The sequence below is a fragment of the Peromyscus maniculatus genome, chromosome 4, assembly GCF_049852395.1.
Source record: "Peromyscus maniculatus bairdii isolate BWxNUB_F1_BW_parent chromosome 4, HU_Pman_BW_mat_3.1, whole genome shotgun sequence".
Taxonomy (NCBI): domain Eukaryota; kingdom Metazoa; phylum Chordata; class Mammalia; order Rodentia; family Cricetidae; genus Peromyscus; species Peromyscus maniculatus.
In genome coordinates, this window is record NC_134855.1 from 109750751 (window position 1) to 109822839 (window position 72089).

General features: G+C 43.8%; 1 long non-coding RNA gene across 1 annotated transcript; it reads right to left on the reverse strand.

Moving 5' to 3' along the window:
• Positions 1–27740: 27740 nt before the first annotated feature.
• LOC121828845 (uncharacterized) lies at positions 27741–51768 on the reverse strand. The gene is made up of 5 exons (XR_013050773.1): positions 50152–51768; positions 48489–48661; positions 43478–44924; positions 36244–36361; positions 27741–34851 (listed from the first exon to the last, which is right to left on the reverse strand). It is a non-coding gene; the product is annotated as an uncharacterized LOC121828845 (long non-coding RNA).
• Positions 51769–72089: the final 20321 nt, after the last annotated feature.

The window sequence follows — 72089 nt, forward strand, 5'->3', positions numbered from 1 at the left end:
CTAATAGAGCCACTCCCTATGGGAGCCATTTTCTTCCAAACAACCACAGATTGGGTACATGAAAGTGTTGGAGGGAGGAAGAAAAGCTAGGGGGAAAATGATGTAGTTACATTTTAATTTCTAAAAAATCATTAAACAATAACAAAGCAAACCATTAAAATAAACTCCTTAGGAATATAGAGTGAGCATTGTCTAAAGGATACTCTTAATAAGTGCCTCTCCAACTTTTCTTGACCAAAGTTCACTTGGATGGATTAACAGTTCCAGGACTGCTTTGCCTAGTCACATGAGTTGTGTACTGTGAAAAACCAAAGAGTACGTTTCACATAATCCTTGGCCAGTGTTTTAGTTAGGGTTTCCATTGCTGTGATAAATACCAAACCAAGAACAACATGGGGAGGAAAAAGGTTTATTTCAGTTTACAGTTTATAGTCAAGTCATCTAGGCAAGTCAGGGCAGGAACTCAAGAAGGAATCTGAATTCAGAAACTAAAACAAAAGCCATGGAGGAGTGCTGTTTATTAGCCTGCTCTTCGTGGCTTGCTCAACTTGCTTTCTTATAGAACCCAGGACCATCTCTCCAACAGTGGCACTGCCAATAGTGAGCTGGGCTCTCCCACTTCAGTTACTAATTAAGAAAATGAACCACAGGCTTGCCCGCGGGCCATTCTAGTGTGTGCATTCTCTCAACTGAGGTTCTGGCTTCCCAAACAACTCTAGTTTACGTCAAGTTGACATGAAACTAGGCAGCACTGGCGGAGTGCTCCTGACCTCACTGGCCAACTAAGAACAAAGAAGAGAACTGACAGAACTGAGGAGTGAAGACACAAATTTGATCTTCAGGAATTTACATCATATACAGTCTGGATGCTTTTCTCCCTGATTTTCCAGGATGACTTGTTTCTGCTGCATAGAGCTCCACCACACCCTCCTCACCACCAGAGACTAAGCTAGAACTGAGAGCCCAAATTCTTCCCCCTGATCACTACTGGAAAAAAAAAACTAAATTATTCTAAGAATTTCAGAGGAAACACGTTCAATAAAGGGATACTGAGCAATAAATTACATGGACTTCCTTTTCCCTCCCTCCCTCCTTTCCTTCCTCCTTTCCTCTCTCTCTCTCTCTCTCTCTCTCTCTCTCTCTCTCTCTCTCTCTCTCTCTCCTTTCCTGTGGCGGTTTGAATGAGAAATGCCCCCAGAGACTCATATATTTGAACAATGATCCTCAGTTGGTGACATTGTTTGGAAACCTTTAGGATGCAGAACCTAGCTAGAGAAAGGAGTGGGTGTGAGGGCCCATAGCCTCATTTTACTTTCTACTCACTCACTTTGCTTCCTGGAGTGAGTGAAAGTGTAGTTAGCTAGCTTCCAACTCCTGCCCCAATGCTTTCCCTGACTGCTGCCATGCCTTCCCCGTGATGGACTCTACCCCATGGAAGCTGTGAGCCAAAATAAACTCTTTTCTCCTTGAACTTTCTTTTGTCAGGGTATTTTATTACAGAAAAATAGCTAATATATTTCCCTCCCTCTCTCCCTTCCTACCTTCCTTCCTCTTTTATTTGAGTTGGGGTCTTTTCTATAGGTCAGGCTGGCCTTGAACTCCTGCCTCAACATCCCAAGTAGTCTGTGATCATATGCCCAGGTATCCATTTGCTTTAACAATAAGAAAATACATGTGTAATTTTATTATTCAAGGGTTTCTAGAGCAGCAGTTCTCAACCTGTGGGTGGTGACCCCATTGGAGTTGAACGACCCTTTCACAGTGATCACCTAAGAGCATGGGAAAACACAGACATTTACATTAAGATTCATAGCAGTAGCAAAAAACAGTTATGAAGTAGCAATAAAAATAATTTTGTGGTTAGGGGATTTACCACCACATGAGGAACTGTATTAAAGGGTCGAAGCATTAGGAAGGTTGAGAAGCACTGATCTAGAGGAACAGAACAGGGAGACAGAGAGAGAATTTGAGGGGGTTTGGGGTTTATTTCATTGATTGGCTTATACAATAAGAGCAGGTACACCAACAGCAACCAGCGTGCTAGAGAGACTAAGACCCAAGTGGCTACCCATCCCTCAGCACTGGATAGCCAAGAAGCCCCAGTGTGGCACTAGACAACCTGGAAGATTCCCTGAGAGTCACTGCTGTTTTATCCATGTTGGAAAGCGCAAGAAGCTGTTTCTGGTGCAATCAAAATACGACAGCAGCAGCAGGAAGGATAGAAGCAAAAGAGGACAGCTGACTACTCTTTCCCCGGGCCTCTTGATCTGCACTGCCAATCAGAAGGTGCTCTCTGACTGAGGATGGGCCTTCCCCCTTCCGTTATTCCTCTAGAAATGCCCTGGATACATCCAGAGGTATGTCTTCTGGGTGATTCTAGAGCCCATTACATTGACAATCAAGATGAAGCATGTCTTAAGATCTGTCAGCTGGAAATAGACCAAAACCACAATTAGTGAACATGTGTCACCGTTCTCTATTGTGAGGTTGATTTCTAATGTGAACTTGATTGGATTAAGAAGTATCTGGGGCATGGATGAGGCACACCTCTGGGTGTGTCTGTAAGGGTGTTTCAACCGAGGTTAACTGAGGAAGAAAGACCTACCTGTCATCACCCACAGCCTGATGTCCCTGACCAAATGAAAGGGAAAACAGGAAAAGGCCAGCTTAGCAATGGAAGTCCCCTCTCTGCTTCCTGTTGTGCTTCATACTCCAGGCTGCTCCTGCCACCATGCATTCCTGGCCATGCTGGACTGTCTCCCTCTGACCTAGGAGGCAGAACAAGCCCCTCCTGTCTTAAACTGCTACTGATCAGGTTACAGCACTGAGAAAATTAACACAAAAGATAACCAAGGAATCCATCAAATAGATAATTAAATAAAACCGAGGAAAGCATAAAGTAGTGGAGAAATTCCTTAACTTGAAATCATAACCAATCCAAGAAATAACTAAGCACTTACAAGGTAACTAGGTATTTATAAGATAACTAGTGTCTTACTGTCATGCATGTAGCAACTCATTGCAGCCTGGAAAAACCTGGTAAGATAGAGACTGTTTTCTGTTTCACAGGTGACACTGGGATACAGGGAAGTTCAAAAGCAGCACGTTTGGCTTCAGTTGGTGGCCTTTATAGCCGTGCCCTTTACCCCATACGTTTGAGTCCTCAGCCGTTCTGAGTAAAGCTCGCCCTTGTGACTTACTTTGGCCAATAGGACACAGAGGAAGGGAAACAAGCCTTAGTTAGTCTGCTGGAAGACAGAAGGGAAGGAGGGAAGGTGAGGTGCTTAGCCAAGAAGCAGCTAAGGCCACCATGAAACACAGACCCTTCTCTCTCCATCATTCTCAACACTGACCATATATAGAAAACAAAGGATTCCTGACACAGGGGGAGTGAGAGAGAGAGAGAGAGAGAGAGGCAACACTGTACCTTCTCACCTCAGAGAGAAACATCAAATTCGGATTCTCAGGACATTCTACCAGCTCAATGGAATAACGGGTCAATTAATCCTTGCTCATACAAAAGGTCTTTGGAATTGTGCATTGTTTGCTTGTAGTAATTGAAGCAGTGACTTGTCCTCCATGATTGTGGAAGCCCAGTGGACAAAGACTACCAGGGATGCAACTTAGGATCAAACAAGGCTGGGTTTTCATAGCTTGTCACTACAAGGGGGTGTCCCCACAAAGGGATCAACAAGACACCTTGTTTGAGGTTTTCATTAGAGGTTTTGACCTTATGTTGAGTGATTCATAAAAGACTGAAGAAGATCCGATGTCAGATTTGGATTTGATGTATCAGAACTCTGAGGTCAGTTCTGTCTGAAAATGTTTTGTCATTTGGTGTCTTGGTAATTTTTATCTACCTTCATATATATATATATATATATATATATATATATATATATATATATATATATATATATAGTTGGGAGGTGTATGTGCCATGGCGCATGTGTAGGGATTGGAGGATGATTTGCTAAAGTTGGTTTTCTCCTTCCATCACGTGGGTCACAGGGATTGGACCAGGTCATCAGACTTGGTAACAAGTGTTTTTACCTGCTAAGCCATTTTGCTGGCACTGTAAATTTTATCTTGTAGATAAAAAGACTAAAGCAGATAAATAGAGAATTGTCACTTGTAAACTGAGGAACTAGCAAGGTGAGGTAGCTGTGGCTTGCTCTGCTTCTCTGATCTTCCAGCATTCACCCCAATAATTGGCCTCAGGTTTGTTTTTATTAATAAGAACTTTTAAGATTCATGCTACATCTGGCGCCCAACGTTCGTAGTATGAATTCACGAAAAAGCTACTTGCCTGTGGCCTTGCAGGCCCCAGCTCAGACCCCAGCTACCCTCAGCCAGTTGTGGTGAAGCACACTGATTGGATTTACTGAAGGAGGCAGAGGCAGGAGGATCCCGAGTTTGAAGCTGGCCTAGGAAGCTTGCTAAGGAGAAGCTTTGGCCGGGGCCCAGCCACAAACAGTGGCAGTGGGATCATGGAGGCAGCGACTACTGCTCCCAGTTGCCAGCTCCTTCTCATCGTGTTGGTGACTGTGCTGATGCTGCTACCTGGGATGAAGGGTTTACTGCTCCTTGTTCAGAGAAGAATTGCCAGGACCATCGTGTTACAAGAAAGCATCGACAAAGGTCAGTTTGGAAAAGTTTGGCAAGACAAATGGTGGGGAGAAATTGCTGTGAAAATTTTCTCTTCTAGGTAAGAGCATTCATGGTTCCGAGGGACAGACATTTATCAGACTGTGATTGCTCCAAACCACAAAAGAGGCACACATACACACACACAAAAAAAAGTCTGCAGGGAACCATGACCATGCCTGCCTAACAGTGATTTTGAAATCTTCAGAAAGATGACAGGATCCCACAATGACGATTCCACATGCACTATGATAAAGCCATTAAGCTGATTAACACAATGGAAAGATCGATTTGGACTACAAACTGGTCAGGACAATTTCAAGATGACTAGCTGAGATGATCCAGCCTGACAGACTACTTGAACAAGGACTTGAAACAAGCCCTGAACTTTCCTTTTATGCAGAGACTGGACAAACGATACAGGACTTGACAATTAACCCAAAAAATTTCTTTTCAAGATTCCCTAAAGATGTCTTCACCCCCAGAAAGTAGGAAGTAATTTTAAGAAAATGACGCCCACATTCCCAAGAGGTGGGATGGGAGGTTTTTGGTTGTTTAATGAGTTATGGATATTGTCATTGTTTACAATGGTTGGTTACAAGTTGTTAATTGTTAATGGTCAAGAAAAAGGCTGAACATGGAGATTAGATTCAGAGGTTTTATTTTAAAAAGAAGAAAAAAGGAAAAAGAAAGAAGAGAATATAGATATGAGGTAGATCACTGACTCTACTCTGAGAAAAAAGAAAAAGAAATAATAGGATAAATGGGTAGATAATTGAATCTACGCTAAAAAGAAAAAGGGGAAGATATTAAAATGGCAAAAGGTAGATTATTAAAACTTTTATGAAAAGAAAAAAGAGAGAATATGAATATGATAAGATAAAAAGGTCAATTTTTGAATCTACTTTTAAAAAGGAACTACTTGTTTTAAATAGGATAAGTCATAAAACTTTTTGTCTGAGTTTATCAAATGTGACTGAACTGGACATTGTTAATATATAATGGAGTTTTTCGTTTGAATCTGTCAAATGTTAATGGACTAGACATTGTTAATGTAAATCTTGACTGTGTATATTGTATATACTTATTGGATATAATTTTTCTTGTATTAGTTACAAGCTTTTTAATTTTAGACAAAATAAGGGGAAATGTGGTGGTATTGTGTTCCCCAAAATATTGTGCACCCTAATAAAGTTAACTGGGGTCAGAGACAGAACAGCCACTAGATACAAAGGCTAGAAAATGGTGGCACTCACACCTTTAATCCTAGCATTCCAGAGGCAGAAATTTCTCTGGATCTCTGTGAGTTCAAGGCCACATTGGAAACAGCCAGGCATGGTGACACATGCCTTTAATCCCAAGAAGTGAGCCTTTAATCCCAGGGAGTGATGGCAAAAACAGAAAGATATATAAGGTGTGAAGACCAGAAACTAGAAGCTTTTAACTGGTTAAGGTTTCAGGCTTTGGAGCAGCAGTTCAACTGAGATCCATTCTGGATGAGGACTCAGAGGCTTCCAGTCTGAGGAAACAGGATCAGCTGAGGAAATGGCGAGGTGAGGTGGCTGTGGCCTGTTCTGTCTCTCTGATCTTCCAGCGTTCACCCCAATACCTGACTCAGGTTTGATTTTATTAATAAGAACTTTTAAGATTCATGCTACAAAGGTCGATAAAGCACTTGTTTTTAGGGCTCAGGTATAATCTGGTATCTGCCATATCATCAGATGGCCTCAGAGCAATGTGCTCCAACTATTGTTCATATTCTGTGAAAACGGGTCATGTTCCACTGAGAACACTTCGCCTCTCTCTAGCCCTTAGCTCCCAGTCAACAGAGTCATTTATTTACTTCTTCAAAATGACTGAGACCTTTGGGGGGGCTCTATAGAACCCAAATCCCTGGAGACAATTTTGATAAAGTTAGGAAGTGCTATGAAAGCAGTACATTTGGGACAGGTGGGTTGTATGTACATTGCCTCAGAAGGCCAGAGAGCCAGAGGAGCAGGTGGGGAAGACACTTCTAGAAATGGGGAACATGATCATGAGCCTACATATCAAATTGCCCCTGATTATGGCTCTGAGAAGTGGCCTTAACTGTGGAAGAGGTGAGCACAGGAAACATTCCAACCACCTATGAGTGTGAAGAGTCAAACTGCCAAGGAGTGGAGGAAGGGGGAGGAGGAGGGAGAGAAGATGAGCTCTGTAGGAAATGGACTGTGACCTGACTATGAAGAGAGTCTATCCAGAAGATTCAGGGGAAGAGCCTGGCTCTGAAATGGTCACCTGCAGAATATTGAAGATGGCACCCTGGTCCTCCCAGCAGCATGGAGAAAGGCCATGGAGACTGCAAGCAGTTATTCAGAAGTTATGAGTGGACAGACTCAGGAAGGATCTAAGAAGAAATCATCCTACAAATGCCAAGGTTAAAAATCACATCTAAAAATAGTAAAGAAGAAACCACACACTGTGAGACTCTGAGAATGCAGGAAAGGAAAAAAGAGATAAAACTGAAGATAGAAAAAAGAGAGAGGGAGATGAATGTACACACCAGAATATTCAAGGCAAGAACCAAAGATATGGAGTCAAACCGTGTCTCATGCTCCCCCGCGTACACTGCTTCCTCTGTGCTGATCTTTGTGCAATTAGGATGTGTTTGATACCTTAAAAATATGCTGGTCATCTCCCCACCCACAGTCAACAGCGTACTTCTCAAATTGATGCCATATTAGAATGAAGTCAGTGGCAGTTAATAGGAAACTTCTCCTTAAAGTATGACTTAGGTTTTAGATTTTGAAGAGACTCACTTGAACCACGATAACTCAGTGGGAAGATCATCTGACTAAAATGGCTCCTTAAAAGAAAGTACTTCGAGCTGAAGATTTCTTGGTCAAAACTTCTAACTCTTGGAGAAAAAGCCACACTGGTCTCTGGGCCTAAATTTCAAATTTCACCACCCCCCAAAAAAATAAATGCCAGTTTGCATTATAACTGATTTCCAGCACTGAGGGATGGAAGTTCATAAAGGTTGGAACTTTTTATTCAGCCAAGTTGCTCAGTTTTGAGAGCTATACAGAGACATACAAGGTACAGCAGTGAGAACTCCCTAGCAAAGGAGAACCTAGAGGAGAGGGGTGGGCAGGAATGGGGTGGGACAGGAGGAGGGTGGGCAAGCATGAGGTGAGGCAGGAAGGAGAGAGACTAGAGTCCCAGTATCCCTACCTCCCTTCCCTTGGGCCCTACCTCCCCCGAAGGCAGTTGTCCTGGTGACATGGTACATCCTTTAACACATGAGCCTTTGGGGCACACTTTCAAGCTACCCAGCAACAGATACCAGATCTGCTGGGAATTCTTCTCCGTCTCCCAGTCAGAAGACATTTCTCCTGGTCCTTCCATGCAGTCCTGTTTTCATCTGATTTTACGTTGTTAATTTTCTGTTATCTCTTAACTTGTGGATTCTTTGAGAGAAGAAAATATGCCCTTTAACCTCCTGCTCCGCCAGTGAATACTTGTAGAACAAATGTCATGGGTCACATTCCGTCCAAATGCTTGCTAACAGGGTCAACCCACCCCACATTTCACGGTCATTCCAGAGGGTAGGACCAGCCTACATTTCATTTCAACATGAGTGAGTGTTTACTGCAGAAGGCTCTAACCCTGGCCTGTTGAACAAGCCCAGAATAGTCTATGGAATCTCCATGCTTTCGTCCATCGGGCCTTTACTTCTTACTAGTAGACTGTTTGTTTCTTGCACTTTCTTTGGTTATTTCACATTGACATTTCCCTTCTGGGCCTTGGTTTGTCCAAGCTGGATTCAAAAGTAGAATCAACTTTCTTGAAACAGTGATTGCTCTTCTTTTAAATCTGAGGACAATATTGGAAGTTTGAATTAAATGTCAAAACAGCTGTCGGGAGTTTGCTTAGAGAAGCCGGGAACTCAATGTCAAGGGAGGAAGATATTTGTGCCTTTGTCAACTTTTAAAGAGAGCAAAGCTGTCTGCCTGTCTACAGGAGGACCCAAGGATGGGCTTTAGCAGCAGTGCAAAGACCCGTCTTCGTCATACCACCCCTGGCTCCCTCCACAGCCTCTCCATCCTGAGACTCCAACAGAGCTGTCACAGCCAAGATCACCCAGCGGTGACTGTCAGATGCATTGTACTGAACACACTGGGGTGACAGAGTTGACTCTCTGGAGGTGGCAAACCCCAAGATAAAAGCCGTCTATGAGCATAGTATACTTTTCAAATATGTTTGCCCCTTCACCCCACCCATTCCGAATACTCTGCTCAGCACATTCTCCCCTGTGTGCAGAAGCGTTATTTGCTGCTGTGAAACAGTGATGCTACCTCACGTGTACAGTGCCCAGGCAATTTCACAAGCCAGATCCTATGCACATCCTCTTGATCTACTCTTCTCTCCAGCAAAACATGAAATCCCAGGAACACATAATTCAACTCAGAAAACAGGAAGTGGAATTTGAAAATGATAATAAAAAGAATCTTGGGATGTGGCTATTTATCAAGCCTAATGTACCACTAATTCTAAAATTAAAAAAAAAAAATTGAAAAAGGAGATTCCCAGAGAGCATGTCTCTAAGGAAAGGTAGAAATGGTCAGTTATTTCATGTTATTGACCTTGTGGAAAAGTACACTGAGAGGCTATTGGAAGCTATGGGGAGGGTTATCAAAAAGTTAAAAGCTAATAAAAATTCTAATAATAATAAAAAGCAAGGCAATTATTACTTTGGAGAAAAACAAAAAGTAAAATAAGAAATATCACAGTAATATGATATAGATTTCAACTTCAATTTAGCTTTAGTGTGGATTCTTGCATTGAGTATAGCTGGGCATCTTTTCATATTTTAAGAACCATTTATTTCATAATGAATTATCTTCATATCAGTTTTTAAAAGATTTATTTTATTTTAATTATGTATGTATGTATGTGTTTTCATGTATGTGCATTTGAGTATCATACCCATGAAGACCAGAAGGGATGTCAGATTCCTGGAGCTGGAGTTACAGGTGGTTGTGAGCCACTTGATATGTGTGCTGGGAACCTAACCTTTGTGCCAGCTGGAAGAGCACCAAGTGCTCTTAACTGATGAGCCATCTCTCCAGGCCCTCTCTGGTCAACTTTTTACTGGTTGAAATTTCCTTTCTTGATTTCCAGTAGCTCTTTCCATAATAGGAGGAATAAGCATTTGTCTATGAGTCGCAATTTGTAGATACTTTTTCAATTGTCTTTTGACTTCTTATGTGGTGTTTTGGCTATGTTGTAGCTTTGTATTATTAACTCAGCATCATTTGTCAAAATTTTATTTTACCATTCTGAAGTTTTATACTATTCTCAGAAGTGCTTCCCAATTCTAAGATTATAGAGTAATTCTGCATGTATTTCCCTTATTCCTTTATGGCCTCTTATCTTACAGTTGTTTTGTTTTTGAGTGTGTGGTATAAGATACGACTTTAGTCTTATCTATCTCCAAATGACTCCCAGCACACCTTCAGAACAAGTACGTACTTGAGGTGCTACGGGATTGGTTATCAAGTTCCCAACCATCTGTTGTTTCCTGACTGCCTCTTGTAGTCTGTCAGTAAATCCTCCCAACATTAAACTGCTGCACAGTATTCTGGCTTTGCCATACTTCAAATGGCTGGAAGAGTGGGACCTTTAAAAAGCTTGTTGCTATTTTCCTGCATGTATGTTTCCAAGTGAACTTTAGAACTAGCTTGTCTGGCTTCATGAAAAGAAAATCCTGTTAGCTGTATTTTTATTAGAATCATTAATTTTGCGAATTAATTTGGGGAGAATAATTAATTAGATATTGAATATTCCTACATAGACGTGGCATGTGGTCTTTAAGAAGTTAAAGTCATCCTGGAATATAACACTTGAATACCTATGTACCTATGCACAAAGCAATACAATTTTGGTGGTACTGGGGATTGAACTTAGGGCCTCATGCTTGCAGAGGCAAGGGCTCTATCACTGACCCAAATTATAAATGTAGGAATGTAAAGAAGAAGAAGTAGAAACACATAAGCTGACTGTGACATTGCATGCCTGTCATCCCACCACTCAGGAAGCTAAGACAGGAGGAGTGAAAGTTTAAGGTCATCTTCACAACTTAGTGAAAGCCTGGACCGGGGATGGAGCTCATGGTCCATACATACACACCAGCATGTAAGAGGTCCTGGGCTTGATCTTCAGTAGAGCACAGCAGATGAAAACAGAACAGAAGCAGAGCAGCAAGAGATTTTACCCCAATGTTCTTGGTCCAAGATAGATCAAGCAGACGTAAAGTAACTAGGTGTGTAAGTAAATAAATAAAGTAGTTGTAGGTAGAACTCTATTCTAAAAACATTGAGTGTGTTGACCATTGATGGCAACGGAAGTCTTTTAGTCACTGGAAAAGCTCAATAAAGCCAAGAAGCAGAAATACAAGACAGCATTCTCCAGTCACACTGCAGTAAGTCTAGAAGTGAACAGCGTTAGAAAAAAACTGAACATGAAAAAAAGCGCTTCATTTTTAATCCTTGCTATTCAAGCTGCAGTCTCTAGAGCCTTTCTGCATCTCTTGCGAGTGTGTTAAAATGCAGAAACCTAGGCGACCCAGATCTACTGAGTTGCTACCTGCATTTTATAAGACACCCAGCTATGCAAGGACCTTCATGTTTACCCACTGTATCCAGAGAGTAACTGTAATTCAATATATATCAGGACTCAAGAGTGAACAGAGTAGAAACAAGGCAAAGGCTTTCAGCTGTAAACATTTATGCAAATAAAATCACAGAAAGTGTCTGTTATAGTTTGGATGTGAAGTGTCCCCAGCAGCCTCTTGGTGCCCAGCCAGATGGCACTATTCATGAAGACTATGGAACCTCTAGAACATGCCACTTCACTAGCAGAAGAGGGTTACTGATAAATGGTTTCCCCGCCATGGCCACCTGGACTCTCTGACGCCAGGAACCAAAACAGCCCTCCTCACTTAAGCTGATTCTGTTAGGCATTTGGCCACATTAAGAAAAGTAATTCATAGGGTATTCAACTCAAAATATTAGGGAACACATAAAATAAACTAAAAGGTGGATTTCAATAAAATAAAACAAGTTAATGAGCTAGAAAAAAAGTATTTAACAAATTTAAATCTCTCTCTTAAGAGAAAAATGTATGAATAAGACAGTCTTATTTAATAAAGTAAATATGGGGGAAGAAATGATGAAATCAAGAGCAAAGAAAAACTGTCTTCTGCCACAGCAGAAGGAAGATGCCTTCAGCCACAGAGGCAAGTTACTCTTTAAATAAGACTATTTGCACACATTTAAAATATGCAAATGTGAATGAAAATCTAAAAGCTGGATGAAACAAATAATTTTCTGGGAATTTATAATTCACTGAAATGAATCCTATGAGAAATATAAGTCATAAAAACTAGGGCTGTCCAAACTTTTGGCTTCTGGGCCTTACACTGAACACACAATCACAACAAAATATAATGGGAGCAATGTCTGTGTATTAATTTTTATGATCTCCACCACCACAGATAAACCAAAGTCCACACATAACAATCTTAATTATGCCAAATGATCAAGTTCTGCATTTGCAGTCACTAAGAGGATGAACATATCTAAGCAATAAAACTTTCAGGGGATTTTTATTTCAATTGTAAAAGTGAAAGAAAAGAAGCAACATAAAGCTAGTTATGTTTTGACATTTGTCCAACTAGGATATTTGACATCGTATTTGTGACATGAATGCATCCACACCTAGCTTGATGGACAGTCACAATTCTCCGTGAATCCTCACAGTGCTCATCAGAGATGTTGGGTTTAACTTACTCAGTGTGCTCCATTTTTACAAAAGAGTTGCTCATAAATGTAGGCACTTCCAAAAAGTGGTGATGTGATTGCAAAGTGAGGGTTGTTTGTCTCTGAGAAAACAGGACCTGTGAGAGTCTAGCAAAAAGATACAAACAAAATGAAAACTGAAGGTAGCAAATTTATGTTGACTGAGAGTGGAGATACAAATATACCAAATGTTGATCTCCTAGGAATCTTGAAATCTGTTTTCAAATTCTCATATCAAACAGAAAAGAGGGCCAGTGTGCTATGTAGGCTGCTGAAGGGGAAAGGCATTGACAATCTTGTAAGAAAGTGATGTTGGAATCCAGCCACTGCTCAGACCACAATGCTTTGCAGCAGTTCTCTGACTTTCACAGATATTGACAGGCACCCTAGTGAGATGCAGTCTGAGAGTCCTAGGTGACAGACTCCCTGGTGCCAGGATCTCTCAGCTGGGAAGTGAGTTAACATCAAAGCCGGGATTGGTGCCATATCCTGCTCCTGGCCCCTTCCCCACTTCCTACTTGGGAATCAGACAATCTGACTGTGACCCCCCCACCCAAAACCTATGAAAAAGAGACCCTGCTTTTGCCAGGCAAATTGGTTTCCCTCCTCAGAGGCCTCATCATGCTGTCTGTGTCAGTTGCTGGGGCCTGAACTCTCCTTGGAAGCCTGCCATGCTGTTGGCTCTCTGTCTGTCGTTGTATTAATAATTTTTCTAATAAATTCCTGCCCTTACTCCCCAATAATCTCAGTGTCCCTATTGAAACTGCCCAAGCCCTGAAACCTCCCAAATCTTTCCCAGCTATGAATTCTGTAGGCTGCTACAATGACCTGCCAGGCAAGATGTTCGCTCTAGTATAATAGTATAAACTGCTGTAAGGCTAACCAGTTGTTTTCTGATTGGACATGAGGCCCATTCCACAGGAGAGAACTCAGATCTAGCTCCACAAACTTGGTCAAGAGCCTGTGGTTAAGGAAGTCATGAATCTCAGGGGAAACCTACTGATATTATTTTGCTACATTGACATGTTGACACACTACCTTCTAAATAGTTATATTTAAATCCATAGATTTATCCTGGATCCAGCCTTTATCAGAGAAGCTTCCTTACTGCAACAGGTGACTATTAATGCAGAAGCCAAAGACTGGTCAAAGTGCTGAGAAGAAGTGATATGGAATGCTTGTCCTTAAATGGAACAGAACATCACAGAAGAAGGAGAAGAAAGAATGTAAGAGCCAGAGTGCAGGGAAATGTGCAGTAAAATGATGTCTCTGAGCTGAGCATAGTGATGCATGCCTTTAATCCCAGCACCTGAGAGGCAGCGGCAGGCAGATGTCTGTGGGTTTGAGGCCAACCTTGTCTACATAGCAAGTTCCAGGATAGACAGGGCTATGTAGAGAGACCCTGTCTCACAAAAAATGAAAGAGAGAGAGAGAGAGAGAGAGAGAGAGAGAGAGAGAGAGAGAGAGAGAAAGAGAAGAAAGGAAGGAAGGAAGGAAGGAAGGAAGGAAGGAAGGAAGGAAGGAAGGAAGGAAAGAAGGAAAGAAAGAAGGAAAGAAGGAAGAAAGGAAAAAAAAGATCGCTGCACATGACACTTATTAGGAAAAGGAATGTCTTCTTCAATGGTATAGCTACTAAGAAGTTGCCCCAGCACCAGTGAATAACCCCTTACCTATGCTCAGCAAGAAACTCTGATTACGCTTTGTGGGCTATACAACAACAGAAGACATGAAAGTGTGTGTGGTGGAAAGACTTGTGAAAATGTATTCCAGTGGGAAAAGGGAGGGGGTTGGGGGTGGAGTGACCAAAATACTCTATACAAATGTATGACTCTCTCTATACAACAATAACATTTTTTTTTTTTTTTTTTTTGGTTTTTCGAGACAGGGTTTCTCTGTGTAGCTTTGCGCCTTTCCTGGAGCTCACTTGGTAGCCCAGGCTGGCCTCAAACTCACAGAGATCCGCCTGACTCTGCCTCCCAAGTGCTGGGATTAAAGGCGTGCGCCACCAACGCCCGGCTAACAATAACATTTTTAATGAATAAACCTCTATCAATAAAGAAAGTATACAAAGGCCCAGGTGATTCTCTTAAGATTCCTACTAAATTTCTAAAGAATTGGTCATCACAAAATTATTTTTACTACTCCAGGATGCATAAAAGAAAATTGCCATAAACCTTTTTATGTTTAAATTATATGTGTGTGTTGGACGGGGATGGGTCAGAACATGTGAAGATAACGCCCATAGGAGTCAAAAGAGGGCATTGAATCCCGTGGAACTAGACTTTCAGATGACTGTGAGCTACCTGATGCAGGGGCTTAGAATTAAGCTTGGGTCCTCTGAAAGAGCAGCATGCACTGTTAACCACTGAGCCATCTCTACAGCCCCCATATTATTTTTATAAATGGTAACTGCCACCTTTCTTTGCCTTCCATGGACTGCACCCTTAAGCTGTGAGGAAAAAGTAAATCTCTCTTCCTCTTGGCTGCTTTTGATAAGAAGAACAGCAGAAAGAAACTGGTCTGGCAGTTAAAACAAGCATGTCGACTCCTTACTCTTGACAACTTGCTCTGTCTTACCCGGAAGCTGGGTAATAGCAGCTCAGTTTTTACCATAGCAGCAGTTTTGTTTTAGCTGGAGGCCAGAAGTGCTAGAAATGTTTAGGGGCACAGATTCATGTTCTCGTTTCTTTTTCTTCCCTCTCCTTTTATATAGCCACCTCACGAGAACAGCTAGCTACCTATAAGCTATGCATGGCCATATTCTTCCTGGGCTCTTGAATATGTGTGTGAAACTCCAGTGTAGTCACCGGAAGACAGCATTTCTCGGTGCCTTTTCTGTTGCTGTGGTAAGACACCATGGCCGATGCAAATAAAAGAAGAAAGAGTTTATTGGGGTTGAAGGCTTCAGAGGGGTAATTAGAGTCCATGACCATCAGGTGGGGAGCTTGGCAGCAGGCAGGCATCATGCCAGAGAAGTAGCTGAAATTTTACTGAAAATTTACAACTTGTTCCACAGGCAGGAGGTACAGAGAGCCAAACCGGAATGGAGTGGGCTTTTGAAACATCAAAGCCCACACCCAGTGACACTCCTCCTCCAACTAGGCCTCACTTCCTAATCCTTCTCAAACAGTTCCACTAGCTGAAGACCAAGTATTCAAATACATGAGCTCATGGGGGCCATTCTCATTCAAACCACCACAGAGAGGAACATGAACACTTCATGGGTGAGCCAATTGGACTGATAAACTAACTTCCCATGCTTCAGCCCAGTAAGGCCCTGTTAGCCCTGGAGATCCTTGGTGGTAACTTTTCATTGGCAGCCACTCCTGCTGTATGAGGTTTGGTTTTCTTTCTTTCTCTCAGACTCCTTTCTATGATTGAACTCCTTTTTAAGTCTTTCTGCTGTCCATGAAATCCATTCTTTGAGTTCATAAAGGACCTAGAAGCCACTGGTCTAGTGACCATTGATTTTCTGTGACCATACACCCCTGGGTTAATCTCACCTGAGAAAGGGAAATCTCTGTCATCCTCAATGATACCCTTTCCCCTTCTCATCCATTCCTCTTTTGTCAGGTATCTGTCTTAGTGATGAGAAAAGTCATCAGTGCCTGTACCAGTCAAGGAAAAGCTCTCCAAAGGTCAGACTTCAGAGCCCAGAGAATCCCAGCTCTCACTGCTTTGCCCAGCAAACAAGTAGAAAGCAGCTGATAGGGAAGTTTAAAAATTAAGGAACTGTTTCTGGAGTAAAACGGTTACAGCAGCTATGTAGGACTGTCTTAGTGTTTCTATTGCTGTGAAGAGACACCATGACCACAGCAACTCTTTAAAAGGAAAATATTTAATTTGGGCTTGTTTATAGTTTCAGAGGTTTAGTCCATTATTGTTATGGTGGGAAGCATGGCAGCATGCAGGCAGAAATGGTACTGGAGAAGTAGCTGAGAGTTCTACATCCAGAGCCACAGGCAGCAGGAAGAGAGTGTGACCCTGGTCCTGGCTTGAGCATTTCAAAACCCAAAGCTCACACCCAGTGACACACTTCCTCCAACAAGGGCACACCTCCTAGTCCCTCTCAAGCAGTGCTGCTCCCTGATGACTAGTATATGATCTATGGGGCCATTCTTATTCAAACCACCACAGGGACCATTCCATCTCTTCCCCATTAGGAGTCAACTTACTGTGAATGACTGGTCCCCGCTATCCTGGCTTGGCATGGCAAAATTCTTACTGGAATTTTTAGAGTCAAATTCTGGGCCCTGGCAACCCCCAAAAAATCCAGGATCAGATACTCATCCTCAATAGAAAAATTAAGATCGAGGTGAAAGTGAAAAGTAGAGATTAGAGACTTATTCAGTATGGCCCCATTGTGAAGAATAACAAAGAAGTCCAGGGATTCCCCTAGCCCAAGCCTTTCTGAGGGGAACTAACATGAAGTTTAAGGTACAGAGGCATGCTTTACCATGCAGCCCTTGTCAAGACTTGTTCCCACACATCACTGACTCATCCTTGTCTCTGTTCCTGGTCCTAGTCTGTCCTGCAAGCTGTCAGCACTGTGTAACTTCTCCTCCTAGCAGGCATTACTAGGCAAAAAAAGAGTGCTGAATTTTTGCTGCACATGCTTTAAAAATGCAGAGAGTAACGCTGAACTGAAGGGTTTAGATGTAGGTTCTCTAGCCATTGAACACATCCAGTGAACAAATCATCTAAGATGCGCCGATGAACTTAGAGAGCTCATGACCGGATTAACCCATACATGAGCTCCTCTGCCACATTGAGATGATCCTCACTGAAAAGGAACAAATTGTTCCAAAGCCAGAAGAGGAGGTTGCACAGAAGAAAAAGATATCCCAGAAGAAACTGAAGAAACAAAAACTTACAGCATGAGAATAAATTCAGCATAAAATAAATGCAAATAATTTTTTTAAAAAAGCCAATAAATAAAAAAATACAGTTTTTATTTGTATTACTAACTGAAGATATAAATATCTAACCATAAATTTCACAAGATGTATGTAAAAGTTATGTGAGAACAAGTTTTTCAATGATCCTGAAACACAAACTAGACTTGGACTTTCTAAGAACCTGCGAATTGATCTGAATGATTGACTTCCCAAACCTAAAATTATGTGAAAAGGGTCAACGTACTCAGATGAAAGATATCAGAGGTGGACTTGCAACTCAGATGTCTTAATTACTTCTCTATTGCTGTGATAAAACACCATGATCAAGGCAACTTATAGAAGAAAGTTTATTCAGGGCCTAAGATTTCAGAGGGTTAGAATCCATGACTATCATGGTGGGGAGCATGGCAGCAGACAGGCAGTAGCTGAGAGCTCACATCTTGATCTACAAGGTGAGAGAGAGAGAGAGAGAGAGAGAGAGAGGGAGAGAGAGAGAGAGAGAGAGAGAGAGAGAGAGAGAGAGAGAGAGAGAGAGAGAGAGATATTGAGAATAGAAATGACATGAGTCTTTTGAAATCTTAAAGCCTACCCCCATAGACGCACTTCCTCCAACCAGGCCATACCTTCTAATCCTTCCCAAACAGTTCCACCAACTGAGACACCAAAGTTGGCTGTTGAGATGAGAGACACTGTGCACTGTTAAAAGGAAACTTCTTGTATTTAAAGAGCTCTAAGGGGTGGGGCATGCACCTTTCTCCAGGTCTTGTGTTTGTTACTGGAATGATTAGATTCATAGCTTGAGTGAACACCAAAAGCCCAATTTTGGCCACCCATCCCTGTTTAGCCAATTAAATACCTCATAGCAAAAAGCAGAAAAAGGAAATCTATTCAATGTGGCCATGTCACTGGGGAAATTGGGGGTTCCTGGGCTCATTAATAAAATAATTTTAAGACAGAGTCAAAGGGAAGCTGAAGGACAGTTTTATTAGCACTTAAGAGAAAAACCACAGGGTAGGCAATCTGTAAGCCTCAGAAGCAACTGAGAAAGTGAGGTGGAAAAGAGGAAGAGAAAAGGCCATGCTGTCCGTAAGGGCAAGCAGTCACATGGTGGAGAGGAGCTTTGAAAAGAGTGGAAGGTATGCAGGAAAGCATGCCCATGCTTTGGCCAGGAGCTGGAGTCGGAGCAGGAGCCAGAGATTGTATAATAGTCTGGCAAAAAATGAATATATATTCAAAGAGACACTTTGTGTTTCTCAACCTTGGCCCTCCAGACCTGAAAATGGGCCTTTTCTTGAAAATTTCCCCGGTCTGTGGTGTGCACTTAGCAAGAGGATGTAGACTAGGCAGGATAGATGACTCTAGGCATGTGCTGTATACCTGAAACCAGTTTCCCATTAGGGTGATGCCTAGTTACCCTCCCAGGGAACCGTCCTAACACTGTCCTCTTTATTGGTTCCTGTTCTGTCTCTGTCACTGATTTATATCCCCTGCTCCTGTCCTCGGCCCTTCACTACCTTCACCTGAAATCTTGTCCGAGGTGGAAAAGTCTAATTAAGACAATTTTTATTATTTGTTTTAGCACCATACACCTTTGCAAACCAGCGTTACTGGGAAAAGAAGGTGAGAAATGTGCGGGTGAAGGCGTCAGGCAAGACTGGTTCCAGAGCACCTGAAGTGTCCCTAGTCATTTATCATACCCTGCTTGATCAGGCCACAAAAATGTGCTTCAGCAAATCCTTGGAGCCCAGTTCAAATGCCCTGACTCTGTGGTCAGTTACTGAAGCCAATGAGCAATACCCTAGCCATTTATCTCTGTGCATAATATTGAAGTCCAGCTCTTCCTGCAGGGCCGACGTGGAGAGCCAGCTTGGAAGGAAACAGGCTGTGGGAAGGGCAGCTTCAACATGGGCACATAGACGTGTTGTTAGAGTCACGGTCATAGCTCTTTTCAGGGAGAGACGAGGAGATTTACAAATGGAACAATGGCGACCACCAATGCTATAGAGTGCTGTAGAAGATCTTTGGTTCTTTTCAGGAAGCTTCCCCTGGGACCCCCATCTGAGCTTTCTGAGCCCACACTGCTGATCACGTCATCATAGTCCTTAACTCATAAAATAATAATGGATGATTTCTCTGCTATGCAGGTCTTTCCTGGACAGGTGGTTATATCTATCAGTGCTGTGATTCAGCCCACAGCTCGGCACTTGAAACACACAGACACATGCAGAGGGACCCATCCCAGGCAGGAGAGACCCCTGAACAAAACTGGCAAGTATCCGTACAACATGGAAAATCTTTGTATTTCATAACTAAAAACAAGGTCAAATTGGCAATATGACTTGAAATCTGTGACTGTCACATGGCATGGACTAGGGTTTCTTTTGACCCACGCTTTAAGGGAACTAAGTCCACGCCGGTGGGAGGGAATGACAGCTAGGGTAGCCCACAGGCTGTGACAGCAACAACAGGCTAGCATCTCACAGAAGAAAGAGAAGAGCCACTTCAATGTCGCCCTCAAACTCACACCCCTTCTGCTTGCCTTCGAGTCTAATAAGTGGGATTTTGCCGCTCTCAGAGGACACCCGGCTTTCCCGCCTGGTGACACTTCAGCCTCTTGTTATTCTCACTGCTGGGCCTCTGTGACACTTGGCATCGCATGTGCTTACGCTCTGCCTCACCTTTCTGTCATTTGTCACATATCGTGGTGATAATAAGTATTTTATGAGCCAATTGTCACTTGAGTTTTAGAGAAATTTCAAAATAGATCTTTCAGTGGAATAACAAATGGGCCATCAGGCTTGTACACACCTTCCTTTCCACCTGCCGATCTTCAAATATTTTCCTCTTAAGTCAGCAAGGTTTTGGGAAAAGAGCAGTAAGCAGCAGCCATGCCATAGCCTGAGTGCTATCCACAGCCTGAATGAATGCTATCCACAGTCCGAATACTATCCACAGCCTGAATGAATGCTATCCACAATTTGAATGCTAGCCTGAATGCTATTCTGTCTTAAGATTTCCTTTGCGAAACAAACTAGTTCATTGTTTTCAAATTCAGCCTCTCTCAAATTCCAAGAACACAGGTAGAAAGTAGCCAATTTTTTTGCAAACATGTAACATGAATGGCTTCTAGCCAGTTAACGACAGAGTCTTTGTTCTCCTCAGAAACCATTAGCTGAGCCCCCTCCACTCACTATCCGCATTTCTTTCGGCATTGTGATATCACCAGATCCTATCAGAATAGCCAATTAAGCTTTGCCTAGAAATGGATTATTTAATCTTATACTTCCATGTCATTGTCCCTCTTTAGCAGAAGACAGGGCAGGAACCTGAAGTAGGGACTGAAACGGAGATAACAGAGGAATGCTGCTTACTGGCTTGGTTTTGTATGCAGCCCGGAATCACCTGTTTGGGGCGGCACTGTCAAAAAGCAAAGGAAGTTGCACTTGTTATGCCCAGATTGTAGGGACCCCCAAAAGACCACCATGGAGACCAAATACCACATGTAAAAGCAAAGAGCCTTTATTTTCAAGCTCTGGAGTTTGGTCTGTCTGTCCAACACAGCGGTGAGAGCAGAGAGCCATGAGCCCAGGCAGGGAAGGGTTTTTAATGCAGCAGAGGCTGGGGTGAGGGGATTTCCAGGGTTCTGGACCCTGATTGGCTGACCATTGTCTAGGGGTATCTGTAAAACAAAAACAGGTGTGTGCTAGACTCAGGGACATCTGACCACCTTATCTAATGGTTAGGATGTTTGGGATGTCAGGTACTTCCCCACCCCTGGATGGATCCCTGGGTGGTGTCAGCTTGTAGCTTTTCCTGGATCTGGGTGTTGCCTACCAGTAAGCCTGTCACAGAAGCTGTGTCTGAGCGGGCCCCTAAGCCTGTCATGACAGCTGAGTGATCAAGCTGTTTTGGGGCCCCTCCATATATATACTCACTTCACTTTCTCCTTTTTATTTAGTTCAGCTCTTGGGATGGTGCTCCCCCATGGGGTGGTGCTCCCTATGTTTAGGGTGAGTCTTCCCTCTCAGTTAAAGCTCTCTGGAAGCATCTCCACAGACACACCCACAGGTATGTTTCCTAGAGAATACTAAATTTAGTCTAGTTGATAATGAAGACTAACCACCACAGGCAATAGAATATATGGTATTAACTGTGCATAGAATTGTGTACTAGCTGCCCAATTATCCACCGTGTTGTGAGCTCCTACTTGATTTTATATAATGGGTGACGTGGCACCAGCAGGCAGTGATCACATAGGTATTTGAATGTGGGGCCTTTTTTCACCTCAATGGCCATGTTGTCAACTTGCCAAAAGTCTAGAATCACCTAAGAGATGAGCCTCTGAGAATCTGTGGGTGAGTATCTTGATTATGTTAATTGGATGGTAAGGCCTGCCCATTATGGATGGTACCATTCTCTGCTGGGATACTTGATAGGAATTCCAACCATGCCCCCATGATTGTGCACACCCAGCGGGACACACAGTCATTTCTGCCTAGTCATTTCTGGGTCATTTTCCTGTGTAACCCATGCCCCATGGCTGCGTGGTCACATAATCATGCCACGTGACCACGTGATCGATGTGCATGCATGGAATAGCCATGTGGGCCTGTGTGCGCAGGTGTGATCTGGTCTTTAAAAAGGCAGGCCTCATGTTCCCCCACCCCCTCCTCACACGTGTCCTTCCGCAGGCCTGATCACATCTATCCCTTTCTCCTTGTCTTAATAAAACTCTTGTTAGTGGATTCTGTCCTGTTTCATGACTTTTCCTCGCAGGGTAAAAACCATCAATCCCGGACTATATAAAATGGAGAAAGTGAGCTAAGAGCATACATGCATGCATTCATTGCTCTCTGGTCCTGATTAGGGATGTGATGTGACCAGCTCTCACTACTGTGACCTCCCTGCTATGATGCTCTATAACCTGGGATGGTGAGCTAAAATAAATCCCTCCCCCTTAAGTTGCTTTGGTCAGATCATCTTATCGTACCAACAGGAAAAGAAACAGAGGCAACCTTTCACCAGTCCAGGACTCCACACACTATGGGCATTTTAATGTTAGAGTTTATTTTTCTTCCTCCGCTGTGTTCAGAGCTCTTAAACTGAGCTCCATACTGTCTCAGGCTCAGCCCCGTGTCAGAGGCTTGGCTCTGCCAAGCCTGGAGTAGGAAACAAAGGTGCCCTTGCTCTTGGTACTGTGTGTGTGTGTGTGTGTGTGTGTGTGTGTGTGTGTGTGTGTGTGTGTGTGTGTGTATGTGTGTGTGTGTGTGTGTGTGTGTGTGTGTGTAATAAAACCAATGCAATAATCCAAGTGTCTGTGCCATAAAGCATTGGCCCTCTGGCTGAGTAGAAGAGCAAAATGAAGAGAGAAAAAGAAAAGGTCGAGAAGAGAAGATGATTAGTAACTACAATATACAGGGGTAAAAGCTAGCTCTATTTGCCTATAAAATAGAACTTTAAAAGCTCACATGTAATTATGTCTGATTGATCTTTAGTCAATTCCAGAACTTTCCTCCATTGTAAACTCATGTGGTCAGATCTCCTTTTGGCAACTAGAATAGATCTAGTTTGCCAGTGGCGTAATTAAAACTAAATGCCAGTTAAGAGCCTTGGAGAGCCCTAAAATAACATCTGACTCTTCGTCAAGAAATGTACACACAGGTATAGTGTGGCAGGAAGCAGGGAGGGATATTTAAGCCTGTTCTATTCTTGGCTGTGCCTCTGACTTAGCTGGGACTGTGTGCCAGGCACTTAACTCTTCAGGTTCTGTTTTATGGAATCATCTCTGAAAACATGGGAAGGACCTCTGCTGCTTGCCTCCAGTGGTACTGCAAGGCTCAGACAACACCTCGGGAAATACATGGAGGCAAAGTGGTGTGCTTAACAATGCAGAGAGTTACAATCACTGATGTTGGTCATTCATGATGATGGGGATGGAGACGTCGGTAAAAATGCTGCGGGGATGTCACTGCCAGGGTATGCAGAAGGCTTGGAATCACATGAATTCTAGCGTGGCCCAATGTGTCAATGTTTTATCCAGGGAGAAAATGAAATGACATAGTGACAGGCTAAACCATGAAAACGGTTGGTTTGGTGGCCACAGTTTTGTGGCCCTGGCCACAGTGGGGGACTAAGGAGGAGACTGACGTGGGTATTTTTGAGACAAGAGAAAGAGGAAGAGAAAGAAGACAGAGAGAGATGGGCTATTGTTAGCCATTTGGAAGGCTTATCAGGAGTCCTTAGGGAAGACACTGAAGAAGCAGAAGGTTGACCCATTTTTAAGTGGAAACAACCAATGAAATAACCAAAGGTAGACTCTGTCCATCTTCAGTGGACATAAACACAAATCATGAGCCTGACCATCTAGGACTGTGACCCCTTTTAGAATCTTGTGAAAGCCAGAGGATCATCATTTACAGGGAGAGGTTTCTCATCAGTCTATACAACTACACCAGGAAGCCCAGGTTTTCAAACCTTGTACAAAGTCTGTCAGTCTGTCTGTCTGTCTGTCTCTGTCTCTGTCTCTGTCTCTGTCTCTGTCTCTGTCTCTCTCTCTCTCTCTCTCTCACACACACACACATACACACAGTTTTTAAAGAAAAAAATTAAGACAAAAGAACAGAGTAAGGAGCAATACCTTTAACCCCAACATAGGCAATATAGGGGTAACTGAGGTAGGAGGATGACAAGATGAAACAAGTTTGAAGCTAGCAAGACCTTGGTGTTATATGCAGGTCACAGGAACCCCGAAAGACCACCACAGAGACCAAATTCTGTATGTAAAAGCGAAGAGCCTTTATTTCAAACTTGAGCTTGGTCTCTCTGTCTGTCTGACACAGCGGTGAGAGCAGAGAGCCCCAAGCCTGGGCAGGGTGGGGTTTTTATCATAGCAGAGGACGGGATGAAGGGATTTCCAGGGTTCAGGACCCTGATTGGCTGACATTTGTCAAGGGGTATCTTGGTGAAAGGGAGATAGGTGTGAGCTAGACTCAGGGACATATGGTGATCTTACCTAATCTTATCTAAAGGTTAGAACGTTTAGAATGTCAGGTACTTCCCCTTAGATGCTGGCCCCACTGGGTGGATCCCTGGGTGGTGTCAGCTTATGGCTTTTCCTGGATCTGGGTGTTGCCTGCCAGTAACGTGAAACTCAGGCCTACTTTTTAGCCAATTTTTATTAAGCCTTTCATGGCAACTGTGTGGCTAAGCTGCCCTGGGCCCACACTTGGAGTGGTAAGGAGAGAGAAGGGAGGGAGAGTGAAAAGGGCAGAGGAGAGAGAGAATCCACTGAAGATGAATACCGTTCTCTTGTACCTCAGAATGAGCTTAAGGAAAAGACAAAGAAGAATCCCAGATTATTTAGAATAGTACATGCACACACATGTACACACACACACACACACACACACACACACACACACACCAAGAGACACACACATACCAAGAGACACACTTGTATACATACATGCACAAATGCACATGCATGCACATGCCCACACATGAACATACACATTCACTCACACATGCATGTGTATACACACACAGACACACATACCATTTTGATCTTGGAAAATAGTCAAAGGTTTTTGTATTACTATAATCAAGAAGGGTCAGGTGGCTAAGTGAAAGTTTTATTTCATAATTTAAAAAAATGAAATAAGGTCCACCCTTTACATGACTTTGTGTGCCACCAAGTCTCTTTTTATCCTTCAAATAAGGAGAGTTTATCAAAAATCAATTCATTGTCCACCAGCAAAGAGGACAGAGAGGCATATTTTCTCCCAATAAACCTTATCTTTAAACCACTAATGTACCAATTCCTGGACGATCTTCAAAGACCAGGCTTGCCTCCTGTGCTGGCTAGTTTTATGTTCACTTAACACAAATGAGAGTTATCTGAAAGGGGGAACCTCAAGTGAGAAAATGCCTCCATAAGATCTGGCTGTAGAGCATTTCTTAATTAGTGGTAGATGTGGGAGTCCCAAGCTCATTGTGGGTGGTGCCATCCTTGGGCTGGAGGTCCTGGGTTCTATATGAAAGCAGGCTGAGCAAGCCATGAGGAGGAAGCCAGTAAGCAGCACTCCTCCATGGCTTCTGCATCAGCTCCTGCCTCCAGGTTCCTGCTCTGTGTGAGTTCCAGTCCTACCTTCTTTTCATAATGAACTGTTATATGGAACTGTGAGTGAAATAAACCCTTTACTTTCCAAGTTGCTTTGGTCATGGCGTTTCATCACAGCAATAGAAACCCTAACTAAGACATTTTTTATCCCCCCCAAATCTAGTAGAAGACATCCTTCCATCTCTGTATCTCCTGGATATATCTTGAAACTAGAGAACACTGGGGTGCACTGCTCCCCAGAATTCACTGAACCCAGCTCCCTATGGGGTTGGATTCTATCACAAGGCTCTCTACTAAAAGACACAGGATAGACATAGAGCATGCAGCTCATTTTCCTTATTCATATTTTTATCATTGACAGAGTATCTGGCAATGACTTAGCCATCACATTACTGTCAAAGCTGTCTTACAAAAGGCTGACACATTCTCTCTCAATGTCAGCATAAACCTCACCCGCTCATGACAGCAGGAAATTCTCTCATAGGTATAAAGTGTGCATGGATATGTGTAAACAGATGTCTGGGGTTATTTCTAATGCTGGTGAGGCACTTGTTCCCATAAAGGAATAGTCTAGAGCAGAGGAATAGTTACATGGTCCATGTGGAGACAGTTTCCCTGCTCAACTATGTTACAATACACTGACCTTCAGGGTGTAATATCTGTTCTAAGTGTTGCCCCCTAACTCAGTCTCACTCTCACTTTCTCCTCTACACACACTTGTGTGGCCAGGATTCCCACCTGTTAGGCTGTAATAGCTTTGAAATATGCACACAGCAGACACAGCACGTTGTTCTCAACAAACCACTTCTTGGGTACACTGGTAGACTATGCTTCCAGGATCCCCTTGCTGTTTTTATGGCCATGTAACTAAATCCAACTAGTGGAAGGTGCATTTCTTAATTAGCATTGTTATGTTTCTTAAATAACATTGCTATGTACCACCTCCAGACCTGTCCCACCAAAACCTCCCATATGTGATCCTCTTCTAACTGAGCTGAGAACAATGATTCAGTAACTTCCCAGAGCTGGGGTGGTAGGTGCTGCTCCCACTGGTACCCACCAGCATGAGGCTTGGCTTTCACAGAACCAAGTGGGGCAGAGCCAGCTGTCAGTGCCACTCCACTGAGGTAGCCTAGCAGTTTAAGATTTGTCTCCCACAGTCAAAGAACTGCAGATGCATAAAAAGCCAGGTCCAGACATGAACAAATCTCTAAAAAGGTACAGTATGTTTAAAACTGTACCTAGGTGCTAAAAAAATAAAAGAAAAAATATATAGACAGTCATAGAAAAAATAGTTTAAAATAATAAAGTCTTTAAAGAGAGAGTAAAATAATGAAAAATAAATAAGCAACATAAAGATGAAAAATACACAGGCTGCCTGGATCGTGTATGGTGCTTTGTGGACTTTGAATTTTTTAAATGCTAATGTACAAAAAAACAATAGCTGCTGAGAGACAATGGATTATGGAAACTGCTAAATTAAACCAATCTACATATTTTAAGAATGTCTTAACTTCAAAATGGAAGTCAGAAAATATGTTACGTCAAGGAAGAAGTTATGCTTTTGTTTCCACAGAAAATGAAAAGCTGTGCTTTTATTTAAGGTTGATAGAGATCATATTTGATTGGGGGAGACCTCCTGAAAATCTTGGCTGCAGACATGAAAAAAGAAACCAAGAAAGACTACAGGACAAGTGATGTATATGCTGATCCCTCTATTATGGGAACAGCTTTGAGACTGGATGAGACATGACAAATCTTACTGGCTACAGAGTCCTCATGACTTATTATTACATGCCATCCTTTCATATGGCACGGATAGAGGTTTGGTAATGCAGCCCAAACAGACTTATAAAGTTGACAGATGACTTTTACCTGCTCAAACATAAAACAAAAAATCATCTTTAGCTGACTTGTATACACCATACATTCCATACTTGTGTCAATACAGATCTATATGTTACCTTTAAAATTTTATGTGTTTTTAGAAAAAAAGGACCACATACCAATAAAGACAAGTATCGCAGGTGATTCAGCCTCTCAGAATGCCTCTGTTGCAGTTTCCTCAAAATTCTGCATCCAGAACAACTTCAAAGATATTAGCTGAAATTGTCTAGCCTCACAGACTATCCAGCTAAGACTTCAGATAAGCTCTATACTTTCCCATCACACAGAGACTAAACAAACAAACAAACAAACAAACAAACAAACAAACTACAGCTAGCTCTCCCAGAACGTGACCATTATCTCAATTTTCTCAGGGTCCCCTAAAGATGCTGTCACTCCCCCAGACAACAGGAAGTAATTTTAAGAACACCACATCCACATTCCCAAGAGGTGGGGTAGGTAGCTTTAATAATTCTGTGGATTATAGATATTGTCATTATTTGAGGGGCAATCGGTTGCAAATTGTTACTGGTCGTGGTAAGGGAGGAAACTCAGCCAGGAAGGTTAGAATCAGGAATCTCTTTCTAAAAAGAAAAAAGACAATATAGGAATAACAGAATAAAAGGATAAATTATTGAATCTGATTTAAACTAAAAAGCAACCACCAATCTCAAATATTTTACATTGATATGGAGTTTTGTATATTGATACAAATTTAAAGTAATTTTTGTTAGAACATACTCTATATATGTTTCTACACTTATTTAAGATATTTTCATATATTGATACAAATTTAAGGTTATTTTTGTTATTATATATACATATATACATATTTATAACATTTCTACTCTCGTTTAAGGTATTGCACCTATGCAGCTCATTTAAAAATGTAATGTAAAGTTCTCATCCTTAAACATTTTTATAATAAACCATTTAGGATAATTAAGAAATGCAGGTTAGTAGTTAGTCATCTATAACAATCAAACTGGTAGTCATGTTAGGTATGTTTTTAAGGACATACACAAATATATCTTAGATAAGTAGATGGTCTTCAAACACTTCAAAGACCTGTAGAATATGGCATTTTAAATGTTTTGATAACATAAGGCTTTTCATGACAGTGAGACATGTCTGCTCCTGGCAGCACCCGTTTACTTCAAAAAAGGATGATGGGCATCAAAGAACCTCCATATGGAGTTTGCTTTTTATGTGGCAAAAGTTAGCTATTAGGCAAGAAACTGCCCTTGCCTTGACTGTTGACAGTATGCTGTCCAAACTGGACAATCAGGAAACAAAAGAAAGCAACTACCAAACTTTGCCAAGACAAGGTAGGGGAGACCTTCAAAATTCCTGCTTCACTGAAAAATCTGTCAGATAGTCTAGGGGGGTAGGCTGAAGACAGATGCCCGAACATTACAGAGAAAGACATGCTACATGATCTGCCCTGAAAGCCTCCCTGAGCACTGGCTTTCATAACATCAGAAGGCGCTGTGCAAGCTGCCAAAGGAGAAAAACAGTCAATAGTCCTACCCAGCTGTGACCCTATAAACCACAACAGTGGCCAGCCCTACGAGATACTTCTGGAGTGTAATAGTGGCACTCTTATCTTAGTGGCAACCAACAGCTAGCTAACTGGCCTCAGGCTGGCCTTGAACTCACAGAGATCCATCTGCCTCTGCCTCCCTAGTGCTGGGGTTAAGGTCATGGATCTTAAAGGAAAGCTTACTATCACTACCTTACTAGACCAGCATAATTCCTAACTGCATTCTAAATACTTATTCTCTTGCCCACAGATAAGTGTAATTCTCACCTCTCAGAAAGAAGTTCCTCTTTGCAGCAGATGACAACCATCACAGAAAACTACAACTTGTCAAAATACAGAGAACAATTGCTCATGGCATGCCCAGCCCCAATGAATGGTTTTTGGGTAGTTGGGTTTTGTTTGTTTTGCTCTTTGGGAACCTGCCACTCAGCTTCCAAATAAATACACAGAGACTTATTCTTACTTATGAATGTCCAGCCTTAGCTTGGCTTGTTTCTAGCCAGCTTTTCTAACTTAAATTATCCTGTTTCTTTTTAACTACGTTTTTGCCTCTGGGCATTTTACCTTTCTTTATTCTATATATCTTTCTTTCCTTCTTACTCCATGGCTGGCTGTGTGGCTGGATGGCTGGCCCCTGGTATCCCCCTCTCCTTTTCTCACTCCTCACTCTTGTCCCTAGATTTCTCCTCCTATCTATTCTCTCTGCCTGACAGACCCACCTATTTCTCCTGCCTATTTATTGGCCATTCAGCTCTTTATTAGAACAATCTGATGTTTTAGGCAGGCAAAGTAACACAGCTTCACAGAGTTAAACAAATGCAACATAAAAGAATGCAACACATCTTTGCATCATTAAGCAAATATTCCACAGCATAAATGAATGTAACACATCTTAAACTAATATTCCACAATAGAGAGATTGGGAAGCAAAGAATATATCTGTGAAAGAATATAGAGGGCATTGTTTCTGGTACATGGAAGCAAATGCAAGTTATGTGAAAGTTCTACTACCTTGCAGAATGGTGTGTTCCTAACATCGACTTCAGATGACCTAAGAAGTGGCTCTCAGCAGCTTCAGGGAGGAGCCTAAGGACTGCCTTGCAGGGCTTGTCACTGCTATGGGTCAGTGGCTGCTGAATGCTCCCTCTTTTTTCTCTGTAAGTGGGAGCTTTTGTAGTAGTTTTCCAATTCAATTGTGTAGTGTTAACTTTCTTCTCCTTTAAGAGTCTCATCAGAGAGGAGTAAGATGGGTACTCACCTTGGGCCATTGAGGTTACTATAACAAAAGACCACAGACCAGTGATTATATAAAACAGAAATTTCTTTTCATAGTTCCATAGGCTGGGAAGTCAGAAACCATGGTGCTGGCATATGTAGTACGTGGTCAGGTTCATGGAGGTGCCTTATTATGTCCTCGTGTGGCAAAAGGTGGGAAATGCTCTCTAGTAAACACTAATCTCATTCAGAAAGACATCCCCCCTATGATCCAATCACCCATCCAGAGCTTGAGCTCCACCTTCTAATATCATCACACTGAGGATTAGGCTTCAACATAAAAATTCTGAGAGGGACACAGTTTATAGTGAAGAATCTACACCCAGGCAAGTTACGCCCATGCTGTAATTTTGGCCACACCACACTCAAATATCTGGCCATTTCAATGACTGGAGAACCAAAATTGTCATCTTCATCAACATGGACATGGTACAGCAAAAAAAAAAATTCTTTGAAATTAGCAATAGTCCAGGTAAGCTGCTCCCCCCCCCCTCCCCGCTCAATACCAGACAATCCAAGTGGCTGGCTGTATTTTGCACAAACGTCACTGCATTCATTTGCTGTCAGAAACTGTGGTATCATAGTCAGGGTGCAGGCTGTACCCAGAACCCCTAAGCCAATGGCCAGTTCACATAATGTATTCTCCAAATTAGTCAGTGTGCTGGGAGTAAGTGAACTCAAATTTTACTTCTGACTCCTGCTTGTGCCTGAGAGAAATTATTGCTCTCTTCAAATGAATGCTTCAAATATATGTTCTGGGACAGATCTAGTTTGCAGGCAAATGGGAAGGTAGAGAGATATGCTGTGTTTGAACTCTTTTGGGGCATGTAAAAAGACAGTTGCCCCTGTCCTGTGTCCCTGTGGCAGACCTATAAAGAGATTCAAGTAAATAATATGTCTTTGGGCTGATTTCATTCCCATAATTACTGTTGGATAGGAAATAGATTCTTTTAGCTGAGTAACTTGTCCAAATGATAATTAAAGCTGACACCAAGTCCTCAGTTAGAAACAGAGCCTAATACAAAAAGGCAGATTCCTCCGAGAGATCTACCAGGAGGTAAAATTCACCAGGTTTATGACATTCAGTGGCACTGAAACACTACACTGAGAAGTGTGCAAAGCAGACACATAACTGTGTGCTCGTGTAGACAGGACAGCTTGTTCTTCATAGAGGCCGGGTCATGCTTACCATTGTAAGCACCAAGGCGAACAACATTTCATTTCCACACGTAAGGCCTTGGCACAGACAGTCAGATGAGGCTCTAACAGAGCCCTAAAAGGATGACAGTCATTCTTCCTTCTTATTTCCAAGTTTTGGATAATTTCTCAAAAGATTTTAATGAAGCACCTTTCTCTTAATTCTAAAATAATGAGTATAATCAGTACAAGATAAAATATTGAGCTGTGATATAAACTGTGCAAAGTGACAATTAGCCAGCCTCCAATCTCAGACTCTAAAGAAGCAAGTTCTTGTTGCTGCTGTAAAAAACCAGAGCTTGTGATCTCCCTAACCAGAATCCCAGCCTCATGCCAGAGCCAGCTCAAGGGGAATGGTTGTCCCCAACAAGCAACCTTGCAGAAAGCCCCTGTCTCAACCCAAACCTCCCAGTGCCAGCCTCAATCAGCACTGTGTAAGGCCTGTGAAAACAACACCAGTCACTTGACAGAGAAGCTTCTCTTTTCTCTCATCATGCAGTACCTTTCTCCTCTCCTTTTCTCACTTCTTATTCCCTCAACTCCCCTTTCCTAACCCAACTTTCCACAGTTCCAACTCCATATGCACTGGAGGCCTGAAATCATGTGTGTTTTAATCCTTGGGCAGTGAAGACCAGAATTTCAAACAAACAAGCAAAACAGTATACTGAGAATACCTAAGAAGAAAGACAAGTAGATGGTTACTAGTCTGGTGGCAACAACCAAAGTCAAAGTCAGTAGGGGGGACAGCCCAGACTGGCTTGTGGACATTTTGGGGAGGCTAACACCAGCTGTTGTATGCAGAATTGCCAGGTGTGCAGTCACTGCCACGCAAATCACTGTCAGGCAACACTCGTTGGTCGAGGTTCTACAGTGTGTTACAGCACATACAGGTTCTGTGTGTGCGCAGCATTCCAGGGCTCCAGGTCGGAAGGCAGCTGTGCTGGCCACCACACTATCTATGCCACATCAGTGCGACAATTTGGCCACACTTGTGAAGATTCCTAATGGGACCAGCTATATTTGCTAGTCACTTGTCAATGGCCTTCCCTCCACAAGGATCTTGAAGGCTGTCCTTCTTGTGGTCCTGGAGAAGATTTTTGGGAGGTGGGGACAGGGAGTTATACTATGACAATACCCAACCTGGGCTTAACCCTGCCCCACTGCTGTTGATACTCTAGGTGTTTGTAATTCCTTGAACTTGTCAACCCTGTCTGCTATACGATGTGTTATGGAGTGCACTTCCTGCCTCATCCTACCAGTTTGCACAGCTCCCCCTCATCTGCCAAGTCTCGGTCACATGGCACCCTCTAGGAAAGTCTTCTGGCACCACATAGACATGTTGGTCTTTCCATGCATTCTCACACCACAGTGTGCTGGTTCAGCTTGTGAGTACAACCTTACCCAAAGTGTTTCACTCCGACTCCGTCTGTTATTAAATCAACTCGGCCACTAGGAATGATAGTGAACACTCTTAGATCCAGTACTGGCTTTGATCCCTTTCGGTTATCCCACTGTACCTCAAAGCATTCTTCCTCATTAACTATGGAATGCTGGGAATGACCTTTTGATCATCTACCGACAGCCTAAGACACATGTTTCAGAGGAGAATGTAATTTCTCAGGCCAGTTTGTCAGTCAGTCAGCATCATCGTTCATGCATCAGCAGTGACCAGGAGGGCCACAAGAGCCCTAGCAAGGTCAGCAAGTACAAGGATTTGTAGGAAGCATGTGACTCAGAAGCAGCGTAGACTCTTCTTCCTCTCCTGGAGCCCTCAGAAGCTCACTTCACCCACAATATCACTGTCTTTCCAATTGTTCTGAACAGCAAGCTAAGTTTATGCTTAATGCATTAGGCAGGTTGTTGTCCAATAGCAGACGGAAAGGATGAGACTAAGCCAACTTCTAGATCTTTAGACCCACACACATAAACTGATATGAGCACAGGTAAGCCACACGGAATGAAGGAAGTGGTAAAACTGACCACACAAGGGGTTCTTGGGACAGCCTTACTTGAGATGGTTCTTTTGAGTCTTCACCCAAGTTGACTACTTATCAGGAGCCCACACCAGGCCTTCTCAGATTCCTACAAACACCACCAGAACTGTTACCATCTTTTCCTCTCAGTGCCCGTGGTTTGTTTTCCACACGTTTCCTCTACCAATGAGCCCTGTGAAGGTGCCTCCCACTTGCCTCCTCTGAGGCAAAGAACTAGATTTACCGATCCATTTTGGTCATTCTTTGCCTCAGAAGAGGCAAGGGGAAGCCAAGTTCTTACTCCACCATGGTAATCAGTGTCTGTGGAGACAGAGAGGGGGGAAGAGGTAAGTGGGGAGGGTTGGTGGGTCTCAGATGGGGGACAGGAGGCAGGGTGGAGGGAGAATGTGTGTCTCACTGGGGTTACATTTTGTTTGTTGTTAGGTTGTTTTGTTTTAAGGAATCTGGGAATGTCACCAAGAATTCTATTACTTTTTTTTCCCTAAAAGGGCACCTCAAACCTAGTTCTCACAGCCTAGGAAAGGGACACTGAAGGTAACATTTGCTTTCTTTCTGCCCCTCACCCCAGGCTTTGTCCTCTAATAAACACAAGGACCACATTTTTTCCATTTTATGTTCATGGATTTATGTGAGATTTTTTTCCTGCTTTTCTGTTGTTACTGTTCCTTGGTGTATAGTGAACGTAGCCAAAATCCCCACTTTTCTTCAAGGCAGGCAGACGTGTCTGGCCAATTGAAATGGAGTGGGTAGGGATGTCGTAGCCTTGATGCAGGGAGAGGTAACTGGAGTCATGGAGAAGTGAGGGTTTCTGAGGATGGTAGATGAACGTTCTGAGAACTGAAAGAATGTGGGACTGACTGCCAGACCAAGGGACTGAAGCCAAATTCATGCCAAGGGAGCCAAGTGGAGGCAAAGCTGACTTTGGGCCAAAGTCAGGAGACCCGAAGAAGGAAAAGACAGCATCGCTCGCTGAGGCCAAAGTGAAGGCTGGCCGGAGTTCGGAAGAAGAGAAAAGAACCCTCAGGTAGAGGCTCCAAGCAGAGAGGACTTCAGAGCCAATCCAAACATAGAAGCTGGCTGCTGGAGCAATGTCACTGCTGCCGTCAACAACACTTGGCACCGAGCACAGGCTCCAAACTCAACATTAATTCAAAGCTCAGTTTCTGCTGGGGACAACTTTGAGGTTGTGGGGCAGAATGGCAGCTGTGTTCAGAGGGAAGAGTGGGGTTCTCTGAGACCGGGCTCGGCCTTGAGAATGTACCAGAGTCCCCATGAGGATCTGATTAAGAGGACTAACATGTCATCCTTGAGTGTGCCAGCTCAGCAGCATCAATTAATACCTCTGCATCTTGCTGTTTGGGTACCATGGCCAGGAAGACTTAAATCTCAGGGCAGCTTCAATGAGGCCAAATTGTCACTCTCACATTCCTCCTCCCAATGCCTGCTGTTCCTAGAGTTGGCAGAATTAGATCAAATAGAAAAGTCTGTGTTAAAATTAACGTATTATTCAGAGATGTCGAGTTCTCCTTTAGTCATATAATGGGGATTAGTTCCAGGATGCCATAGTCGGTAGGTACACAAGTCACCTATAGTATGTAAATGTAACAAGCATCCTCCATATGCTTGAAATCATTAGCTTACTTATAGCATGTAATACAGTGTAAATAGATGCTATCTGTTCTGTGTTGATTAGGGGATAATGGCAAGGAAAAAAAAGCATACATAGTTAGCTAACACTTTCCTCCAAATATTTCAATCTATGGTTGGATGAATTCGACCCACTGATAGAGTGTTTATTGTACAGATCTAATATAATTCCTATAAAAATTTCAAGAGCATTTGCCACAGAAATGGGGGATCCATAACTTCATGAGGAGTCACAGAGGATCCTAAACAACACAAGCAATTTTGACAAAGCAAGAGAAACTAATAATTCTTGATTTAACTATGTCACAAAGCTATAGCAACCAAAACAGTATGGTTTGGATATAAAAAGAGACATAGACTGATGGGTCTGTATTGAAATTCCAGGAAGGATATTCTATTTAATAAATGTTGCTAGACAACACTGAATATCCAATTTACACAAAAAAATGAATAAAATTAGATCAGCATTTTATATCACTTACAAAATTAACTCAAAGCAGACCAAAGGCTTAAATGTAAGTCTATAAAATTCTTACCAGAAAGTATAGAGGCAAAGCTCCTTGAAATTGGAGGATGAATATATCATACACAGCTGTAATCCCAGCACTTGAGAGACTGAGCCAGGAGGATGACAAGTTTGGAGTGAGTATGAACTATATCCTGAGACCCTGTCTCCCCAAACCAAAAGAAACAAAGATTCTGACAATACATTTTTAGTATGACCCCAAAGGACAGCCAGCAAAAGAAGTAACAAAGGTGGAATGATATCAGACTAAAAAGCTCCCCATAGCCAGGCAAATAATCTGCAAAATGTACCCATGGAATGGGAGAAACTGTTTGTAAATGAGGTATCCAGCATGGATTAGCTTCCAAAAGTCAAGGTGTCCTGATTTTCAAATGGGAACTTACAGTTCCCATCCACTCCACCAGAAAACTCTTCTATCTGAAAAACAAGCCCAACAAAGTAGCAGGATGCAAAACCACCTCACAGAACTGGGTAACCTTCCTGTATACCAATGTCAAACTGCTGAGAAAGAAATCAGGCTGGGGGTGAAAATCCCATTCATAATCACTTCAAACAACAATAAAATAAAACATGTAGGAATAAAGACAACTAATGTGAAAGGTTCAACAATAAAACGTTTATGACTCTAAAGAAAGAAATTTGAGAAGATGGGAACCCTTTTATACTTACCGGCTGGCAGAGTCAGTATTATGACAATGGCTTATATTACCAAAAGCCACATATAAATTCAGTCCAGTCTCCATCAAAACTGCAAATATGTTCTTCACAGAAATAGAATAAAACAGTCCTAAAGTGAGGGGGAAGATGAATCTTAGATGATGTTGGTAAAATGTAAACTGGTTAGCCTCTGAAAGTCAATGTGTAGTTGTCCTTAAATACTAACGCCCAAACTAGCATATGACCCAGCTGCACCATGCTTGGGTATATACTCAACCGACTCCAGGTCAGTTTTCCACAGAGATATTTCCATGTCCATGCTTATTTCTGTTCTATTCGTAGGACCTAAGAAATGGAGCCAGCCTAAGTGCTTATCAATAGACAAATGAATAAAGAGAATGTGACACATACACACAATGGAATTTTATGCAGCTGTGAAGAAAAATGAGATCATGACATTTCAGGAAAACGAATAGAAATGGAGATCATTATGTTATACTAAATAAGTCAGACCTAGGAAAACCAATAATGAGTTTTCTCTTGTATGCAGACTCTAGGTGTGTGTGTGTGTGTGTGTGTGTGTGTGTGTGTGTGTGTGAGAGAGAGAGAGAGAGAGAGAGAGAGAGAGAGAGAGAGAGAGAGAGAGAGAGGCAAAAAGGAAACTATAAGAGACAACAGTGCAAAACTCATAAATCAAGACACTTTGTAACTACATCAGCTGGAACAAAATACAGTCACCACAAGCAGGGGATCTCGGCTGCTGTTTCAGATGCTGTCTATGACATTCTTAGCTCTTGGTTTGGCAGAAGCTGGGAGTCTATTCTACATTCCAAAGAGATTTACCTAGTGTAAATGCAATGCTCCATAAGCAGGGAAGTCGAGGGCTTTATGGGTAACTGGGCCCTAAATGGCTAGCTCACTGTAAGAGGAACAAGAGAACCTTGTGCAAAATGGGTCACACATTAGCCAGTCCTCACTCCCACACCCAGAGAACGAGTGCCCCCTGTCACACCAAGTAAGTCATGAATGCTCCTTGCCCTTACCTCTGTCACATACAGAAGTCACAGAACCAGGCTCTCTCTACCTCCTAAGGGATCTTAAAGGAAAATACTTTGCTTTGTCTCAGGGGCTGACTGCATTAGTAATAAGCCTTTTGCCTGCAGGTTGAGTTGACTCAGCACCTCTCTCTTATCTCTTCTTTCTAGATATAAAATGTTACACCTGGTATTGAAACCCAGGATTGAGAGCTACCTTTGCGACTGGTCATGATGTGGGAGGGTTCCCTACCCTTGCTACCATGTCCTCTACACCCATTACCATTACCAGGACTCTTATCATCCATCACCACCAGGCCTTTTGCCCTCTACCAGGGTCCATCACCAGTGGGCCTTTGCTGTTCTCCAGTACTGGAATTTTGATGAACATTGGACCTTTGTTTTCATTCAATGAGTCTCCCACCAGAACCCCTTCCAATCCCGCTGACCATACACCATAATCCCTATCACTAGATCAAGAGCTCTTCCAGACTTTCCCTGGGCTGTCTGAGTCCGCAACAGAAACATGGCCTCCATCTACCACAGTGGCATGACCACATTTCCCAAAGGGGACCTGAATGAGGAAGGTGTGCAACTCCTCTGCTCCCTGATCTGGTGGGCTTGCCAGACTCTCTGAGGAGAGCTACTCAGTCTTGCTCACCCAAACACTTCTCCTTGGTTGCCTTCTTTACAGCCTTAAAATTATTTCTCTTGAGAACAATATTAACTGTAAAAATTAACACTTCTCCGCATGGATCACTCGCTTCAAGTCTACACTCCGTTGGTCCTACCCAGACTCTTTTTGAATCCAGAACCACTATTTCTTCTCTCCAGGTTCCTCCAGCTGGCTCCACCTAGACCTGCATTCTCTGTCCCTTCACAGCGGACTAAGGCTTCTACCTACTCTAAGAAACTCCTACGCTTTCTTTCCTCTGACAACTGAGAAGCACCAGCTTTCTCCCCTCCCTGCCTTCTGCTTCTGACACTCCTCCTTTTCCCACCAAAGACCAGCTCTCTCAAGTTCTCTGGGCCTTCCTGCTGCAGGCTGGGGTCGGGCCACCCCGGCCAAGGCCACTGGAGCTGAGGGGATGTCAGGTCCTTCTCCCTCTCTGACCTTCCCTAGCTTGAAAGGGGTCTGGATCCTTTCCTGTTGATCCTAATCTACACACTGAAAAATTCCAACACATCTTACATTCCCAACAGTCTGGCTTTCTAGGATGTTTATGCCATTATCTTCTTTTCTCCCACGCCAAAAGGAAATGTGTGTGTGTGTGTGTGTGTGTGTGTGTGTGTGTGTATGGATGAGCATGTGTGTGTGAGCATGTGTATGTGTGTGTATGTGTGGTATTATGTATGTATATATGCATGTATGTGTGGTGTATGTGTGTGTATGTGTGTGCAGTGTGTATGTGTGTATGTGTGGTATATGTGTGTGTGCATGAGCATGTATGTTTGTGTGAGTATGTGTGTATGTGCATGAGCATGTGTATGTGTGCAGAGCATGTGTGTGTGTGATGTGTATATGTGTGTGTGCATGAGCATGTATGTGTGTGTGAGCATGTGTGTGTGTGTGCATGAGCATGTGTGTGTGTGTGAGCATGTGTGTGTGCATGAGCATGTGTGTGTGCATGAGCATGTGTGTGTGTGTGTGTGTTACATGGGCTTTGCTTTTGCAGACTCTTCATACTCAGAACCCCCACCATGAACCTGTAGAAACAGGTTCCTCTGCCAACCCTACGTGAAATTATTAGCTCAACTCTCCTGATGTGTACCACTTTCTAACCTGACTGATGGATAGGGTCCAAGAAAGCACCCAGAGGCTGTTGAGAGCCTGGCATCCTGGGGAACTGCCCTACGGAGGCTCTCGAGTACACCAAGTCAGATCCTAACTCTCAAATGGGAAGACTACTCATTTTTTGAAAAATAACTTTTACACAATATATTTTGACCATGTTTTCCTCTCCCCCAATAATTCCCAGATCCTCCCTGTCTCCATATATACCCAACCTGAGTTTCTTTTTCTCTTTCTCTCTCTTTCAAAAATAAAAACAAACCATGAAACAAAAACAAAAAAATATGAAGCACACATAAACACCCCCCCTCAAAAACACAAAAATGAAAATCAAAATAAATAAACAAAAGACCAACAAGACAAAAAAATGCCAAAACCAAGCGAAGTGAAACAAAGGGGCCCAAAGAGACCATGGGTTCATTTTGTGCTGACCCGCTACTCCTGGGGTGTGGTTGATACACCCAGTGAGACTCACTGGAGAAAACCGATTTCTCCCTTTGCCAGCAGATGTCAATTGTGGGTAGTTTCTCTTTTAGGGGAGGGACTTTGTGTCTACTTCTCCGTCTTAGTACTGGGACCCCATCTATCTTGAACTTATGAAGGACTTGTGTGGGGTCATGCTCTCTTTGAGTTCATATGTACATCAGTCCTATTGTGTCTGGAATACATTGTTTTCTTGGACTCATTTGTCTCTTCTGGCTCTTACAGTCTTTCTGTCTCTTCTTCTGCATCCCTCCCTAAGCCTTGACGGTAAGAGGTTTGATGAAAACATCCCATTTAGGACTGAGTTGTCCCAAATCTCTCATTCTCTGCACCCTGTGCAGTTGTGGGTTTCTGTGTTATTTCCTATCCGATGCAAGAAGCTTCTCTGATGTGGGTTGGGTGAGGCATGGGTTTATGGGTAAAGCAACATGTCACTAGGAGTCATTTTATTGCTGTGCTCCTTTTACAGAATAATAATAGTAAGTTTTCCTCTGGACCCTTGAGCTGTCTCATCTCAGGTTCTCGGTCACTTTAGCAGTGTCAGGTATGGGTTTCATCTCATGGAGCGGGCCTTAAATCCAATCAGAAAATGGCTCGTTACTCCCATAACATTTGTGACCATTGCACCAATATTTCTTTCAGGCAGGTTGCTACTATCATAGAATTCATAGCTGTGGTACTGGTGCTTACTTTTCCAGTAGCATGCAGAGTACCTTCCAGTACCATGAACACTAGTCAGTAGGGTGGAAACTTCTAGTTAGGCATCAGCTCAACTTCTTTGTGTTCAATGACATAAGCAAGCGTTCTCTTCATCAATAGAACCTTACCATCAGGTAACCAATAGCCTTGGAAATAGCCTGTGATGTTTGGGGGGTGGGGGGAGGGCATTCCATAAGGACCCTTTAGCCAATGACTCAACAAGATATAGCCCATTGTTGATACTGAAAGTTTTACTTGGTAGCATAAGATGTCCAGTTGGGACATTGTCTCTCCTATTACCTAGTGACTCACTTTAGATTCCTTTCACATATGCATATATTTTAGGAACCTTCTACAGTAGTAGATTTCCATGTAGTTTCTCAAATGGCCATTGGTGTTAGTTGTCCCTCTCCATGTTCCCTCTTTAATCCTTCTTTCCCATTTCCCTCATATTTAATTCTCCTACTCTAGTTTTCCCTTCATTTCTTCATAACATTATACTCTATTTCCCCTTTCTTGGGAGATCTTCTCTTTCCCCTACATTACTAAGTACCTATCGATTGTGGTTATTTGGTTTATAAGCACACATATTGAAAGCTTAAGAGCTGAAATACACATATAAGAAAAAATGTACAATATTTGTCTTTGGGGATCTGGGTTACCCCACTCAGGCTAATTTCTTATAGCTCCATCCTTTTACCTGCAAATTTCATAATTTCATTTTTCTTAACAGCTGAATAATATTTCATTATATAAATGTACCATATTTTCATTATTCATTCATCAGTTTATGGGCATGTAGTCTGTTTCCAATATCTGGCTATTACAGAGAAACAATGAACATGGATGTGTACATATCTCTGTAGTAGGATGTAGAGTCATTGGGTTTATACCTGCCTTATCTAGGGTTTTTATTGTTGTGAAGAGATACCATGACCATAGCAATTCTTATCAATGAAAACATTTAATTGGGGCTGGCTTACAGTTTCAGAAGTTTAGCCCATCATCATTATGGCCAGAAGCATGGCAGCATGCAGGCAGACATGGTGCTAGAGAAGGACCTGAGAGTTCTACATCCTGATCCACAGGCAACAGAAGTATACCACACTGTGCATAGCTTGAACATATGAGACTTCAAAGCTCACCCCCAAAGTAACACACTTCCTCCAACAAGGCCATACCTACTCTAACAAAGCCACACCTCCTAATAGTGCCACTTCCTATGGGGGCCATTTTCTTTCAAACCACCACAGTGCCCAAGAGAGGTATAGCCAGATCTTAAGGTAGCTCTATTCCCAGCTTCTTGAGGAACCCTCACACTGATTTCCATAGTGGCTGTACAAGTTTGCACTCCCTCCAGCAATAAGTAAATGTTCTCTTTTCCTCACATCTTTGCCAGCCTGAGCTGTCATTTGTCATTTTCTTGATCTTGGTCATTCTGACTGCAATAAGTACTAATGTCATAATCATAAGACAACTAATAAAACTATTTTAATTTTTGAAAACAATAGATGGCAACTTCTTGCCCAACATTTCTTTTGTTTTCATCTCTGTGAACCAAAAGTCTTAATCTATGCACGAGGCCAACAGAGGTACCTGAGAGCCATAGGTATAGTCAGCTTCCTGTGTGTCTCTTGTTGCAGGGTTTCTCACCTCTTCTAAGCTAGTTAGGTTTCTGCCTCCCCTCTGCCCCCCCACACCCCCCTCAGCACACTACATAAGATGTTCAGGGGCTTGGTAATTGTTAACAGCAAGCATCTCCTTAGAGTCGGGATGTCAGAAAGGAAGATGACAGCTCTGAACAAAGTGTGAAGCCTGCTCCTGACAGGGTAGATCGGAACTACTGCTTGCCTATCCCAACGGCAACCCCACCATATGTGAAAACAGCTCCCAAAGGTCTAATATTTTTCATTCTGGTTCAAATGAATACATCCTGCTTATAATTATCAGGAGAAAACAAACTGTCTTTTTTTAATTCCCTAAGTGGGAACCATCGTTCTTTATTTTTTTTCCATGTATGGATAGCTGTTTCTATTGATATTTCATATCCTATCATGGGGCGGGGGTGGGGTGGGTTCTGATTCAGTGAGCCTGGTGTGAGGCTGGAAACCGTATTTCTCAGCAATAATCAAGTATAGCCAAAGTCCGGAGAGTGCGGTGAACAGCTGTAGCTCATACCAACGCATTCAGATGGTAGAGGCAGGATCACTGCCCTTGAGTGGACTTCTTTCATATCCCGGTAGTGCTGAGTTTAAGTCATCCCTAGAAGGAGCACTTCCTGGTACATGGTGTTGCATTAATCATTGTAGGTATATCATATGCAAACCTTAAACAGTGGATTAATATTAATATTAATATCTGCCATCACTCCCAGTCATTGGCTCTCTGGATTTTCTGACTGCAGAACCCAATCTTTCCAGGACTCTCTCTGAATCCTCATGCCTGCTACAGCTAAGGTGTCAAGCACAGGTTCTCAGAGCGTTTCCTTTGGAGCCTGCTGCCACTGGTTAACATCAAGGATCCCGATCAAATCTCTGTGTAACTCGCAAAGGCAGCACCATTTATAACAAGTCCTTCTGTGTCCCTCTCAGAAGATCTGCTTCAATATCACAGTGCATGTCAGAGGCACAAACTACAGGCTCCATCCTTCACACGACTTCCTTAATTCCAGACACCACACTTAAGGGAACTCCCAGGCCACTTGCATTTCAGATTGGCTTTAAATTTGGGAGCTCTTAAGATGTCTCAGGACTGTATTTCATGACAGTAATGCACAGAAGCAGGATATCACTGTGCTTGTGAACAGTTTTACTATGAAAGACAAAGGTCAGCATTGTGGGGGAACCACTCTCTGAGCCTAGCAACCATTACCACCCTAGCCAGAGCATTTGTGAGTCGTTGCAAGAGATCTTCAAGATCCTCCCCCGAGATCTGAGCCAGTTCCTCCTGTATGGCCCTCCCAGAAGTATGTCAATCTGCCCTGGCTGCAACATGCTGGTCTCAAGAGGTGCTGGTTGTTAGGAGGTTGGCTAAAGGGAGAATCCTGCCTGTGCAGTCACCGAGAAGTCATCTCTTTGGTGATGCAGCTGTTGGGGGTCACCCACACACTCCTGTAAGCAAGCCCAACAAACTCATTGTTTCACTAACCTAGACTTGGGTGGAATCCTTAGCCTGTCCTCACCAGTACCCTATCTGAGAAAAGTTTGTATAACAGAAACAGACAAACACAGAGACTCACAGCGCAGTCAGGAGGGACCACCAAGATGGGCGCTCCCTGTAGATAGGATGTGTCACTCCTCTGGCAAGTGGATGTGGTTCTGCAACTGGGAAGCTCCACTGAGCGTTAACCATGAGCAATCAATAATTGGCTGCATCGTTGAACTCAGCCAACATCCTAGCTCCTCCTTTGGAATCTGGTCAAAAGTTCCTTCCCTCACTCGGCTCTCTTCTCTTTCCTTCTCTTCACCCCTCTTTTTCTCTAGCCCCTGACCCTGTCTAGAGACACACATTATTTCACTCAAGAAATTCCAAGGAGAATAAAAGAACATGGGTCAGATGAATCTTTTTGTGTTCCACAATCATTCTAAGCAGATAACAGCAAAAAATGATGCTCTCTTCTTCCAGTAGGAACAGGAGAATTTAAAAAACTTCAGCGAGGGAAGGAGAAGGAGATCCCTGTCTTGTACTACGTTAGGAGATAAGTTCGTTAAAGTCTCTGTCATGGAAGCAACCAGGAAATGTCAAATGAAAGTCCCAACAGTTTATGACAGACACCAACAACCCTATGATCTGGACTCTGTGCTGAGGAAGCATTCAGAGACACACAGGGACCTACCTGCAATGGTGTTTGTCATGTTATTTATTGCTTCATAAAATTGAAAATATAAAAGCTCAGTGATATGGATGGCTCAGCATGAATAAATAATGACAATAGTAAATACCAAATTACACAATGAAATAACATGCATGTATTAAGAGGATTTCCATAGAATAATGAACAACAGAGAGACATGTTTAAGCCTGCATTTGGTGAAAAGGACCAGATTTTAAAATGGATATATTAACACCAGTGTTAATTGTTGCTAATTCTGAGAAATAAATTGTGAGTAATTATTATTTCTTTATATTTTTCTCTGATTTCTATAATGATTTTATTATCTGTCTAATCAGAAAAATGACATTGTAAAAGAAAACTCTCTGGATCACTTGTGGCCTGGTTGAATACAGCCATAAACTATAATCACATATTATCTTTCCCATTCAATAAAGTACATCTGGCAAGATCTTTACTTGGCACCAGTTCCTTGGACATTAACTTAAGAGAGCAGTTTGTGACTAAGAACAATACAGTCCCCAGCCTTTCAAAAGTTCATGTAAGTTTTCACAAGCTGTCCCTTTCCATAATTTGTGCAGAATTATGGAATTGTTCCTTGTTGTCTTCTCTGGCAGGCTCAGAGGACAATGTGACAGCTGATGCCAGCATGATGTTCCTTATGTACCCACCAAATCCATCCCACTCAGCTCTGACAGGCTGGTAAAGGACAACTGGATGATGAGGCTTCATCTTTCATTGCTGACCCATGGTCCCCAGAGGCTCCCAGAGCTGCATCCAGGAATCACCTTCAAGGAACGTGCACCTGCCTGCTGCCAAACACAAATATCTGCTGGTGGTGACCACTCCTGTTCTGCAATTCAAATCAGACCTGAGTTTGCGAGAGCATTTTTGCTTTTACACCTCATACTTCTGCAAAGACATGAACCACTTTTCCCCTAAGCCGAGAACTGTCCCCAAAGAACTAGCTCTCTATTAAGCGAGGACACTTCCTAACAGTACAGGCATTTCCTAAGTGGTGGCAATGGACATCCCCCAAAACAGTGTGGGGCTCCCCAAAGCAATTGGGTACCAAAAGCTAACAAGGAGAGTGGTTTTCACAGAGAAATCTATAGATTAGGAAGGATGAAAAGGAGGGATGCTTAGCACCAAAGCATAGTTAAGTTGGGTTTGCGTGGCAGAAGTCTGTAATCCTAACACTTGAGGAGCTAAGGCAGCTATGTGGGAAATCTGAAGCTTTCCTGTTTGATACCCCCACACTCACACACACACTCTCACACACACACACACCAGAACTTCACCAAACAAACACCAACAACAATCCACCCATAAATTCAAAACATAGAAGTAAAGCGCAAAAAAAAAAAAAACACAAAACACAGTTAAGTGGAAACACTGTCACAGCTATGAGTCCCAATTACTTATTATATATATCATTAAAACTAGGAGTAGCTGGAAATCCCCAAACATACATTAGTGGCACAGAGATGGAAATACGTACATATGTACAGTACATATACATGTATTGAAATATCATACCACGCTCCACCTATTGTTATGCATTACTCAAAAGATTTTTAATGTTTAGGGTAGTGTAAACACTAACTATCCAAACTGGATTGTTACAAATTATACATAAGTACTGAATCATCACACTTTACCACACAAATATGAATGACTAAAATAATTATTATTTGAAAAAGTCAATACTGAAAAATTAGCTATTTATCAACACAGGTGTCAGCAATTCTAAACAATGCCTGTAATAAAAATATTCTCTCTCTTTCACTAGACTGCTTTCTAAACTGTGATAATTGTTTTTGAAGCTTAGTAATGTGCATGTAAGCTGCTACCAATATAATTTTGTCACTTATTCTTCATGAACACAGAAGTTCATATAAAGCACTCCTTATTATGTCAGCCCTGACACACACCTACTCAGCCTCTTTCACTTTGTAACAATTCCTGATCCTGTGCACTACCAGGCTGCTCTTCATTCTACTCCTGTACTTCTGTACATGTCTGCCTTTACCCAGCATCCTGTGCTGCTATATATGCCTGCCTTTGCCCAGCAGACTCAAAGAATAAAAACAGGAGGTCTGTAGGGAGAAACTAGAGGCCAGAGGACAGGAAATTCAAGGCCACTCTGATGATAAGCTGTATTTAAATTGCAAAGCAGCTAAGTAGTATGCATATTTCAAAATGTGATAGTTTTGTTTGAATGTGCAAATTGCAGTTCACATCTGAAACATATTTTTATCAAATATGAACCACACTTTTAAATTGAAGATGGATGCTTTTAAGTATTTTTAAAGGATGTATGAAAAAACAATAATTATTATTGATTAGTTTGTGATTATTGCTGGAGACCTGCATGGAGAAAGAATTATAAAAATGATCTGTTGGGCTACAGGAGCATATATATATATATATATATGGTCTATCACTGTCCCAAGTCACAGATTCATGCCATCTTGTTATATTCTATTAGGAAAAAAAAAACCACTATTATTTTCTAAACCTGAATAATCAAGAACAATATGGAGAGGGGAGTAGGTGATTATATATATATATGGGAAATAGAAGAGATCTCCTGGGTGAACTGGGGGCAGGTAGGGGTGGGAACATGAAGGATTGGGTTGGGGGATGAATGGAGGGGGAGAATAATGAAAGAGATGCATTTTAGGGTCAGGTAGAGGCCTGATGCACGGGAAACTCCCACAAATCTACAGGGATGACCCCAGCTAAGGTTCCTAGCAATGGGAATGGGTAGCCTAGATTGGCCATCTCCTGTGATCAGATTGGTGGCTGCCCCAGTTGTCATCAGAGAGCCTTCATCCAATAACTGATGGAAACAGATGCAGAGACCCACAGTCAAGCACTAGGCCAAGCTTGGGGAATCCTGTTGAGGAGGGGAAGGAAGGATTGTACAAGCCAGGGGAGATCGAGGTCATCACCAGGGAACCCACAAACAACTAACCTGGGCTCATAGGAACTCACAGACTCTGGACCAACAGCTAGGGAGCCTGCATGGGATTGACCTAGGCCCTCTGCATATATGTGACAGTTGTGTAGCTTGGTGTACTTGTGGGACTCCAGGCAGTGGGAGCAGGGCCTGTTCCTAACACTTTGGCTGCCTTTTGAGAACCTATTCCTCATGCTGGGTTGCCTTGCCCAGCCTTGGTACAGGGGAGGAACTTGGTCCTGTCTCAACTTGATATACCATGCTTTGTAGACATCCATGGGAGGCCTGCCGCTTCTGAGCAGAAACAAAGGAGGGGTGGATTGGGGGAGGGAAGGGGTAGAAGAATGGTGGGGGGAGAAGATGGGAAGGGAGGAGGCAGGGGAAACTTTAGTCCAGATATAAAATAGATGGATAGATTTAATTAATAAAAAAATCTCAAAGAATAAATTTTAAAAATACATTTTAACCGTGGGAAAGGCTAACTAGATGTTCTGTGTGACACAGTCCTGGGAAGAGTGACGTAGTCAGGGTTGGAAGACTTAAGGAGCGCCTGGGGTTGGAGGAGAGTTTCGGCTATTGAACCTATTTACTAGTTTGGGTTTTTTGTTTGTTTTCTACCTTAGACAAGTCACATGCTCTCTTCAGACCTCCATTTTCACTTGTAAAATGGGGACTTAACAGTATGTATAATGCTATTTTGTGGCATTAAGTTATCCCACAGCTACCAGTGACAACATGGAGGAGGAGGAGGAACACACACTTCCAAAATGTGTAGCCAATGACCGATTAAATGGGTCTTAAATTTCTTCCCCTTAAAGCACCTTCCATTCTCTTGTCTTGACCCCGGACCACACCTCTAAGCCTCTAAACAGCGGTCACGTGCTTTATGGATAATGGCCATTCTATGAACTATAATGCACAAATCTGAACACCTCCTGCTTCCTAATATAATGTCATAGAAGAGGGGGATTTATTAGAATAACACAAAATCATCACAGACTCCCAGAGAGAGCTCTGAAGATCCTTGTGCATCCCTGAGTGCTCTATCCAAGGTAGGTAACCATAGCGACCTAATGTGGCTGAGGCTAGAACCCTGCCTGGCTCGCAGCAAATGTGGCCCATCCACTTCAGAAGAAGCTGTGTTTGACTTGAGCCTAATTCAGCTATTAACTTTTCCTAATCTTTTCATCAGCAGAGCCTTTTCTTGTCATTTTAATATTATCTCCAACACCTCCCCACCCATCCCCTAATCCTCACCTATCCCACCATCCCCCATCTCTACCCCTCCCCACCCTTCCACCCATCCTCCCATCCCCCATCCCTACCCATCCTCCCCCATCCCCACCCAGCCAGCCTTTCTAGACTTAACTCCTGGCATCTGTCTGAGTCACCTCCTTTTCCAGGGTCCTGGGCACTAAACATCCCCAATGTTCATTCATGCCAACAACCCACTTGTTCTCTCTGAGTGCTCATCTCATAGCTGCATCAATGTCCAACATCTGTTCCCAGAAGTCCTCTGCTCACGGATTTTTGTACACCTATGGACCAAATGACCCCTCACTGCGGTGAGTCCAGCAAAGTTCTGATTCCGGTCTGTTGCTTTGGAGTGTTACTGCCAATGTTCCCTGAAAGTTGGTGAAAAGTGTATTGAGGAACTCAATGACCACACAGGCTTGATTCAAGAAATGCAGAGCCTGCTGGTGGTCACTTCAAGGCTTGGGTAGCTGTAGGGCAGAAAGGGAAAAGTGGCATCCAGGCAGAAGATTTCTCCTTTTGGATTGTGGTTAGCCATTGCTGGGGTAGCTAGGGAAACAGTGGCTGAAAAAAAAAACATGTCAGGTGATAGATAAACTTCCCTCATGGCTGCCTTTACCAGGAAGGAAAAAAAATCTAGAAAACAAGTTACTTTAATCCCAGGAACCAAATGACTTTAGTTCCAGCTGTTGCCATTGCAATGAAATGATTCCTAACAACATTGTGCCTCACCCACAGGTCAGTGCCTCCCTCAGCCCACAGCAGAGAGGCTGCTTCTTGCAATAGATGTGAACTAATACAGAGTCCCACCGCTGGATAATGTGGAGAGAGGTAGAGACCTTGGAGCACTCGTTCCTAAACAGGATGTCTTCATCAGAACCACCCCCTCAAAGCTTAGAGATCTCTGTGGAAAAAGAGGCACAAGGATTGTAAGGGCCAGAGGTGATTAATGTGTCCAAGAAGACAGTGTCTTCTGGACACAACAGGACTGATGAGCAAATGAGCTCACAGAGACTATGGCAGCACACACAAGTCCTCCACGGTTCAAGCCAGACAGAGTCCTAACACTGGGGAGAGGCGGGGAAGAGACGGCAAGTCCCACCCTTAATAAGAAACTATCTGCAGTTCATACCTGCTAGCAAAGGAATAATCTGATTTCTTCACTGGAGGGTCACCGGGTGGGTATATTAACCACATTCACGCTCAGGAGCAGCTGGCCAACAGAAAGCAAACTCAATGGCATTTCTGTGGACTTTCTGTTTCATTTTGCTTTGTTTTGGTGTGTGTGTGTGTGTGTGTGTGTGTGTGTGTGTGTGTGTGTGTGTGTGTGTGTGTCTTATTGGTCTTTTGCCTATGCTGTTTTTGTGTTTGGGGAGGTGTTGTTTGTTTGTTTCTTGCTTTTTAAATTTTTGTTTCTTGCTTTTGAAAGAGAGAAAGAAAAAACATAAAGTTGAGTGGGTAGGGAGGTGGGGAAAATCTTGGAGGAGTTGGAAGAGGGTAAAAGCATGATCAAAATATATTGTACGGAAAAACTAATTTAAAAAATTGACCTGGACTCTGCAACTCCAAAGCATAAACAGCACTGAATTCTGATCCTGGCTTTAAGATCCAAACAGCTAATGTGGGTTTGAAGGCTTCCTGGGAATGGAAGAACCATGGGAAGGGAGGCTTCTGCTGTGGCTCATCTTTTCCCGCATGATTACATGTGCGAGCACATACACACACACACACACACACACACACACACACACACACACACACACACACACACATCTGGCTTGAGAGAGAACTGAGTGAGATCCACTGTCCAGAAAAATGAATACCTCAGCCTTCCTGAAATTGTCCTATGACTCTGACTTACCTCCAAGGATACTGTGTTGCTCCCAGCTCTGGCTTTGGAAGGTATCCTTCTTCTTAAGGCCTGCGGGCTGAACTGCATGTTGGCTCTGCAGAGGCCAGCCTATCTCCTAGTATTTTCTTCTCTGTGCAGACTGATGCAAGGCCCTCCTTGCCCTTGCCAATGTACCAGCCCTCACCCCTCTTCTTGCAGAGTTCCACAATGTCCCTTACAAGATACTGTGATGGCCAGGAGGTGGTGGCAAATGCCTTTGATCCCTGCTTTCAGGAGGCAGAGGCAGGTGAATCTCTGAGTTTGAGGCCAGCCTGATCTATACAGAGTGAGTTCCAGGACAGCCAGGGCTATGCAGAGAAACCCTGTCTCAGAGGGGGGGGGGGGTTGTGATGAAGACCCCAGAGATAAATGCACCATGGAAATCTCACTTTGGGAGATGGCAATTCATAAATCACAAAAAGGTCCAGGGAGGCTGGCATGTAGAACATTAAAACGTCAAGATTTTGATCCATGGTACTCAGAAAAACAAGCTCTGACAACCACAGCAGAAGTGTGACCAACTGTTGGGCCCAGCATGCCCTGTATTTGACCGTGGCATTAGCCCTTGTACTTTGTCCAATACCCAATGTCCACGACATCATACGCGGGGGCTCTGCCCTGAGTTCTGTCCGTTCTGCTGAGAGTGAGTAAGCAGGATCGTTCTCTAGTTGGGTTTCTGAGCTGTGAGGAAACCAGGACTCTACCATTTGTTGTGAAACAGTGTTTACCCAAAGCAGTCATTGACCCGACAGTGGGCACCCTCCTTCCCCAGTCTGTCTCCAGCAGCCGGGCACAGTGTATTCCTCTTTCTGCTACGAAGTTCACACTGAGGACGAGGCAAAGACCTTAAATGGGAAACCGGTAATGTAGGGCAGAAAAGGCTCCAAGGACATGGTGAAAAGTGGGCAACAGCAATGACTAGAGAATGACTTAGCAGGTAATATGGGCCAGAACAGCGGACAAACAGCCAGCTGTAGAGAGCAGAGTCATGAGGGCCAGTGGATGTTGGGACAGCATAGTGTTGACATGGATATTCAACACGGGTCAGGTGTCTAGTGCTGGACTTCGAGGGGTGGTGTGTGTGTGTGTGTGTGTGTGTGTGTGTGTGTGTGTGTGTGTGTGTGTGTGTGTGTTGTATGTATGTATGTGTTATGGGTCAGCACAAAACGTCTCTCACCAGATGTCAGGAAATCCAAAGTAAAGAGTGTTACATACCCATTCTTGACAGAGTGCCGCTTTTGTGTGGGCTTTGTATAAATATGGCCTTGAGGTCAGAAGACTTTGAGTCCTTGCCTTCACCAGTCAGGGTCTAATTAAACTACATGAAAACCTGAAAGAACTGTCTAGACTTTGCTTTGGGGCACTTGTTCATATCTGACTTTTTTTTTAAATCACTAACGTTAGCAGTCGCGAGGCTAAGCAATCTTTTGTTAGCCTAGCACTGGCTCTGCCGTAGGTGACAGCCCTGACGTGTGGGTCTCAGTAAGAATCACGTGTGCTGCTTTTCTTGATCCCACCGACTCTTCACTTGGACCCATACAAATATCCAAAGGGCAACTTCTTCAGCGTGAGAAGCACCACCATCTGGGAAGACTGACTGCGCATGTGCTGGGGGTCGGGAGGAGTGACTGCGCATGTGCCGACTGCTCCCCCTCCACTGCCTTCCCCATGCCTCACTCACCCTGCTTCAGTCCATGGACTGCTCTGAGCCCTTTCCTAGGCGAGCCACGCTGAACACTTGCTCTCCTGTGGCCACAGCTTGGCCGCTTCATGAATCAGCTCTCTCACAGACTTGCTCCAGCAGCGGACATGTATTGCTGGCAGTTGTGTGGTGCCTCCATTTCAGAAGCCAGATGGCTCAAAGGTCTCCAGTGACACAAAGTTGGGAGAAAAGGTGGAAGCTGAGAAGGATGGTGGTCAGAGTTGTGTAAACCTGTGAGCAGAGGAAGGCTCCGACACACGCACAGGAGAATGGGGCTAGGGACAGAGCCTGCTGCAAAGAAGCCTTGCTGTGGATCTTCTGGATCACTGAGCGCTCGCTGTTCTTACAGAGGACCAGAGCTCAGTTCACAGCACCCACAGCAGGTGGCTTCTGACTGCCTGTAACTCTGGCCCCAGGGAATCCAACACCCTCTTCCTGCCTCCATGAGCACCTGTACATGTATGCACATATATAGATGTGTTTGCACACACATGCTGTGGATATCGTTCTGTATAAATAAAACACTGATTGGCCAGTGGCCAGGCAGGAAGTAGGTGGGACAAGGAGAGGAGAATTCTGGGAAGTGGAAGGCTGAGGAAGGGAAACAGCTGTCAGCCGCTGCCATGACAAGCAGCATGTGAAGATGCCGGTAAGCCACAGCCACGTGGCAAGGTATAGATTTATAGAAACGGATTAATTTAAGATATAAGAACAGTTAGCAAGAAGCCTGTCATGGCCATACAGTCTGTAAGCAATATAAGTCTCTGTGTTTACTTGGTTGGGTCTGAGTGGCTGTGGGACTGGCGGGTGAGAGAGATTTGTCCTGACTGTGGGCAAGGCAGGAAAACTGTAGCTACACACACACACACACACACATACACACACACACACACACATAAATGGCCTGTGTTACCACTGAAGGCCATGGGGATGTCTGTGGTCTGTGCTGCCACCTGAAGCCTTGTTGGGGTCCATGGTCTTGCTACAGCTGGGGTTCCTGTTTATGTCTGTGGCTCGTTTTACCACTGAAGGTCAGGCAGATGTCCATGGTAGTCATGTTAATGTCCATGACCTGTGATGCTGCCGAGGACCATGATGTAGTGTGTGGTCCATGCTGCTGCTAAGGGCCATGTTGATGTGAGTGGCCTGCACTGCCACCTGATTTCATGTTAATGTCTGTGGGCCAGGCTGCCATCGGGGACCATATTGGGGTCCACGGCCAGTATTCCTCCAGAGGCCGTGTTGGTGTCCTTGGCCTGTGCTGCTGCCGAGGGCTGGGATGGTGTCCATAGCCTGTGCTGCAGCAGAGGGTCCTGCTGAGGTCCATGGTCTGTATGGCCATCAGAGACCATGCAGAGGTCTGTGGCATGTGCTGACGCTAGAGACCTTGTGGAAGGCCATGATCTGTGCTCCCGCTGACTGTAAAAGGCAAGAAAGCTGCTTTTGAAGTGGTGTTGATAACTGCAGACTCGCAGTTGAGAAAGAGGGACATAGAAGGTTTCTGTGACAACTTCTATATCCACTCTCCCACCCCCTAAAGAAGTAATAGCCTAGACAGCAAACCATCAAAGAGAACTCTTAGAAATTGTGATAAGGATGCTGAAGTGTAGCTCTTCAAAACTGGGGGCTTCTGCAGGGGTGCAGGTGGGGAAGGACTCAGTTTTCTTCAAGGGGCTGGCTACTGGGAGTTTGACCATGCTCCAGTGAGTAGATGGGCAACACAAATTGGACTTGTGATTTTTTCTTTTCCTTCCCCTCCTCCTCTCCCTCCTCCCCCACTCCTCCTTCCCCTCCTCCTCTCCTCCTCGTCCCCCTCCTTCTCCTATTCCCCCTCCTTTTCCTCCCCTTCCTCCTCCTTCTCCCCCTCCTACTTCTCCTACTTCTTCTCCCCCTCTTTGCCCTCCCTTCCCTCCTCCTCCTCCTCCCCTTCTTCTTCCTCCTCCTCCTCCTCTTCTTCTTCTTCTGCTTCTTCTTCTTCTTGGAGGAGGACCTGACAAGGGCTGGGGACAGACCTGGGTGGACTAGGAAGTGAATGTGATCGGGGTATATGATATGAATTCCCAAATAATCAATAAAAATGTTATGTTGGGAAAAATAATATTTAGAAAGAATAAAAAGAATGCAGAGCTGGAGTGGATCAGAGCAACTATGCAGTCAACAACTGGGAATATCAAGTGTGGGAACCAAAGGGAAAGATGGTCTTCAGCATGCAGCCAACACCAGTCACCTCCAGTCAGAGAAATGCATCCTGTGACCACCGCATTCCAGCCTCTCTGGAAGACCTCCACTTCCTCCCAGGCTGGGACAGGCTCGGGCACTACCTTGGCTCCTCCCTTCGCAGAATGGCAACTCCTAAGTGAGGCTGTGTTTTGGGAACCTTGCTCAGTCCCTTCTGCTCTCACAGACACATCTGGCAGGCTATACCTGGGGCATCCTTGGCCAGCCCACTCACTCCAAGGCAATGTGTGACCCTCAAAAGTCCAGCCAGGCCCTTCACAGGAAGCAGTGACCTCCTTCCCTGTGCTGATTGAACAGCAGGTTCTCACAGGACCAGCCACAGCTGACACCCAGAAGCTGAGGGGAGAGCCTTAGGAGTTGGGTAAAAACACGGTGGAAAGCCTCCATGTCTTCAGGGGGCAGTCATCTCAGCTCCGTGTGTTTTCTGCCAGGCGTTCGGGCAACCTTTGACCACCTTGATACATGTCCAAGAGCTTCCAGGAACACCGGGTAACCTGGAGCCAAAAGAGACCCAAAGAGCTGTAGAGCAACAGCTGCTGGTGAAGAGGGATGCCGCGAAATGCCATAGCACCTCCTGCTCAAGCTGCAGGAGCTGTGGAGCATCACCACACTCACCCCAGGGGAGGAACTCAGGACGGAGAAAGTCTAGGAATCGCTGGGCAGCAAAATAAAAATGTCACCACACTGTATAGATGGCCTATAAAAAGGAGCGGAGTGCGGAAGGCGGATGCAGGAGGCTGACTTGAGTGATCACTGGCGGAGGCTTGCCGTAGTCACGGCTGCTGTTACCACCCACGGATGTTCCTCCCGGGATAACGTGGAGGCATAAGACATGCACAGAGCCCGTGTTCATAAACAGACTTGGCACTCCAGCACTGCTCTGCTAAGCCTTGTGCCGATTCGCTTGGTGATTTACTAAATATGAAAATAAAGCTGTTCCTTTAAGATCCCTGGACCTTTCCATTGCACATTCATATGGATTTTTATTTAAATCTCCTGGATTGTCAGTGCTGGCAGTGGACGGCGGCACCCACTCTCACTTTAGCAGTTCTACTAAGAACCAAAATGCAGATTCCCATCATGAATCTGAGAATAAAATTCTGTATCAGAATATGGACCACATAGGTGAAAGCAACGCTCCTTACCATAGAGAAGACAAAGACTCAGGGCCACTGTTAGTCACAAAGGGAGCCAGGCTCCCCAAGGCAGCCCAGAACTAGACTCTTAAGACCCCAGGTGCAATGAGGAAGGCGGCAGATTACAGACCACCACTGATGGTGGATTTGCTGGGTGATGGGAATGCATGGGTCCTGCACTGCCCAGTGTGACAGCTCCCGGTCACCCTCGGCAGTTGAACGCTTGAAATGCGGCTAGCACAACCTAGGGACGGTGCTGTCGGCTCCATAAAGATTTCAACTGCCACAAATCTGAGCAGCCACTTGTGGCTAGAGTTGAGCTTTCTCCTCGGAGCTGCATTTTATTCTTGGGTCTACCAGTGTTTCTTCAGCTTAAGCTGCTTGGAGTGTTTGGCTGTTCTCCATCCCCTGTGGCAGGGGCTTTGGAATGCAGGGTTGATGGAATAGTTGTCACTTTGGAGACAGACAGCCAGAGGGGCCAAACCTCAGCCTGGGAAAATTTGGGAGCAAGCATGTGGGTGCATGAAGGCCAAGGTAGGTGGGATTCCTGGTATAGAAAGAAAAGAGACGCTAAAAAGAAATTTCTAGACGTTTAGGATCTGCCCTCATTGGAATGTGTCCTTTGCAGACAGAAAAAAAAAAAATGTGCTGGCCCTCTGAGGAAATGTGTTGTCCTCACAGCTGGAAGGGAGGAGAGGGAGAGAGGAAGAGAGGGTGGTAATTAGAGAAGCTAGGCCAGGCCTTCCCAACCCTGACTGAATGGGTCAAAAAAGCTGTTCTCTCCCATGGCTTTCTACTCTGAGACGTGACCTCCTAGCTTCAAGATGGTGCTCACACAAATATGCGTGGTGAGCGCTTGACGAAGCATCAAAACAAAGCTGTGGAGCTGCCAGAAATGCCTCATCCAGCCTGAGGGGAAGTCTAGGGTTCTCGGGACTATATACATGGAGGCGATGAAGAAAAACATTCCTGTTATGCAATAAATAATGAGAGGACACCCAGAACGGGGCCTGGGAAAGGAAGATAACACCATAAAACAAGGCCTGTAAACCAGTCCCTGTCTGTGATAGCTTCAGGGTCATCCACAGGAATCTAATCTGTGTCCTGTTTGAGAATGCAGAGCTGGTAGCCTTGTGGGGTGAGGGCAGGGGAGCATGGAACCCATAGCTGTGGGGACAGGCACTGAGGGAGACCCAGGCATGGCAACACTCGTGGATCCTTGCTTATTCTCTCAGAACAATACTGATTAGTCAACACGGCTTCAAGCAGCACCCCAATCCTCATCCCCCATATTTCAACCAGTCTCAAACTTCTTTGGGGAGTTGTGTCTCTTGTTTAAACAGAGAGATGAATATTTCTAAACCACTTCCTAACCTTAGTGCATGACTGAGCTCTCCTTCCAAGTCAGGGCGAGGGGGTGGGGGGTGGGGTTGGCTGTGCAACTGGGAAGAGAGAAGACTGTCGGAATCATACCTTCTTTCACTACAAGGATTCAGCCAGTCCCAGTGCTAGGGGAACAATCCACACAAGCCATCCCTACTTGTGACAGCAGCTGCTGTCTGGATGGTTCCCAAAGCTGCCCTTCATTTCAATAATTCACTAGAAGAACCACAGACCTCACTGGAAGCAGTGACACTCATGACTGTGGTTCGTTAGCAAAGAAACATAAAAATCAGCTAGAAGGGCTGGAGAGATGGCTCAGAGGTTAAGAGCACTGTCTGCTCTTCCAGAGGTCCTGAGTTCAATTCCCAGCAACTACGTGGTGGCTCACAAACATCTGTAATGAGATCTGATGCCCTCTTCTGGTATGGATGAAAACAAAGCATTCATATACATCAAATAAACAAAAACAAAACAACAACAACAAAAACCCAGCCAGAAGATGCTCCCTGGGTAGAATGTGAAGAATTAGCAAACATGAAGTATCAAAGACTATTGGGGTCCAGCCCCTAATAGCCTTTTCCCAGGGTCTGTGGAAGAATCTAACAACCAGCTGAGGAATCTAGTCTTAATGATATCAAATGAATCTACTTACACAAGACTCAGTCCATCTGCTTTATTCTTCTGAGTCAAAAACCTATCTACACAGCTTCAATTCTGTTCTCATCCTTAGCTCCTCTCTGTGCCTTCCTCTCCTGTCCTCTCATTGTTCTAAGTTTCTTCCGTCTTCATTCCTCATCTTAGCTCATTCTGCCAGTCCTCTCAAGTCTCTGAGGCTTTCAGTTACAGACCCATACAAGGCAGCAACACACTGGAAAGATAAATGTACTCCCCAAGGAAATTTGTGGAAGAGGTAAATTATACAGTGTGGATGAACATGTAAATTAGCACAAACTTTGGGAGACAGTTTATTTAAAGTCATTAAAATGTAATGTTTAAAATGGCATCTTACTGCTAGAAATCATGGAAGTGTGTGTCAGCTCAGAAATGTGTGTGTGGTACCCCACTGTTTGCAATGAAGTCAAGAAACAGCATTGTCAATTTCCAGCCACATAAACTAGCACTTGGGGATATGGTCTAGACAATGAGAGAGCCCTGAACTGATGTGAACAGGAATCATAAGGCAGTCACCAAATGAGGAAGTTACAAAGGAATAGTCATAGCTTCATTTATATATACAAGATAAGTAAACATATTACGTAAACACTGTAACAATGAGTGCTCACAGATATTATATGTATACACACATTTGCACACACACGTACATGTATAAGAAAAACAAAGACTTTCAGGGTGTTACCTCATAGTGGCTTGAATGAAATTGTCCCCTATTAACGAGGACTATGGGGGTCCAGCCCCTCGATAGTCCCCTCCCAGGGTCCGCGGAAGGCTCTATCAACCAGCAGAGAATCTTTAGGGTCGGTAAATCAGTCTACGCACTCAGAGTTCTTTGATCCATTCGCTTTAATTCCTCTGGCATAACATCCTTTATACACAGCTTCAGTTCTGTTCTCATGTCTAGCTCCTTTCTTGCCTGATTTCTCTCTATATTTATCTACTGTCCCCTCTAGGTTCTATCTTAATTCCTTCATCTAGTTCTGTCCCTTCTAGGTTCTCATCTATCTAGTTCTTTCCCCCATCAGCTTCTCTCCCGTCTCCTTCTCTCTCATCTGGCTCTTTCTCATCTTGTTCTTCCCCGTCTGTCTCTTCCTCATCTTCCATCTCGTTCCTCTAGTCCTCTCTTTTAGCTCTTCAATCTAGTTCTTCCCCATCTCAGCTCGTTCCTCTCCAGTTCTTACCCATCTCGTTCTTCCATTTTCTTCTCTCTTCCTCCCTCCCTGTCCTCTGCTTTACAGTTATATATCTCCCCAAAATCACGATCCTCCCCTCCACCCAGGACACTCAGCCTGAACTTCCTCAGGCAGTGATTGTCCGCTATCAGGATCAAATGGAGGGTTGATAAGAATTACAAAGAGGGGCACTAGTTGTTAATTACCATTTGTGACCCAAAGGGGAAGTGACTAATGAATTAACTAAAGGCTAAATATGGGTAACATCTAAGAAGAGGGATCTTACGTGCACAACTATAACCTTAAATGTGTTTGGTAAAGGATGTTAAAAGTCTATAAGTTGCTAGGTCAATGGGAGAAAATAAAACTGTCTTCTTTTTTCCTGTGGCTCCTATCTGTTCAAGCTGTCTGCCGTTTACTGCAGGGTGGGGAAAAGTGTGCTCAATCTCTAGGCAACCTGTGTACAGCTAGATGCCTCTGGTGATAGCTAAAGGGAGATCTGGAACTGGAGGTAAGGTTTGGGAAAAGAGGAAGTAAGGCTTAATTTGCACATCCACCAGGCCTTCTCAAACAGGTAGCCTGGAAGCTTAAGTCTGTTCTTAGGGAGTACAGAGGTATCTCTGGTAAGGTACTTTCCTCCATCCGGTGATGGACCTGGCCAGATGCTACCAATAATGATAATTACAGGGAGGCTTGAACTGGGAGTTCTGGCTGAGCATAGCTGTTAGCACAGAAGTTTATCTAAATATTCCTAGAAGTGGTTAGGTAAGTAGTTAGAGGTCTATAAAGTTAGTAAGGCTGTAAGAAAGGAGGGCCTAAGCTAAATTGTGTCAAACTATTACTTAGTGTCCACCTGGCCTAGGAGGCGTCCTCTTGTGAATTTACTGTAAGTCAGGAGACTTGTACGTGGGCTGCTATCACTTGTTAGTCCTTGGAAGTTGGGCGCCCCCCTGGGTGGTGTCTCCTTGTGGAATTTAAGTCAGGAGACTTTCAGGTGGGCTGTTATCATTGTTAGTCTTTGGCAGTTGGGCGTCCACCTGGGTGGTGTTTCCTGTAGTCCTTGAAAGTGGCTAAGGGAGATAACTGGTTCCAGAGAAAGCCTTTCCTGAGGCTGTTCTCCAAATACCTGGAATGTGTATGTCCAGAGAGTGATCAATCCACACTGTTAGCCCTTCTTAGGGGAAAGTCAATTGGGAAAACTATGAAGGCACACATGATTTTCATAACAGAAGACAGCTGATATATAACAAGCCAAGTAACACCAAAAACTCCTTGGGATTTGGCTTCCTCTGGAGGAATTCCCTGATCCCTCCAGGTAGTGACTTTGCCATAACCAGCTGAGTTCTTATGATATATTCCTGCGGCCCTCAACACCCTATAGGCTCAAATGTTTGAATACTTGGCCTCCAGTTGGTGACACTGTTTGTGTAGGTTTAGGAGGTGTGGGCTGGGTTAGAGGAAGTATGTCACTGGGGTGGACTCTGAAAATGTAAAGACTCATACCATTTCCAGTCCCCTCTCTCTGCTTCTTGCTTGTGTACAAGTTGTGAGCCCTCAGCTTTTGATCCAGCTGCCAAGCCTGCTTCCTGCTACCTCCTCTCCACCATGGTGGACTCCAACTCTCTGGAAACTTAAGTCCAAGTAAACTCTCTCTTCTATAAGCTGCCATGGATGTAGTGTGTTACCACAGCAACAGAAAAATAACTAATACATACTCTATGGTAGGTAACTATCAATCCTCCTGTTGTGTTTTGTTGTTGTTGTTGTTGTTGTTGTTGGTGGTGGTGGTGGTGGTGGTGTTTTGGTTTTCATTTTTGTGGCCCTGAAGTTGAACCCCGGACCTTGGGCATGCTAGGCAAAACTTTCTATCACCAAGCTACACTCTTAGCCCTTTCGCATTCTTATTTCATACCCTGGGAATTTATTTGAATTTGTTTTGGGTAGCATATATGCATGTGTGAATTTAAATGCACAACAACCCACAGCCAGCCACACACACCCCTCATGTACGTACAGTAGTTTTTCTAGTGTGTCAACTTGGCTATTCTGGAGTTTTTTCCCAGAATCCCCTTCTCTGTATGATTCTAGGCTTAGGTTGTCTGAAAAAGAACTTTGTAGGTGATAGAAAAGGCAGACAAAAATGAACAGGCTTTGTTCTGTGGAAGTCACCGTGGTCTCAGGGAGCAGCAACAGCAAATGTAGCGGCTCTTCCTTATCCCTTATTTCCCCTACTCTGCATCCAGCTCCTCTCAACTCCAGCCTTGCTGGCCAGAGCAGACCTCCTTCCGATTCTGGGCTGCAATCTTGCAGGGAAGCGCAGCTGAGAGGCCACGGTTTCCCTTTGACTGCCCCTCCCTCTGCAGCCCTGCTTAGACAGCCCCTCAAGGGCTTCAGGAGGCTGGTGGAAAACTGCTTTGCTTTTCCAGCTCCCCTTCAGGAATTTGCACAGACCCCACAAGTGACGGACAATGTCCTCAACAAGATTGCAACACCTCCAGAAACCGACGGCACTTCAGGGTCCCTAGACCACTTTAGATCAACTGGACATAAATGCAGGGGCTCCCAGAACTTCTGAGGTTTAGTAATTCACAGAAAGACCCACAGAGTCACCAAGGCACTGTTGGCTGCAGTTTGACTACAGAGGCTACACAAAGGGCGTGATCTGCACGGACTCTGGAGCACACTCTGTCTCTCTGGAGTCAGGGTGCATTGCTCACCCTGCACACCAGTGTGTTCAGCAGCCAGGAAGGAGCTGCACTGAGCCCCACTGTCTAGATTTCCCATTGAGGTTTCATATGAAGCCACAATTGATTAAATGACTAGCCTAGAAATTAACCTCAATTTCCAGTCTCTTCCCTGGGGATGCTGGGGTGTTACTCACTTTTTTCTTCACTGTGAAAACCTTCCTGGCTAGGGCAGCTTGAGAGAGGAAGGATTTGTTTGGCCCATGGCTTGGGAGGGGGCAGTCCACCTTGGTGGGGAAGGCCTGGTGTGTTCATGGCAGTGGGAACACATTGATGAATCTCTTCGAACTCTAGCAGACCTGGAGACAGAGCGGCCTTGGGGTAAAGCTGGAGCTTGTAACCCTACCCAATCTCCTGCCAGCTAGATGCCTTCTCAAAAGATTCTGCAACCTCCCCAAATGATGCCACCAGCAAGAGACCAACTCTTCAAACATATAAGCCTATGGGGGACATTTCACATTCAAGCCACAGAACCAAGTGACTGAAGGTCCTAACCCTCTGATCACTTGTTCCCTGATCTGTGACCAGCTTCCATTCTCAGACTCTCCAGCTACCCACCTAAATCTCAAGAGCTGTTGAATTTCTGTCAAAGACTGGGGATGTATAGAGATTGATATACGCCAGTGTATACATTAGTATAAGGCAGGCGTCTCTTTCATCCTGAAGGAGGGTTAGCATTGGAAGGGCCAGGCTACAGAAGCAGCTGATTTAGACAAGGTTATCTTGGTTTCTTTGCCCACCTGGAATATAGTATCTTCCTCTGTAAAGTTCTTTTAAAAAAAAAAAAAAAGGAAGGAAGGAAGGAAGGAAGGAAGGAAGGAAGGAAAGGAAGGAAGGAAGGAAGGAAGGAAGGAAGGAAGGAAGGAAGGAAGGAAGGAAGGAAGGAAGGAAGGAAAGGAAGGAAGGAAGGAAGGAAGGAAGGAAGGAAGGAAAGGAAGGAAGGAAGGAAGGAAGGAAGGAAGGAAGGAAGGAAGGAAGGAAGGAAGGAAGGAAAGGAAGGAAGGAAGGAAGGAAGGAAGGAAGGAAGGAAGGAAGGAAAGGAAGGAAGGAAGGAAGGAAGGAAGGAAGGAAGGAAGGAAGGAAGGAAGGGAGAAAGGAAGAAAGAAAGAAAGAAAGAAAGACAGAAAGAAAGAAAGAAAGAAAGAAAGAAAGAAAGAAAGAAAGAAAGAAAGAAAGAAAGAAAGAAAGAAAGTAAGAAAGAAAGAAAGAAACTTGCTTCAACAAAGAAAATAATGTGTATGTAGAAAACTACCAGGACAATATATGATAACATCACCAATAAGGACCATCTCTAGAGAGGTTGTTCTAATAAAATTGCTATAACATGTCCACATTTTCTGTACTTTGAAAACACTTTCAATCTTTTGAGTTAAATAATTTTTTAATCTACAACTTTTACAGATTGAAAATATGATTTTGTTCTTAAAATGTAGAGTTTAGAAATATTTTAACAATTTAATTTGCCTCTACAAACACCCATATCAAGATGTAGTACACTCCATTGCCCTGAAACCTCTGTCCAGTCTCATCCCAAGGCTCCTCTACTCCGATTTGAACGTACACATTTGAGCTATTTTCAAATGTCACAAAAGCAGGAAACACAGCATGTACTCAAATGTATGATTATCTGTGTGGTGGTATTGTGTTCCCCGAAATATTGTGCACCCTAATAAACTTACCTGGGGTCAGAGACAGAACAGCCACAATATTAAACATAGAGGATAGGCAGTGGTAGCACATGCCTTTAATCCCAGGGAGTAAGGCAGAAAGCAGAAAGGTATATAAGGCATGAGGACCAGAAACTAGAAGCATTTGGCTGGTTAAGCTTTCAGGCTTTCGAGCAGCAGTTCAGCTGAGAGCCATTGGGATGAAGACACAGAAGCTTCCAGTCTGAGGAAACAAGACCAGCTGAGAAGTTGGCCAGGTGAGGTTAGCTGTGGCTTGTTCTGTCTCTCTGACCATCCAGTGTTCACCCCAATAACTGGCCCCAATTTGATTTTATTAATAAGAACTTTTAAGATTCCTGCTACATATCTGTCTCTCATAATTTTGTGTTGAGATACATTCATGTTGTTGGATTGGCAGAATTAATATTGTGAAGATGGTTTATTATCCAAAGTGACCTACAGATTCAGTGCAATCTCCATCAAAATACAGTTTTATTCTTCACAGAACTAGAATGAGCAATTCTGAAGTTCATACAGAAGAACAAAAGACTCCCAATAGCCAAAGCCATCGTAAGCAGAGAGAGTGATGCTGGAGGCCTCAGAATGCCTGGTCCCATGATCTGTTTTAACAGAACGGCATGGGGGTCACACAAAAGCAGATGTGTGGACCAAGAGAATGAAAGCCTCAGAAATAAGCCCACCCAGCTTGTAGCCATCTATTTTTTTGACAAAATATCAAAAACGTACATTGGGGATAACAGACAGCCTCTTCAACAAACAAGAAAAATGTGTGTCCACCTGTAGGAAAATTGAGATGGATCCATATCTTTCACCCCAAATTCAGTTCAAAATGAATCAAGGTCTGGAAATTTGAAACCTCCAGAGGAAAAATATAGATAAGCCAACTCAAGATATAGGCACAGGCAAAGGACTTTTGTAGCTGGAGTTTTCTCCAGTCCCACTCGGGTCCCTGTAGTTCCTGCAGCCCACCTATAAAATAATCACTCAGAAGCTCATATTATTTATAAACTGTATGGCCGTGGCAGGCCTCTTGCTATCTAGCTCTTATATCCTAAATTAACCCATTTCTATTAATCTTTAAGTTGCCACGTGGCTCGTGGCTTACCAGTACTTTACATCTCAATTCTCATGGCAGCGGCTGGCAGTGTCTCCTCACTCAGCCTTCCTGTCCCCAGCATTCTCCTCTTTCTTTGTCCCACCTATACTTCCTGCCTGGCTACTGGCCAATCAGCACTTTATTTCTTAACCAAAGAACATCCCACAGCAGACTTTCCATAACAGATACCCATAGAACAGGGAATAACCCCCAAGATTGACATGAGTGATTGATTGCACAAAATCCAACAGCTTCCATACAGCAAAAGAAACCATCACCCGAGCAAAGGGACAACCTGCCAAATGGGAATAAATCTTTGCCAACTAGACATCCAGCAGGACGTAACTACCTAAAATCCACAAAGGACTTTGAGAATTGAATACCAAGAAAAGTAACTCATCCAATCCACAAATAAGCTAATGAGCTGAATTAGGCAATTCTCAAAAGAAACGCAATGGCCAATGAGCCTTTGAAAAAGAGTTCGGCATCCTTAGCTATCAAGGAGATGTAAGTTAAAACTGCTTTGAGATTCCTTCTTACAACAGGCAGGATGGCTGTCGTCTAGAAACCAAATGACAACAAATGCTGGTGAGTGTGTGGGGAAAGAGGAGCTTATGCATTGCTGATGGGAAGGAAACTGTGCAGCCACCTCGGAAGCCAACGCTGAAGTTCACCAAAAAACTAAATGTAGAACGACTGTAGGACACAGCTATGCCATTCTTGGTTGGACACCCGAAAGGTTCAAGTCAGCAAACCATAAAGGTTCTTACACACCCGTGTTTATTGCTGCATTATTCACATTAGCAAAAACATGGAACCATCAGATGGATGCATAAAATACCATGTGATAGCAGGGCCATGCTGATTCTAGTGGCCTGTGCTGCCACCTAGGACCAGGGTGACATCTGGGCCCAGGCTGCTGCCCAGGACCATGTCTGGGTCCATGGCCCTATCACAGCCAGGGTCTGTATTGATGTCTGAGGCCCATGTTGCCACCAAAGATCACACAGATGCCCCGGGGGCTGGGCTGCAACCTGTAGTCTTGAGGGGGGTCCATGAGCCATGCTGTCACCAGGGCCATGCTGATCTGAGTGCCCTGCGCTGTCACTAGGGGCTGTGATGTTGTCCAGGCCTGGGCTGCTGCCTAGGGCCACGTCCAGGTCTGTGGCCCTGCCGTGGCTGGGGTCTGAGTTGATGTCCATTGCTCCTATTACTGTAAGGTCTAAGGAAATGCTGAAGGAAGACCCCAGACTCAAATAGTATGTAAGAGCAAAGAGCGATTATTTACCAGCATGCCAGGTTGTTCACCTGTACAAAATGGCCATGACCCTGAGACAAGCATGCAGGCTTCTTTTAAGCACAGCTAAGAGGAGTTTCAGGGACAGTTAGGTCATCTCAAATATGGTTGGTTACACAAGCAGCAGTTGGATTAGTATACTTCTAATTGGCTGAGGTTCAGTCTTACCATTTTTGGACATACTTGCATAAGCTTGAGGAAGTTCAGACGTGACTCAGAAGGGGCTGCTGGATTTGCCCTTGAGACATGGTGAGGCTGGCTCAGGCCTGATCCCTGAATGCAAGGGCCTTGGGGATAAATGATCCTTTGTGGGAGAGACACCTGTCGTATCCTTCTTAGAGAACTGAAACCTAAATTTGTAGTTGTAAACGTGGGAGAGTTTAATCCCTTCATTGCCACCAAGGGCCATGCAGATGACCGAGGTCTGGTCAGCCACCTGAGACCATGCCCGTGTCCGAAGATCCTGCTGCTGCCAAGGCCATACTGATCTGGGTAGCTGGTGCTGCCACCGGGGCCATGGTGACATCTGGGCCCGAGCTGCTGTTGGGGGCCATGTGTGGGTCCATGGTCCTGCTGCAGCTGGGATCTGTGATGATGTTTGTTAGCACAGGGGTCATTTGGAAGCACGCTTTGCTGAGCCAGCTCCACCCTGCACTGGCCCTGGGATAGCTGGCCCTGCCCCTCGTTGGATAATGCATCTGGAGAGCTGCCCATATGCACTTGGGGAAAGATGGTCCCACCCCTCACCACAGATGTGCATCTCATCTGGGCAGCATGCTAGAGCTGACTCTGTGGTTGTAGACACAGGTGAGCCAGCCCTGAGGGCAAGAGAGCAACAGCCAACCACATCCTGCTTCATCTGCCATGCTGTGGCGTGGTGGGTGAGGGAGAAATGTCCTCCCCCACTCTGCCCCTTGTTACCTGAGGCAGGCAAGTGAGATGGTCCCAGGGGTCACAAGAATAAGAGAACTAGCCCAGCTCCTCACCAACTGCAGTATGCAGGAGAGAGGTCCCTGCACCTCGCCTGGCCAAAACAGTAGAGCTGGCCCTGGTTGTGTGAGGGTGACCCAGATCTGAGAACCTGAGAGCAGGAGAATTGGCCCGGCTCCTTGCTGCAGGCTGCATTGGGTGGGCTGGCCGAGGCAGAGCTGGAGAGCTCGTCCAGTAGTGATGATGAGGGAAAGCTCATAATCATGATGGTGGGCTGACCAACCCAGCTACAGGCCCAGAACCAGGGCTATGAGTTGGCCCACCCCAACACCCACCCCAACACCCACCTCATCTATGAATTGTCGGAGCAGGTGAAGGGACCGGACCTGCAGATCCAAAACAGCAGGATCTCTGTGACACAGGACAACAACAGGATATCCAAGAGGAGCCCCAGTGAGAGCCCAGTATCAGTGGAGTAGCAGAAACCAGCGCCTCGAGCCACACCAATGACTCATGGCAACCAACACTTGCGAGTAAAGATGAATGGACTAAAGGGTAAACTGTGTGACTCAACGGGCCACACCACAGCTTCCACGACAAGATTCTTCTCTTTTATTTTTTCCTTTCTTTGTTTTGTTTGGGTTTTGGTTTTTCTTTTAAATTTGGTTTTGTTTTGGAGGGAGTTTGCAAGAGTAGAAGGCAGGTGTGAGGATGGGGAGATGAGTGGGATTGGAATGCATGATGTGAAATCCACGAAGAATCAATAAAAGTTAAAAAAATTAAAAATACATTAGTTATTGGGTACACACACACACACACACACACACACACACACACATCTAGGAATTTAATTTCTGAATTGTGTATGTCAAACTTTTTGAAGAAACCAACAGATAATTCTCTAACAGTCACACCAGAAACACATGAGAGCCCTGGTTGCACTGCCTTCTAGCCAACACTTGGAATTGCCAGCCCTCAGCTTTAGGCTCTAGCCAGTGGAGATACTACTGGCTTTAATTTGCGTCTTGTTGAGGATGCACCACTGTGTCTTTCACTGGTCTTTGGGAACCCATCCGTGTTCTTTCTGAAGCATCTGTTCCAATCATTTACCTTTTCAATTGAGAAGATGCTTAACTTTATGCGGATATTTTCACATCGGCTTTCTCATTTTATCCTCTCCCAAGCCTAAGAGGTCGGTGGCTGAGCTCAGGAAGCATGTGGTTTTGGGCAGAGCTTCTTTTGCTAAACACGGTCTGTGCTACTGTGTGGAGCAATAGTGTGCTATTTTTTCATTTTTAAACTGCAGCATGTAGATTACCAGTCTATTATTGGCCAATAGGTAGTTTCCAGCCTAAGGTGTTATATACTATGCTGCTAGAGGGATTTCTGTCAATGGTTTTTAGAGAAAATAAGCATTCATTTCCTGTCACTATGTAGCCACGGATCAGAAGGTAGTGTTTAACTTTATAATCTTTGAAGTATTTGCACTAATTTTGACTCATAACAGCTCTACATCTTTGCCAAGCTTTGATGTTCTCCACTTTTAATTTTAATTATTCCATATTCTGTTGGCTGTTTATTATAATTCTGATTTTGTTCTCTGTAAGATTTTAAGAATTATTTGCTCAATTATGACAGAATTAATATTAAAAGCAGAGCAGCAGAGTTGTTTTTGTTGCTTTGGAAATATGCATTTGTGGAGCAATGCTCGCTGTGTAGAATGAGATCACCCCTCACCTTGAGAAAGCAGCAATTACAGTAATGGACACCAGTAGACGTTCGCATTCGCATCACCAAAGGGCCCTTTCCAAGCCTCCTGTCTCTTTCTGGAAACCTAGGGGGTTGTTTGTTTTCCTCCATCTGCACTGTGGTTAAATTTGTTCTCTCTATACTTGAAGAACATATGCTCAGAAGGGTCGCTGTACCAAGAAGGATAGAATTGACCGGCTCAATTGATTTCTGCTGAAGGGGAAAGTCTTATTTTAATAAACCACATGTTTGATTTTTAAATAATATTTTATATTAAAAGATGGCTTGCACTACAGACAAAAATGGCATTTTGGTCTGGGAAGTGGAAGGCTGAGTCAGAGACACTGCCAGCTGCCACCATGATCAGTAGCATGTGAAGACGCTGGTAAGCCACTAGCCACATGGCAAGGTATAGATTTATGGAAATGGATTAATTTAAGCTATAAGAACAGTTAGCAAGAAGCCTGCCACAGCCATACAGTTTGTAAGCAATATAAGTCTCTGTGTTTACTTGGTTGGGTCTGAGAGGCTGTGGGACTGGCAGGTGACAGATATTTGTCCTGACTGTGGGCAAGGTAGGAAAACTCAAGCTACAAATGGCGCCCAACGTGGGGCAAGAGTTTCCACCTAAAACCTGACTAAAAAGATTTTAAAACGGAGCTAAAAACAGTTGCTAGTTGTCTCTTTCAAGTTAGTGGCAGCGTGCATGTTTGAGCTACTAGCTACTATGGCGGGTTCCTGGTATGTGCACTTGACCTGCAGTATGGCAGGAATGAGGCCTCTGCAAGTAACACATTAAGCTGAGTGGTGGGTGGATTTAGCCTTTGCTAGTACAAAAAAATAAAAATAAAAAGAGGTTTCTGGGCTACACGCTGCTTTGATAAGAAGCATAGACCCACTATTTCTGAGAATTGATGGCTCCCAGATCTGGCGGAAAACGTACCACCGCCATGTTGGGAAGCTGAAGTGGGTGGAGCCAGCAGCCACAGCACCATTTCAGTCTTAGAAGGCTGCAGTTTAAAGCAATAGGCTCAAGGTAATATAAAAAAAATAAGCCACATAAAGATGGCTACCACCCAGAGAATCTGGATTATGTTCTCTTTGATATTTGTAACTGAAGAAAAACATTTGATTGCAAAATCTGTTGAGTTATGCCAAAATGTGTATTTTAAAGGCACCTTGACTTCAAAATTTGGATATAAGGATATGTTGCTTTGGAAAAGAGGCTCTACTTTTGTTTCTACAGAAAGCCAGAGGCTATGGATTTGTTCCAGATTAAGATACATCAGGTTTGGGCTGGAGGGATAGCTCAGCCGTTAAAGGCTAGACTCACAACCAAAAATATAAGATACATCAGGTTTGACCAGCCAAGACCACCTGAAAGGTCTCTGATGACACCATGGCCCAGATGATCCAACATCCAGAATCATTTCAAGGCAACTGGCTCATACGATACAGCCTCATGGACTACTCCATGGTCCTTAAATTTTCTTTGTGTCTCCATAAGATACAGCACCCCCCTCCAGCAGGAAGTAGTAAGAGAAGCTACACCCAAATTCCCAAATATACCAAGCTGGCTTTGGAGATGTGTAAAAGTTAAAACCTTCCTTTTTGAAAAAAAAAAAAAAATAGGGGAAGTGCTCTGGGATGGTCTGTATGTCAAATCTGTTGCTCTGATTGGTCAATAAATAAAACACTGATTGGCCAGTGGCCAGGCAGGAAGAAGTATGGATGGAACAAGGAGGAGAAGAATTCTGGGAAGTGGAAGGCTGAGTCAGAGACACTGCCAGCCACCACCATGACCAGTAGCATGTGAAGACACCGGTAAGCCACTAGCCACGTGGCAAGGTATAGATTTATGGAAATGGATTAATTTAAGCTATAAGAACAGTTAGCAAGAAGCCTGCCACAGCCATACAGTTTGTAAGCAATATAAGTCTCTGTGTTTACTTGGTTGGGTCTGAGCAGCTGTGGGACTGGCGGGTGACAGATATTTGTCCTGACTGTGGGCAAGGTAGGAAAACTCAAGCTACATTTTGGTTTTTAGCAGTTATTACTTACTGCATGAGTTTGTATCTTGTCATTTAAATGAGTTAAGGTCGTTCAGAAGGGACCACATCTGCATGGACACCAGTGTGTCAACTTGTGGAATGACTGAGACAGCACCTGCTGTACAGTAGAAGCAAGGCAATGATGCTGAATCAATGAATGGAGACTGTGCTTTTCATGAATAGTCTGTGTCTAGCATAACATTCTGGAAATGAGGGGCGAGAGAGACGTCTCAGTGGGTAAAGTGCTGCTATGCAAACGTGAGGACCTGCTTTCAGGTCCTGCACCCATGTACAAGCCAGGTGCCGCAGCTGAAGGGCTGGGGGAGAGGGGGAAAAGCAGATCCCTGAGCACTGTCCAGCCAGGCCAGCCAATTAGAAAATGACATGAAAGACCTTGTCTCAAAAAATAAGGTGAAAGCAATAGAGGAAGCCACTAGGCATTGACTTCTGGTTACACACACACACACACACAAACACACAGCTCCACCAAAAGCAATGACCCAGAAATGTTTATGAAAGGAAAACAGAAAAATTAAGAAAGAAAAATTGTAAGAAAGAAAATTAAACAAACAGAAGGAAGGAAGGAAATTCAATTCTAACAAGCTTGGCTCCATTCACAGAAGCAAGAGTATGCTTTTTTATTATAAAGCACACTCCCCACAACATCCAATGTCTCCTCAACTCAGCATACTCACATTTGAGCTGACTGTATGCACTGAACTACAGCCAGCCTACAAGCCCTAATCTTGAGCCCTCCAATATGGTCACAAGCCAGCACTGTTCAGCTCTCTCCCTTTCTCACCAATCTGTTCATTCAGAAATTGTTTCATTCAACAAATAATTTACTGGGAATCCTTTGCATACCTGACTCTGGTATACTATATAAGCAAGCACATGCTTTTTGGATCCCCTCACCTTGAAAGGCACTTGTATTATCAAGATCCTAACTATTACAGTCTTGAGTTCTTAGGCAATAAACCTATCCTTTGAGACATCCCAGACTTGAGAACAAAGGCTGGAAAATTCATTGCCCAGCTTAATTTTCTACTCATAGATGATGGCTCACGAATGACTCATCTGATGACCATTTCTATTGAACTGCTCTGTCCAGCTGAGAGAAACAGTTCCATTAACAAAATTTTTTTTTCTCCCTTACCACAGCAGTAAAGACTCACGGTGCATTTAATCAGGATTTTCAATTGTGTGAGGACTCATAATTCAATTAGAGGTGGAGTTTGGGGTGGATCAGGACTATTGGAGATGCCTAGGGAAAGGGCATTCATATACATGATGGAAGGCATGGGACACATTGACCCAGTGGGAGGGTGAGAGGATGTAACTTGGATTCAGAATTCTCATTTTCTGGCAATGTGAATGTCAAACTCTGGACAGTGGAGAAGGGTAACTGAATGAGGTCACAGAAAAACATTAATTTTATAAGGATCTGTTCAGTGCTTATTACAGAGATGGTAAAAACAAGGACTCCACAGTTAGAGACATTGTCTCTCCAAAGACCTCTCATGCAAACTTTAATTTTGATTCAATGACCAGTCTGAAATCTCTTCTGCTCTGTCCCTCTCCTCCTCTGCTCTAGCCAGCATCCAAGAAGAAAGCTCAGATAAATATTTCCCTGGCTTGCTATTTATTTCTAATTAATCTCTTTTCCATCACGTCTTTTTTTTTACCTGTGGCCACTGTCTTTTACCCCAAACAGCACAAGAATTCATGGTAAACACAGCCTCCTCCTCTTGTTCCTTTCTGTCCTCCCTCTTTGGTCTTGCGTTCTCTCCCACTCTGCAGTTTAAATGTAAGCCAAAGCAACCCTGGCCAAGGTGAGATGAGCAATGCTTGGGCTGAACTTCAAGGAAACGGAAATGTTTAATGCTGCCTACCCGTGTCCAGAAACTATAAAACTGTTCATTGACTTTTTTTCCTCCTTCAGTAACTCTTCCTGCTATCAATTGTCAACATTCAAGACAAAACAAAAATAACTTTGATCATATTCAACATTATCGTTTGGTACTCCACTTATGAATATTGAAAAAGG